General features: G+C 39.2%; 7 protein-coding genes and 1 pseudogene across 14 annotated transcripts in view; 6 read left to right on the forward strand and 2 right to left on the reverse strand.

The window, feature by feature from the left end:
• Positions 1-1,905: 1,905 nt before the first annotated feature.
• Positions 1,906-16,342, forward strand: shoc1 (shortage in chiasmata 1). Of its 2 annotated transcripts, XM_082554729.1 has the most exons (28): positions 1,911-2,338; positions 2,638-2,713; positions 2,787-2,916; positions 3,287-3,377; positions 3,458-3,627; positions 3,723-3,885; positions 3,968-4,082; positions 4,148-4,289; positions 4,381-4,485; positions 4,645-4,774; positions 5,014-5,108; positions 5,794-6,039; positions 6,643-7,065; positions 7,596-7,781; positions 8,190-8,396; positions 8,504-8,596; positions 9,022-9,203; positions 9,319-9,391; positions 9,558-9,621; positions 9,989-10,164; positions 10,249-10,348; positions 11,643-11,754; positions 12,485-12,606; positions 12,775-12,862; positions 13,050-13,181; positions 13,767-13,916; positions 14,283-14,991; positions 16,008-16,341. In XM_082554729.1, coding segments are annotated over exons 1-28 (4,368 nt in total). In that variant the 5' UTR covers positions 1,911-2,336; the 3' UTR covers positions 16,094-16,341. The 2 variants fall into 2 exon arrangements, with proteins under 2 accessions (XP_082410856.1, XP_082410855.1); XM_082554730.1 differs by lacking the exon at positions 2,638-2,713 and having other exon boundaries at positions 1,906-2,338; positions 16,008-16,342.
• A 2,953-nt stretch (positions 16,343-19,295) lies between these two features.
• Positions 19,296-21,043, forward strand: tal2 (T-cell acute lymphocytic leukemia 2; the record flags this gene model as incomplete). Of its 2 annotated transcripts, none has more annotated exons than XM_082553915.1 (2): positions 19,296-19,333; positions 20,691-21,043. In XM_082553915.1, exon 2 carries the CDS (start codon positions 20,705-20,707, stop codon positions 21,041-21,043), a length of 339 nt encoding a protein of 112 aa, XP_082410041.1. In that variant the 5' UTR covers positions 19,296-19,333; positions 20,691-20,704. The 2 variants fall into 2 exon arrangements, with proteins under 2 accessions (XP_082410041.1, XP_082410040.1); XM_082553914.1 differs by lacking the exon at positions 19,296-19,333 and adding an exon at positions 19,655-20,126.
• Positions 21,044-25,986: 4,943 nt separating this feature from the next.
• LOC309718306 (UDP-glucuronosyltransferase 2A2-like) lies at positions 25,987-28,839 on the forward strand (annotated as a pseudogene). Its single transcript, XR_014280720.1, has 4 exons — positions 25,987-26,953; positions 27,232-27,319; positions 27,782-28,001; positions 28,426-28,839. The product of XR_014280720.1 is annotated as a UDP-glucuronosyltransferase 2A2-like (transcript).
• Positions 28,840-32,878: 4,039 nt separating this feature from the next.
• Positions 32,879-38,765, forward strand: LOC309718304 (UDP-glucuronosyltransferase 2A2-like). Its single transcript, XM_082553399.1, has 7 exons — positions 32,879-32,970; positions 33,704-34,455; positions 34,607-34,755; positions 34,898-35,029; positions 35,894-35,981; positions 36,229-36,448; positions 37,876-38,765. Exons 2-7 carry the CDS (start codon positions 33,738-33,740, stop codon positions 38,159-38,161), a joined length of 1,593 nt encoding a protein of 530 aa, XP_082409525.1. The 5' UTR covers positions 32,879-32,970; positions 33,704-33,737; the 3' UTR covers positions 38,162-38,765.
• A 1,915-nt stretch (positions 38,766-40,680) lies between these two features.
• Positions 40,681-54,188, forward strand: LOC309718312 (UDP-glucuronosyltransferase 2A2-like). Its single transcript, XM_082553409.1, has 6 exons — positions 40,681-41,432; positions 41,588-41,736; positions 41,881-42,012; positions 42,302-42,389; positions 42,988-43,207; positions 53,659-54,188. The coding sequence occupies exons 1-6, from the start codon at positions 40,715-40,717 to the stop codon at positions 53,942-53,944; spliced, it is 1,593 nt and encodes a 530-aa protein (XP_082409535.1). The 5' UTR covers positions 40,681-40,714; the 3' UTR covers positions 53,945-54,188.
• Positions 54,189-57,684: 3,496 nt separating this feature from the next.
• Positions 57,685-63,530, forward strand: LOC309718302 (uncharacterized protein). Of its 3 annotated transcripts, none has more exons than XM_082553396.1 (5): positions 57,685-57,903; positions 60,061-60,157; positions 60,531-60,641; positions 61,090-61,256; positions 61,589-63,530. In XM_082553396.1, exons 2-5 carry the CDS (start codon positions 60,068-60,070, stop codon positions 62,634-62,636), a joined length of 1,416 nt encoding a protein of 471 aa, XP_082409522.1. In that variant the 5' UTR covers positions 57,685-57,903; positions 60,061-60,067; the 3' UTR covers positions 62,637-63,530. The 3 variants fall into 3 exon arrangements, with proteins under 3 accessions (XP_082409522.1, XP_082409520.1, XP_082409521.1); XM_082553394.1 differs by lacking the exon at positions 57,685-57,903 and adding an exon at positions 58,816-59,792; XM_082553395.1 differs by lacking the exon at positions 57,685-57,903 and having other exon boundaries at positions 59,799-60,157.
• Positions 63,531-63,609: 79 nt separating this feature from the next.
• LOC309718307 (uncharacterized protein) lies at positions 63,610-66,939 on the reverse strand. Of its 2 annotated transcripts, XM_082553402.1 has the most exons (11): positions 66,840-66,939; positions 66,445-66,530; positions 66,264-66,296; positions 66,078-66,167; positions 65,603-65,674; positions 65,406-65,494; positions 65,191-65,293; positions 64,826-64,928; positions 64,694-64,746; positions 64,507-64,585; positions 63,613-64,285 (listed from the first exon to the last, which is right to left on the reverse strand). In XM_082553402.1, the coding sequence occupies exons 1-11, from the start codon at positions 66,883-66,885 to the stop codon at positions 63,798-63,800; spliced, it is 1,242 nt and encodes a 413-aa protein (XP_082409528.1). In that variant the 5' UTR covers positions 66,886-66,939; the 3' UTR covers positions 63,613-63,797. The 2 variants fall into 2 exon arrangements, with proteins under 2 accessions (XP_082409527.1, XP_082409528.1); XM_082553401.1 differs by lacking the exon at positions 66,840-66,939 and having other exon boundaries at positions 63,610-64,285; positions 66,445-66,807.
• Positions 66,940-67,194: 255 nt separating this feature from the next.
• Positions 67,195-69,525, reverse strand: part of LOC309718309 (uncharacterized protein) — a 4,234-nt gene continuing 1,903 nt past the window's right edge. For both annotated transcript variants that reach the window (XM_082553403.1, XM_082553404.1), the window contains 4 exons: positions 69,269-69,371; positions 69,137-69,189; positions 68,951-69,029; positions 67,195-68,729 (listed from right to left, as the gene is read on the reverse strand). In XM_082553403.1, the coding sequence (XP_082409529.1) occupies positions 68,242-68,729; positions 68,951-69,029; positions 69,137-69,189; positions 69,269-69,371 (723 nt within the window). In that variant the 3' untranslated portion in view covers positions 67,195-68,241. The remainder of the gene's footprint in view (positions 68,730-68,950; positions 69,030-69,136; positions 69,190-69,268; positions 69,372-69,525) is intronic.

The raw sequence follows: 69,525 nt of genomic DNA on the forward strand, positions 1-69,525 counted from the left end.
ACTTCCTAACCCAGTGATAGACTAAGCAGGTTAATATCACTCAACTAACTAAACAAATCCTTACTTACAATATAATTAGAGGACTTAGTGAATATGAATAGGTTATGTATTTCAAAGTATGGATAAACCATAAAAGATTGTATAATAAGTACAAATAAGTTTGTTGTATAATGCAAAAGTAGTTCTAAGTAAAAGAATAAAACTAAATAGTTACATAAATGTGGCAATATTTTTATAAGTTTAAATACATATAATAACAATTAGCTATCTGGAATAAATATCCATGTAAGTAAATATAGTTATAAAGTTATAAGTATTTAATAAAAGAGCTAAAGAGTCATAATATGTTGTGTATATTGCTGAAAAAGCTGAAGATAATGGACAAACGTTAAAACATATAATTATATACTATGATATACTATGAATAAAGTAGCTGAGACCAAACTGAGCTAAACACTGACAGTGTGACTGGATGAAAAACATCCTCTACATGAAAATAAAACATCAGAATAAGAGTTGTGTTTATGATGAATCAGTCTGACAGGCCTGTGGAGATGTCAGCTACTGTCCTGAAGTCTGCTGCAGCTGTTTGAATGTCTGTTCAGCAGCCCTGTGACACTCATGCTCCCTCTCACATCGTCATGAAGTCTCACAGTCTAATGTCTTCCTTGTTCAGGCAGCTTGTCACCACATGGAGCCACACTGCACAACACACAACCTACTGTAAGTTCAAACTATAGAAAGCTATGATATTTACTAGTTTCTATAATTATAATACAGTTGACTCTAACTAGAAATTATATAAATACTTGTGCCTTATATTAAGGTTGTTTATATTCATCTGTTTATATTGTATGTTTTAAATCATGGAAGAACATTCAGTTCATTCTGTGAATACCTGAGGCAGTAATCCAGAAATCGAGACAAACTCCAGCTCACATTTAGTGCAGTTTCATGTCAGTGTGAATTTTCTGTATGTTATCACTCCTGTGAGAAAGCACACATCGGCAGAATCTGCTGTCTTAAAGCGAAGCCTGTAAAGCATGCTGGTATTTTGTCACCTTGATGAGAAACTAGTGAACTCCAGACATAGACCTTTAAGCGTTTAATAACTTTTAGTTCATCCAATCAGGATACACAGAAGAATTACAGGGTCACAGAAGAGACAACACAAAGATAAAACTGTCAACACCCATTTTTTCTAATGAGGGGAAAGATAATAGAGAGGATGGAAACACCTCGCTGTTTGTTTCACTTTCTTTTCTTTTCTTCTCTTTCTTTTCTTTTCTGTATGATTGAAAATCATCACATGTTTGGAAAGTGAAAACCGGAGGGCCCATATCTTGTAGGCATATAGAAGAATTGGATTGGTAATTGTACTTCCTTGAATGATGTTGCTGTTGAAGAGCGCCCTCCTGTGGTGAAAAGTAGAGTGTACATGCAATTGAAAAGCAGAAAACACAGAAGCCATTTAGTTCATTATTACACTATAACTATTATTGTGTTGATTTGTATGGGAAATTGCAACCCAGTTTTTCCATATTTAATATAGAAACAATTTGCATTGTGCCACAATATGGCACATTAACACAAATACTGTGTCGGGAAAATAATGAATAAATAGCTAAGAAATATGTATTACAGTGAGCTTTATTTATGGTTATCTGTGATTTAAGTGATTAAAATCAGTCCATAGTCAACATCTTAGTTGATGTTATCCGTGGTGGACTGGCTTTATACAGGAATAAATAATGTATGACTTTTAAATTTACCTTTTATTTTGTTCAGTCTATTGGGGAATTTAAAGGGGCGTTTTGACACATAAATGTGTGTTTCTGGCATAATGAGACCTGTAGGCACTGACCCAAACTGAAATCTGGTGACATCCTGACATAGAAATGCTTCGTCACCAAGAAGAAAGGAAGGACTCGTGGACCATTGTACTGCAGAAACGAGTTCCTTACCAGACCAAAAACATTTATTCTAGCGCCTCTGATGGCCTATGTTAGGTATTAACATTGCCATCCACACAACCACAGAAAAAAACGTTGGCCAGCGTCCATTAAATATTTGTGTCCATGGGTCTATAACTTCAGTGGAGGCCTTTCCAGGATTTACAAAGAGCTTGTTGGGGTCCCAGAAATATTTTAGGTTTTCTAATTTTTTTTAGGCAAATACTATCCAGATATTTTTTTTTCAAAGGCTGATCCTAGCTTTACTGGTCATATGCCTCAGAGCGCATGCGTGACGGTTTCACCTTTTGGTGACCTGTTAATGCATCCTGAATAAACAATCTTGGACACTACAGCCGCGCAACACTAAAACTTAATTGCATCATGTAAGTTTGCTGTTACTGAAACACACAGTGCTCTTATTTACATTTTTTTGTCAGCTTTCCATATTTAAAGCTTTAAATTTAGAGTAAAAATGTGTAAAAAAAAAAAAGTTACCTAGCTATAGTACGACACTTGCTAGCTAAGCAAGCTAATAAACTTGAAAGATTTCCACGTGAAAGTTATTTTTATCCGTTTACATAAATATATTTGTTTATAGCACGAGACATTAAGTTAGTTGGTGTGATGTAAGATACCGAGGTACAGACATGTTACCTGTAACTCCGCTTCTTTGTGTGCACAGGCCAGAAAAGGACAACTCTCCCCAGACTGAAGTCTTCCCTGCTATCAGATTTAAAGCTCTTGACTATGTTTTTGAGGTGAGCTTGTTCATTTTACCCGGAGTATTTCTCTAAAAGCTTGTTGTTCTGATTCTTTGTGTGTGTATTTCAGGCCAGCACCAGTCTGAAAGTCATGATGAACCTGCTGGCTCTGCCAACACCATACCTGACAGGTGCCAGTGACCTGTATCCACATAGTGGAAAGCTGCTTGAAGACACCTACAGGAAACCGTGGGTCAGAGGTATTAAAAAAACAACAACTTAAGTTTGTAGAGCGGGGATGTAAGTGGACCAGACTAGTGAAAATCTCATTTCTGTTAGTGCAAAGAAGTTTGACTGCATATTTAATCCTAATATAAGAAAAAGATGTGCAACTTCAATAGTACATTTCAGTTTTTATATATGATAAAGAAATGCTGCCATAGTTAATGAAAGAAATCTGTCAGCATGACTCTTTGGGCTTTGTAATAAATCAACGTGTAAAATTACTAAAGTAATTTTGAAAGTACTTAAGCAATCATAAAAAACCAGTAATAGTGTGTTGATGATACAGGTAATCTTCACATGCCTGCCATATGAGTTAATTTGCTTATATATTTATTCCCTTGACAGGACAGGTGATCTCCACTTGCAGACTTAATGTCGGTGGCTCTGTCCTTGATAATCTGAGAGAAAAAAATCCACCAGTAAATTCAACAGAAAGGTTCTCCTGTTTAAAAACACAATCCATTCACTGAATTTTGTATTTGTGGAGAGATATCATAAATACTTGTTACTTTTCAGATTTGATGTGAAAGATGAGGTGGAGGTGATACCCAGCTCTAATCCTGACTCACTTCAGGATTTAGATGAAGATTTGTATGGTTCCCTTTTAAAAGACTCACAGACTGATGGTCCATGTCAGGAATCGTTTTTTAAGCAGACACCTGACGCGATCACGGATAAGAGTGAAGGTGAACCATTTCTGTATACTACAATAAAGTTGTAATTCTAATCTTCTTAAGGAAATCAGTTATGTTTAGTAAAACATGTTTGTGTTCTGTGAAAGACCTCTTCTTGCCAGAAGAGCTCATTCCAGTCGATCACCTGGCAGAGTTTAAGAGACATTTGCCTACACTGAGAGTCAAGTTGTCCAGATTGAGGATGCTTCCTGTAGCTGACCCGCTGCTGAGCTCATCAGGAAATTCCATCTCAGAAGACAACATGTTCAGGTGCATTTTAAAACCTGCAAATGAACAACCTTTGTGTGTTTATGGCCCCACTAACCATCATGTTAAACCTGTTGGATTGTAGCTGTTTCAAGCACTGTGCATCTTATGAAAAACCGGCAGATGTGGACACCACTAATGTTCAGACATGCGTAGACATTCAAGAGGAGTTTGTTAAACAGCCACTCACGAACGGAGAGGTAACTAATCCTTATAAACATGAGACTATTTGCTCAGTTTATTGTTAATAGTTTTTTCTCTGTAGTTGCTGCTGTTGCCTGCTGTAGTGGAGACTCTTCAGCTGAGCACAGAAAAGTTCACAAGGTTTTCAAACATCTACAGTCATGTGAATGTTTCCACTGAGCTGATGGACGAGGAGATTCCAGTCCTAGATGTGCTTCGAAAAGGTGACAAAGACCAAAATCCTTTAAAATGAAATAAAACATATTTTTTTAAACACTATTAAAAGATAAACTGATATATTTGACTTTTCTTCAGCTTCCCTTTCAAATCCTTCAGTGGATATTTCCAAGTTTGATGTACCAGATGAAGCCAGTGAAGAAACCAAGATGAATGGAGGCCTGATTGAGTCAGATTTTGCAGGTACAGAGAGCTTAGATAAAAACTGTAACTTGTTGGTTATACTTTTCATCCAATAATAGAGAAATATACAGAGGCTACATCAGGCACACCATGTCTCTTCGATTGTTTGAGGCGTCTAATTCTCTTTCAATGTAAGTTTTAGTTTACTGTGTCTTTAAGGATGTGCGGTGCTTCCCACTGAAATGGAGCTGGAGTTGACTCTCAACCCGACTCCCCTGAAAAGTCAAACTGACATCTGTCTGTCCACCTCTGAGCTCAAGAAGGAAGAGATGTCTCCTTGTTGCAGAATGTGAGTAATGTCAGGTTGAGCTGCTAACTAAACAGTTCTGATAGGTTTTTTTTGTTTGTTTGTTTACTTTCACTGATTTCACATTAACTGAACAAGCATGATGCACACATAGAGATGTCATCTGTAAGTCATCTGGATTAACATTCTTATAAACTGCTACAGCATGATGAGAAAATATGAGTGATTCCCATTTTATGGTAATTGGAGAAGCTTTTGAAACAATAATGATTTTCATCTAGATCTTTGGTGTCGCCGAGAGCTCAGAAAGAGATGAAGGCGGTGCTTTGGAAGGCAGAGAAGCACCTGAACTTTGTGGTCGGCTTTCTGTTGTCAGGTAATTTTGTAATTAAAGGAAGACTCCACAAATTTTCCACATTAAATACTCAACACTGATTAACAGTGGAAAAGTGCCAAAGCCTCCACTGGCTCTTTAGAAACCACTTTGTTCACTGTGACAGTTTTGCTAAAGTGACTTTGGGGGAATCAGCAGGGGGAACAAAAGCCATTAAGTTTAAATCATATGAGTACACATTTTGTTTTTATTATGCAAAATTTGGGGTGAATCTGCTGCAGCACTTCTGACTAAGAGGACTTTAAAACTCACTGAGGTGCTGCAGTGCTTTGGCATCAATAGTTAAAAGGCTGATGTTTTTGGAGACCACAAGATGTCACTGTGGCCCCAAAACATCTTGGTCTTCAACCACCCATCTACTTAAACATTTCTGATGGGTTTGCAGCTCTAAATGGAGTCTCAAATTGGATGTAGAGACTTAAAACGTAATGTATCACAATCTAGGGACAGGGGTTGACAAAATGTGACTGTTTACCATGCAGAGAAAGTCAATTCAAATGAATGTTGCTATCATGAAAACTCTGGGGTGCATGTTTTTGTGTCATGATTGGACTTAAAGTGAGATTTTTTTTTGTTTTGTTTTTTTGTTTCTAATCTATCACATTTACAGACGCACTGAACACAGAAATCTCTGAACTGTGTCACTAAATTGCTGTATTTCCTACAGAGCCTCAAATGTATGAACCAGCTGTTGACTTCCAGCCTCTGTGGGAAGCCTTAAAAGTTATCAAACTAGAGAAAGAAAGTTTCATAAGCGCTGCTGACAAACTGCAGTCCGAGATGGAGACGGAAGTCCCGCAGTTATCTTTGTGCTGCTGCTGCGACTTCACAGAGAGTATGAAGTCTGATCTTCCCTCCATCAGAGAGGAAACTGGAGAAGACTTAAGTAAACTGCCACCTGAACATGTGGAGGGTGAGTGTTTTTGGTTTTTAGATGTGCATGAGTCCATGTGTAGCTGTATTAAACATATGTAGATAATTAATTACTAAGCTATCGGTTTACTGACACTTTTCCGCATCCATTTCTTGGAAGCAGCAGTCTGAGTAGAGATACCCAGACTTCACTCTCCCCAGCCACCTCCTCCATCTCTTTCAAGGACACACCAAAATGTTCCCATCTAGCTGAGAGACGTAATGTCTCCACATGTACTGGGTCTGCTTGGGCATTTGCTGGCTAAACATGCCCGAAATATCTCATCTAGGTGGTATCCTGAAAGGATTCTATGCCAGAACCTCCTCTGCTTGCTCCTTTTGATGCAGAGCAGTAATCAGTCTCAGGTGGGGCTCAGACCCCTTTAGGAATTATCCACTCTGTGGTGGTTGGTGGTTTGCATGATAGTTTTTGTCCATCACTGTTTTTTGGCAGCTCACCTGGAGCTGGTTTAAATGCCGAAATGCCAGTCAAAACCAGGTTAATTGTTTCAGGTGTTTTGGGGTTTTTTTTAGTTGAAGTGCAAAAATTATTTATATTAAGTATCATCAGATCTCATCTATTTTCCTTCTATTCTGGTTTCAGTCGACTCCTTTCTATTGAGCACCACAGCTGAAACTCTTCTCCAAAAGAAACCCACTGATGATTCATCTCTGAATGCCTCCCAGATGCCTGCGTTCAACACAGTGAATAAAGATGTCAAACCAGCTCCTGTCACCACCAAATATGATATTGGTGGCAAGAAGTTTTCAGAAGTTGCAAGCTGGTCTTCAGCTCATGAAAAAGGCATCAGCAGACAAGGACATGACTGTCAGATGGAGCTGAGTGCAAAGATTTCTGAGGAGGCTGTCGCCTCCACACTGAATACTAGAGATGATGACAGAGGTTTGCTGTTGGCAAGAAATCCACCAGAGCTGGACCTTGACCCCCTGGCCACCTTCATGATGCTTAGGTCTCAGCAGATCGCTCCTGTTTCTGCATCACCTCAGAGCTCAGGCAGCACTGCAGGTACACTATGCTTACTATCTGTTCTTGCATAGTCTGAAGGTGATTTATGCTTTTGCAGCTTTATTTTCAAACATTGTTCTCTGAACTTAAGACCAGAATGTTTGTATCTATTATGTGAAAAATGTAAATGAAGTATTATAGTCAAAGTCTCCACAGGAAAACCGTGTGTAGCCACAGATCCCTACACTTCCCACAAAAGAAAACAAAACGCATCAATGCACTGTAAAGCTCTTAGATTCTTCATGTTAGATTCCTCAGTAATCATCATAATTTCTTCAGCTAATCTTTTAATCCCGATAAGTTTATAAACTTCTGCTCATCCAACTCACATAAAGAGGGCATTGTTTCTAAGAAGGCTCTAAAGCTCTCAGGTAAGCTGATTTTTTTTTAAATAGTTAAAAACCCTAACAGATCCAATAAATTTACCCTTGACCTGAACTTTCTTGCTATGACTCCAGATGTACGCCTGTAAAAACTAATGTAGCCTAATAAAAACATGTTTTACCTAAGCTCATCCTTTTATTTATCAGCACATGAGGTGAACCACCAAGCACTATTATCAGAGCTGCAGCCTTCTCCAGTGCAGAGTCAAACACTGGACGTGAGGCCAGGAAATTCAAACAGAGAGGAAGAACCTGCTAATCAGTGGATGGGTCAACTCAGTGGAAAATCACAGCAAAGACGGGACAGCAAAGTAGTTAAGATCAAACCTACAGGTGCGACACAAGTTATCAGAGTGAAGTAAAGTTACAAATATCCACACCTTACGTTCACATTTGAGTTTCAGTCAAGTAATTCCACACTTTTACAAATGTATCATTAGCAGCAATTTAATGGAGACCTGAAAGCCAGGCGCCTCCATAATTTTTTCATAGGGGTGGCCCTATTGGGGCTACTAAAAATATTGGGGTCACAGACCAAAAACAGAATTTCCAATATAGGTTACTTGAAAAATATGACAAAAAGAGACAGGTCTTGACAGGAGGGACCACATGGGGGGCCAGCAAAGTTTGGGAGTCAGGCTGCTTGACTGCATGTCCCATTGACCAGACTGTAGTAGAGTCTGTTTGGAAAGCATGGTGCTTCAGATGGTGTTTTAAATTAGTGTTTTAAACCCTGTGCAGACAGCCAGCAGCGAGCCTACTGTGAGCTGCTGGCCTTCGCTCAGCCTTGTCTGAGCTCTGCCAGACAGCTGGGGCTCAACTTCCCAGGGTGTGGAGACTTCAGCAGCCTGGCACCAGACCAAACTCACTTCCTTCTCAAACAACAGGAGAGGGCACTCTGCAGGGCACTCTGCAGGGCCCCTGCACAGACTGCAGAACTGATCAAAGGTAGGAAATGCCATGTTAATGTTTTAATTTGCATGTTGTTGTATTAATGTATTAAACCTAGATTTGACAGAAGTAAATTATCTACTCCCTCTCCCACTGTGTTGCAGATCAGGAAGCGCTTTTCAACCTTGCAGCTCTGATTCATGTGCTGGTGACATTTAAGGAGCTGCTGCTGAAGTGCGACCTCAGTACGGGTTTGGGTGAGATGAACTACTGTCACACAAGCACCCAACCTTTAAAGTTTATTAAGTTAGTTCAAAATGCTGCAGTTGTAAAGGTGGGAAAAATCTAATTGTAATAAATTAAAAGTTCAAACAGTTAACTGAAAGTAAATTTTATAATTGTGCTATTTTTATTATAACGTAGTATGATATTGTTTTTACTTTCATATAAGTAACGACTTTGTCGAGCCAGTAGGAGAGAACCTGGGTAAGATACAGAAATATCCCCTGTAAATATTCTAAAACAGTACGATAGAAATTATGCAATCATGTGGGATCCCATCACTCAAAACTGGAAGCTGGAATTTCCAAAATCTTAACTTTAGTTTCAGTGTCTACACTGAGGTTTTAACCAAACAGATGCCATGTTGTGAGATTTTTAACCTGGTGTTCTTGGACAACAGAGTACCTGACAAAGGCAGCTAAGGGATGTGCAGAGCAGAGTCTGCAGCAGCTGCTGAAGAGGCTGCACATCATCCTCTACCTCACTCAGAAAAACCAGGAGTCCAGCCTCAAACTGCAGGAGCTCCAGCACCTGGTGGCTGAGTGGCTGAACAGCAGTAAAGGACAGAACAGCACAGATAAAGTCAGTATTGTGTAATCAATCATATACTTCTATAAGCTAAATATGATATTCGTTAAAGTCATAAATCCTTATGTGAAAAACACTTGATAAGAGTTGCTTATTTACCTTTGTGCAGATTCTTGTTATCGTATCAGTTCACTGTGATAGCAGCAGATCAACAATAATCAACAGCTTGAACCAGGTGACAGGTAAGCAGCTCACTGATCATTTCAGTCATTTCAGTCAAAGGTTATTAAACTAAAAAATATTCAAAGAAAAATTAAATGCTGCAAAACATGCAGAAATAAGACAAACAGGTGACTGTCATTGTGTCATAGAGTTAATTATATTTGTGTTTTTTTGTTGTTGTTTGAGGCGCAACTGCAGTTTGTCCAGAGCAGGACAAGATAAAGCTCAATGGTGCAAGTGTAGTCAGCAGGTAAAAGTGTATCATAGTTCATTCATCTAGGCCTGTGTGATACATTGGTATATAGAGATATGAAGTCATATATAATTACATGATATTGTAGAGACACAATAAAGCTGTGCTTGAGGTCCCATCCCCTGCTTTCCAAGTTATTTTTTTTAATTAACATACATTCTTTATTTTATTTTATTGTTTCTGAAAGATTTGAAAAGCGTATTTTCAGTTTCAAATGGTAAATAATATCTATTTTATTATTTTATATTTTGGCAATAGCAAAATGTATACATCTCATAGCTATATTTTCAGATTAGGAGCCATTCATCACACTGTCTTGAGTATAAGTAAACACATTGTTGTCACACCTCTATCCTTTTTACAGCATGCATGATAGTGTGTGCGTGGTGGTGTATGAACAGGATATTGGCCCCGACTTCCCTTGGACCTGTTTCTCTCTAGTCGTGGAGTACGACCATCCGGGCCAGTCTCCATGGTCTGCAATCTGTAGGGAGAGGAGCATCAGCCACCTAACGTTCAACACCACCGTCTCTGATGCAGGTCAGCTGCCACCAAATTCCACGTATTCATATTATTGTTGATATGTTCGCTTAAATGCTTTTAAATGTGCTTGTTTCCCTAAAGAGAATATCTTGTGGTGCCTGGAGGACAACGTGCCGTATGTGTTGTTTGTGACGGAGGGACTTATTAACTATCCGCTGCTACTGCAAATGCTTGAGTCAGAGTGAGTTTTCCTCCTCATCCAGACAAGTAAAAACAACTGTGTTCAAGTATCGAGTATTATGACCAGCCTTTACATCAGAATAATTTTTAAATGTTTTACATCTGAGTAGCTGAGATGAAAAAATAGTAAAAATAACTAACATCAGGTTACATATCACATAATCTAATATAAGAAGTTTTAATTTAAAGTTAAACAGAAAACTACAGCCAGATTTTAATAACAGTTAATGCAGAGTAGTATGTAAGCGCATGAATGAAAAAGGAACAGTGCATCATGGCAAAGCCCCATCAGCCTAAATCCATTGTAGGGTAATTAACCCTTTAAGACCTACCATAGAACCAAGTCCGCCAGAGCTTATCTTTATATTTTTACACGCAGTAGTGCCATTTTTGAGAGCATTTCAAGTTGCTATACATCAATACAACCGTTATAGCCCAAATTGTAATAATATGTATGCATTAAGTCCATAGTAACTACATAAATTGCAAAAAAATGCAATAAACTACAAAAAATTGAAAATTGTTTTTGGTTTTTTACATATATTTCTAGTTAAAGAAATTTAAGAGGTTTATCCCTCACAACTGTAAATACAAAAAAGTTGCACAAAATAGTTTCCAACAACAGGAAATTAAATTCATAGTCATAGTCAATTTTTATATACTGCAGGAAAAATGAAAATAAATATTATAATCCAAATTTTTGCAAAGCTATATGTGGAAGGAAACCATGACCCAGGGCAAGCTGATGGCATAAGATGTAAGTACAACTCCTCTGGTTTCATATGCAAAAAAAATTATTGCGGTAGCTTACGTGGTTCCGGTTCTACAGGGATTTAAAAATAGTTAAGCAAAACGGAACGTGCCTGCTCCAACCGGTTTTAAAGGGTTAAAGGAGGACTCAGAGTCACCTGATCAAGCCTATAACTATATGCTTTAAGCCTAATCTTGAAAGTAGGAGCTGGCCCCACGGAAAAATGAAGACTCTGCCTCCAATTGTACTTTTAAATATCCTTGTAAGCCTTGTAAGTAAGCCTGCAGTCTGAGTGCTGTTGTAGTCATCACAGAGTTTACTCATATCATGGATGGAGGAAACTTATTTTCTAGTTCTGCTGTATCACTTTTGACATTTTAACAGATAATTATAACTCTGACAGCTAAAAATCAATCAATCAATATGCTGCCTCTGCCTTGGACTTTCCTGACCTTCAGACAGCATTTTTTTTAGCATTTTTACCTGACCTCCCAGTCCTGACGAGAGCACTGTTTGATCATTTGGTGAAACATGTCTGTCACAGGTTTAATGTGATGGTGCTGGAGAGGAGCCACTGTCCCTCCCTGAAGAGGCTCGGAGGGATCCACAATTACACTCTCATCACAGTGGATGAAAGCACCGCCATCGTAATTCAGGTATCAGGAAACACATAAACACTTCATCTTTGTGAGGAAACTTCACGTAATACGGTGGTAGCTGTAAATTTTAAAGCACATCTAATAACAGTAGACTCCACAAATGTGGGAAAGGAAACATTTTTCTTTACACATCTCAGGCTCTTCATGGTTTGTAAATGTCTGTGATAAAATAAAAATCCGATGTCTGACAGTGTTTTTAAGGGAACTGGTAACATGTGTTTCACTTAGGTATGGAAGCTTTTTTCTAATGCTGAGAAAAAATGTACATGGAATTTAAACTGGTAAGTTATTGTGATGAAATTTTTGAGATACTTAACTCAAAATTTTGAGTTTTTAAGTTGAAATTTCAACATGCATAACTCAAATTTTTGACTTACAGACAAAATCAGTGATAAAAGTGTGCTTCCATACTTAGTTTTATGGTTTCAGCTTTTTAAACATCTTGGTTTTAGCCAATTTGTTTTAGATCCCACTCTCACCACTTGACGACCATCTTGATACACTTCTGGGCAGTTATTTTGAAGCATTATGTAACTTTCATTTCAGTCCAATCAGTCCTCATAAAGACAATATACACAGTTAGACTTGTTATGGGGGCGGATTTCCTCTGCGTTTAGTCCCAATGCTCTAATGAGTCTCTTAAGTGAAAATGCTGACCAATAAACTCTGCAACTACTTAAAGAAAAACACACACTTTTTTGCTGTGTGTGTGTGTGTGTGTGTGTAGGAGCAGGATGAACTATGTCAAGAGCGAGCCAGTGAGGGAGTGGTGATGAGGCTGACTGCTCTCTCTCTTCAGTACAGCTGCTGCTGGCTCATCCTTCATTGTCCAGAAGGTCAGGGAGGAAGGTGGGTGTCCACATATACTTAACCCTACACCCTCACTTGGAGAGTGTATTTAACTTTGAACCAAGTATTGACCCTAAAACCTGATGATTTTGTCTTCCAAAAGGGTCCTTATTTATCTCCCCTAAACAGTAGTAGTATATGAGAAGGCTTGATTTTGTGTGTGTGCAGATTTTCCAGTGAGGCCTTCAGCAACTTGGTGCTAGTCTATTCATCTCTGGTGCTATTGAGAATGAAGTCTGAGGATTTGGATGTGAAGGTAGAACATAAGTGGTGCCCCTCTCTGTAACAGATCATTATTATGATTATCATCTTCATTCAAGTCAAATTAATATCCTTTCAGGATATTGAAGACATTTCACCAATATTTTAAACAAAAAGACCAAAAGTAATAAAAAAGAATAAACAACAGTAGGATACAGGCATTTCTGTACATCGTCTTGCAGGTGCTGTTAGTGTCAGATGTATTGGAAATGGCAAAGTCCATCAGTCAGATCTGCTTCCACAGCCTGATGTCCAGTGACAGAGACCCTGTCAGCTTCTTGAACAGAGACTGGCTGACTGTGATGCCCTCACAGGTGAAACTCATATCCCCAAATCAAAGCTATTCATACAGAAAGGTCTAGAATAAATTGCACTGTTTTCAGTGATGAATTAAAGCAGTGTTTTGACTCTATTCTTAAGAGCATGTGGATACATTTTTTTCTATGGTTAATTATAAGCTGGTCCAGTTGTAATCAAGAGGGATAACTGGACAGCATACAGTTAGAAAATACAGGTTCTGTGTAGATTTGTTTTTGTATTTCTGTAGTCACATTGCAGAAAACAGTGGTTGGAGACCAAGATATTTTATTATTAACTGTGATAATTAATACTGATAAATCAGGGAAAAATGCCATCTACATAGACAGAAATTCACAGTAAACAGAATTTTTTTTCATTAACTACTTATACTGAGAGACCAGTCAGGACCTCATAGGTTTGAAACAGAAATTATTCCATAAATGGTTGTGAAGTTTCAAAGAGACAAAAACTAAATGCACCTTTTACAACTGTCTTATGTCTGCTGTGTGATTTTATTTTTTTATTTTTTTATGAATCAAAATCTATTACATGTCTTGTCATTGATTGCATTTCTTTTTTTTCCCATTTGCTTCCTCCAGGAAGAAGAATGTTTGTCACAGTTCCCTTGCATTAACCCCCTGGTTGGACAGCTGATGCTGAGCAGAGTGCCATCCTTTGAGTGGCTCCTGGGGGCCTCATTGTGTCAGCTGAAGGAGCTGCTTCCTGAGGTGCCACATAAAGTGCTAAAGGTGATCATGTGCTGTAAATATGTTTGTATTTGGAACACTTGTTTTACAAAAGCTTATTACTTTACACAGAAGTACAAATTACAAATAAAAATAAACAGAGTTCCGGGCGCCGGTTTAGCTCAATGCGTTGAGCAGGTGACCATATGCCATACGGCTAAGAGCAGCCGACCTGGGTTTGAGTCCGACCCGCGGCCCTTTGCTGCATGTCTTCCCCTCTCTCTGCCCCCGCTTTCCTGTCCTTTCTTCACTGTGTCTATCAAATAAAGCTGAAAAAGTCCCCAAAATATTTAGAAAATAAATACATTAAAAAACCGAGTTGTTAAGAAATTAAATTTGATTTTTTCCCTCCTTCTCTTCCGAGTTTAGCTCTTCAGTGACACGACCTCCCTGTATCCACTGGCAGCAGATCCAAAAGACCGTCAAACTTTGACCACTGAGACAAACCAACAAAGCAGCCTACAGACTCACACTGGGGATTATGAATGCATGAAGTCCCCCCATCCAGACCTTCTCTGTAGCAACCAGAACACCAGCTTCCTGTTCGAGAGTCCACAGGAGAGCTTCTACCCAATATTCGAGGATGGCAACTCAGATTTCAAACTTGACCTGAGTGATACTTTTGGCAGTTCAGATGTTTGTTTCCAGGGAAGCTGGAACATCAATGATCCATGGAGAGAGGATGGGAAGATCTCTGGCTGGAGGAGCATAGCTGGAGCAGTGGGGAGGGTTGTTGAAAGATCAGTCAATGAGTGGACACGCAAGACTCCGCTAAACGATTACACCACTTCTTCACACCCTGCTGACAGCCCACTCAAACTGGACTCTACCTTCAGTTACAGTACCAACCTGCAGCAGCCAGCCAGCCCCCAAACGTCCACATACCCTACACTCTACAAGGACTTTAATCCTCCCAGTCAGCACATCACCTACAGTCTTAGCACACCTACAGGTATCCTGTGGGGTCATGATCACGTTGGGGGAGGGATGACATCACTTTCAGCCAACTATGGCTCCAGATGCTGGGCAGGACAGGAGAGGAAGAGGAACAGAGAGGCTGCAGGCTTGATTGGATCAGGTGAAAAATAGAAATAGAAGCTGTTCAGGTCTCTAGCACAATACTAGCTGTTGACACAACCTTTGATTCTATACTTACGTTGCCATGGTTCCCTGTAGTTTTTGTGGAAGATGTCTATGTCTGTAAATACTCATCAAAATCTCTCTGAGCAGCAGTAAAACTGAAAAGTGCAACACAAGCCGCAAATGGAGACCATTTGCCTTCAGAGTAAAAGTTGTTTCAAAAAGGTGGAGCTTTTACTTTGAAAGTGAATGTAGTTTGTATAGTTGACCATTCACAAGTTTACAATGGCAGGAAAATGCAACAAAGTATAAAGTACATTGTGCATTCTACACCATGGTCCTCAAACTTGCACAGAGAACAAACAACTTTTATTGTCTGGCATACTAACCTGAATTTTATGCTGGTGATGTGAGCTGAGTCACTTTTACTTCAAGAGTCAATAGTTTCCAAGCCTGAAGACAGCACATCAGGTGAGGAGCAAGACGAGGAGCATGCTCAGAATCTTTTTTTTTTTTTAACCTTTTTTGTTGTTGTTGCTTTACAACTAAAGCAACAACAAAAAAAGTCCACTATATACAGAAAAACAAGACCCCTCTAAATCATGACAAACTATGGCAACGTTCATAATGCCATGCTACTCCCGGTGAGACTGTCAGCGTGGAGTTCTGCTGTGACATCCCCAAGTCTCTGAGAATAAACATTCAGCAATTTTAACTTTCTCGATTTTCCTCCCAGGTCCTTTATCTACATCTTATAATTAAAAATTTAGTTGACTAGTCACACGAGAACCAGCAAACAAGTATAAGTGCGCATAACAGGAGTTGTGTTGGGTGATCTAATTTATAGATCCCATGTTCAGAGCTGCACGAGAAAATGATCCTGAACAGAGTTTGTGGTTGGAAATGCACATTATAGTCTCCTTTTTCTTATTTTGCAGGTAAACGTTTAGGTGCTAACATAGCCCATTTGTTCTTACTTTATTTTTTTTGTTGTTGTTTTTTTTACATTTGCAGTGTTGTCACCATCGAAGAAGGGAAGGCTGAGCTATGAGAGGGTGCCCGGCAGAGGTGATGGACAGACGAGGCTTAGATTGTTTTAGAAAAGAATGGGAGAAGGAATAAAAAATATTAAAATGCATTAAAACATTAAAAGTTCAGTCATGGCATAGTTTGCGGTGGGGGGGTTTTCTTCTCAGATTACATTTTTAGTTTTTCACCTAAAAGTCTACATTTTAAATGTTTATAAGCAATTGTGATTTTCTGAATTCCTTTTTTGTCACCGAAAATACTGTTAATGTTTAAAAAAGGAGGAACAGTTAATTTTATTAAAGTTCAAAGCAATATCATATGATTTTTGTATTATTTCAATCTAAACTATTGTTTATTGTATAAATTTGTTTTGCACTTTTTCATGTTATAGTATTACCTATTTTAAGCTGTTTTACAGGACACGCTGCTCCTTTTCTATTTATAATTATCTATTTGTAATTTATCAAAATTCAAAATTTGTTTGATGATTTTTTTGTAAGTGTCCCTGAAGTTTCCCAGGCTGGTATAGAAACAGACAATGATTAGTACTAATAACATGGTAGCATTTTAAATTGATTAACGCCTTAAATCTGCTTACAACTACATTATAATGTGTTATAAATGATTATATGTTTAAATACTGCTAAGTAACAAGGAGAAGGTGTTGGCAGGTTCTTCTTACAAAACAAGATTAAGCATAATTATAATTATCTGCACATGTTTGCTGTGCCCCCTCCCCATACTGAGCATGCTCAATTGAGGAAAAACAAATTGTGATTTATGGCTGGAGGAATGGGATGGAGGGTGTTTCCCAGTTAACCTGATAAAGTCTCTTTTTAGCAGCTCCAATGGCAGGGCTTCTTTTTTTATATATATATAATTTAGTGAAGCAATCCCCTTATCGTGCTCTCTCAGCATGTGGAGAGAGTGCTTATCTTCACGAGCCAGCAGAGTGAAGCCAGCTCCCTCAGGAATGATCCCCAGACAAAGACGACCCCAGGGACATCGACTCCAAGCCTCCCTGCCTCTGGACAGCCATATCAAGCACTGACTACCACCATCAATAACCCACCACTTTCTTTTTTTTTTTTTTTTAATGTATCCCTCTCCCTACGTGTCCGTCTCCCTGGCTGCTGCCTGCTTAGAAGCAGTGGACAAACAAAGAGAGAAATGGTTTGTTTTTTTAATGGCACAGGAACAAAAGCAGTCAGCAGGGTGGTCAAAGGAGTCCCCCTATGAAGGCGAGGCAAACAGTAGCCTAATGGTGCAGTAATGGTCCCTGACTACACTGGAGCCCTGCACTGAATGGGACAGGAGATATATTGTGGGAAGGAGCAGGCTGTTTAAACCAAAGCATCCTTTAGTCTGGCTCCTATTTTGGCTTCAGCTGTAAAGGTCACACTGTTATCTTTAATCACAGCCTGCAATTAAGAGTCACCTGTGAGTTTTCTGTTTTAAAGAAGAGATGAAGCCCCAGCAGAAGCACCTTTATAGTTGGATAGTGATTACAGATAAGGTCGGGGGGCTTTTGGGCACAAAAAGCAGCACCTCAAAATGCTGAGTAAAATGAAAATGACACAAGCGCCATGAAACAAATCAACAAATAATGATTCGCATGGTAAGAATAAAATTTTCTGAAGTATAAGTAATGTGTTGGTATTTGATAATCCAAATGTAGATTTATCTTGTAGTTTATCACCTGGTTCTAGTTTTAATATATAAGGTTTATTACATTTTCATTATATTCTGGGATTCCTGTTCTAAAAAAAAAAAAAAAAACACAATCTAAAAAGCCGGTGCTGAGTTTTGCACAGGGTTCTTATAACATAATTTTTTAAGGCAAATACATTTGAAAATAAAGTGAATTTAAGATTAGGATTTTTTTTTTTTTTAATTTAAAAAAAACTGCCTCCGGGAAACAGTTCGTGAAATAATAACTAGTCAGTCAGTGATCATCAAGATAACAATTTAGTCATGTGTCTGTTCAAGTCAAGTCACACTTTGACAAACCTTGAATCATTGACTTAGCAATCCACTGCACACATGGTGTCACAGTTGTGCTAAAATTATAATTGTATAAGATAACATTGTATGAATGTTAGCTTATACTGAACGATCTAAATTGTTTAAACTAATGATGGTGCTGTAGAGAATAACCAAAATGCTACATGAATGTCCATCTGTACAAAATGTGGTTCCAGTCCTTCAGTTTTCAGGGTGTTGTCCCACAAAAATGGACCTTTCCAGGTAGAATGGGTTGCTTTAGTTGATAAAAAATGATAAAGTTTACCACTATATGCCTCCTGATGATTAACAAAAATGTATTTAAGGCTAAGCAAAACTAAGCCCCAATCAACAAGGCTACTTAAAGTTTGCTTTGTTTTACATTTCTGATGAAAACCCCTCACATGGTACCAACTGTCGAAATGAGATGGTGCTCAGGTAAAATTAAAAGGAACAGTGCATCAACTTGCAAGGGACAAACTCCAAAAATAAAACGCCTGATTATGTGGTTTTTGTCAGCTGTTTGAACGACGGCATCAGCAGGACGTATTACGTTATATATACTAGTATACATGTAGTTAAAAATGTTAAGTATCCAAACAGCTCAGACTTAATTTACTGTAATTTCTCCGAACTTTGGCAGTGTTGTAACAGTGTAGGAAGAAGTAATGCAATTTGGTCTACTCCTAAAAAAAGATCCAGTGTTTGGGGTCCTTAGGGAGTAGTGAGATGCTATACAAATACAGGTCATTTACCATTTACAACATTTGTTTTTATATGAATTCTGCAGTGACTTCTGGCTTAGATTTTCTCTGCAGAACCCCCTGAAAAAACACAAGATGCTGCTTCATTCAGTTGAATTTATTTTACGAGTTTGCCCTCATTCTGCTCCCAGATGATGATGATTTACAGCAGGTACACTCCGCCATCAAACCACCACACAGAGAAGTGAGTCTGCAGACCTGGAGTGGAGGCTGGACGGAGGCAGCGAGCAGCGGCGCCTGGCCTGCAGGTGCAGCCTCTTGGACGTGCAGCGGGGTCTCATGAATGCCCGATTCAGAAAACGGCCCCCATCGGGCCTGTTCTCCAGGCCCGGGGCTAATCCCGGCCCCTAATCGGATTATGTAAATTCCTACTCCACACAGAGACTTTTATGGAAGGCTGCGTCTTTGAAACAACACTTGAAGGGTGTAAAAAGAACAGTGACAATTGGTTAAACTAGATGTGTTTTTCTGTCTGAACGAAGGTTGAAAGTGGGAGGCAGAGGAAGGGGGTGAGATGGGGGAGTGAGGAGTGGCTGCAGAGAGGTGAGTTAGACGCTGTGCTCTCCGTGTTTCCGCTCTAATTTATGTGTGGCCCCTTGGAATGGCTCAACAAGATTACCGTAGTCATAACAAAACCCATATTGTCCGACTGTCAATCTGGATATGGTATTTTTACCTTTTGTGGCCCAATCAGGCCGGATTCAAAGCAGAGCAGCCACTGATATCAAGGTCTTTTCCTCGGTGGAGGGGACGGTGGGTTGTCCATGCCTAATGTCAGAGAAGCAGAAAGGAATAAGTGTCCACAGCAGTAAGAGAAGGATCAGAGAGATGAACGTCTCAGTTTCACTTCAATAGGAATTTATTTGTCACCTTTAGCGCTAACCTTCAAGGATTAAATGAGCAATGAATCATAAAAGCAGCACAAATAGTCATTTAAAGAGCTGTTAAATCATAAAAGCGGCAGAAAGGCCCCCACAAAAAAGACATCATTTAAACACAGCAGCATCATAAACACACACACACTTGTTCCAAGTGACAGAAAAAGGAGGAGTTACGTGTTTTAACAATCACACCAACCTCACACAATGCACGCAGCGGCTCCACGACAGCACACGTCAGACAATGGAGCTTGCGCTGCTATAAAAATGTGGGATGCAAGCACTCGGCACTCTCATCCCTCCCTCCTTCTCTGTGGCTCTCCCCTCTCCTCACTTGGAGCTCAGTGAGCATGAGGAGACGCGTCTAAGTGGACCTTCACACTGGTCTCCAGGACACGTCAATGACAAAGGAACCTCTGCCTCTGAGATTTCTGCACATTTCCCACACACAGGTACAGGTGAGACATTTACTTCATTCTCTAGGATTTTCCCTCCTCCGAGGCAATATTTCCAATTATAGTAGCATAGTAGATGTTTAATGTGCTGTAATTTATAGTTGATAGCTGCAGATATTTGTTATCAAAATATTAAGTGCAAAAGAAGTTTAATAAATAGATTCTAATGTAGCTTAAAATACCATCTGTTAATGATTTAAAGGCTTCATCACTTGCAAATGGTAAACACTGCAGAAGAACTTGATGTGTCACTTGTGCCAGCCAAAAAAAACTCTTGAATATGCCTTTAAATATGAAGAAAAACACAAAGGCTGCGTATTGCAGAAATAGGTAGCAAATGAATCAATTATGATAAATGCTTTTGGGGGGTTTAAAACAGTTTGCAAATTTCACCATGCTCCTGGTGCCTCCACCTTCCTCCTATCACTCCCCAGCGCTGATGATTTCTTTATTTATTTTAAAGCTTTTTTCTGTTTTGCATTGAGTTTGGAATCAAAAACTCAAAATAAACACAAATTACTCTCATATCTTGTATTAAGTGGCCTAACATTGTGTCACTTGTTGCAGCTGAGCTCAGCACCATGACCAGAAAGGTGTTCACCAACACGAGGGAGCGTTGGCGCCAGCACAACGTCAACACTGCCTTTGCCGAGCTCCGCAAGCTCATCCCCACCCATCCTCCGGAGAAGAAGCTGAGCAAGAACGAGATCCTGCGCCTGGCCATGCGCTACATCAACTTCCTAGTCCAGCTGCTGGAGAGCCAGAGCGGCCAGCCGGCCGGCCACTCCCCCACCGCCCTGCTCACCTTTCTCAGAGGCAACATGGAGCAGCTGCACTCCCCTCCTCACCCCTGGGCCCTGACCAGTGACACGGAGGCTCCGTCGCCCGGATCCAGCTGTGACAGCTCTGAGGCCTGGTAGAGCCACAGCTCATCTAACAGAAGCAACTCTGGAGTGAACTTTTGGACCCTTTCTTTCTTCCCCGGGGTTTCTGCTCTGATCTGGTCCTCTGTAAAGACTGTTGTGTGTCTGCCTTCAGGGCAGAGTGTGTGATAGTCAAACGTGGCTGAAAAGTGAGCACCGTCTCTGTGTTGAAGTTATGAAATATAATTTGCAGGTGAAATTGATTTGTGTTCTGCATGGGTGTGTAAAAACCTGGATGTACTATTCCTCTCGTGTCTTTATGTTAATATTCCTTGTTGCCGGCCCGCCTTGAACTAATTTCGTTTTGCAGTATCGGGGTGTTTTGCCAACGAGGAAAAATGGAAGGGATTAAGGAATTTCTCATTCCGAGCAAAAGATTGAATAAGGAATTTGAATAGATAATGGTTCAGCCAAGACTGCAAATAATCTCAAAATAACCAAGGGCACTTTTTCCCCACTAGTCGACATGCTACCCCCGTCCTCCGAGAGAAGACTACATGTGACCTTTCTTTTCAATTATCAAGGTTATACCACTTCACAAAACTCAATCCTAAGAAAGCCTTCCCCCCCTTTTCTCATCCCTTTCACACAACAGCGTCAGTATTTGTTACTAGTCAGGTTGGATTTTGGCAAAACTGACAATCTTCTTTCAGTAACTGTACACAAATCTCTTCGCTGTGTTTTCACTTGGTCATTTTTTGTACAATACGCATGTCATATAGCCAAAGATGATGATAATAATAATAATAAGTTGATTGTCTCCTGTTAAGAGTGTGCCGATGATCTTCTGATACCTCTTTTGTAAGTTATTTTGGTTTGTTTGTGAATATAAGGTATGTTATTTATTTGAACTATTTATTTAATAAATGATTTGTTACCTTCTGAATTGTTAAGTATGAGTAATTGTTTCACTAAAGTGTTTCAAAGCCCCCAGTAAGCAAATACTGAATCACATAGACATAGATACATTTTATTATTTTAACCTATTATAGAAAAGGGGATCTGGACGATAGTTTCAGTCTGACATTTACTCCAGGTGCTGATATGAAATCTAATCTTTCAGGATGGTTCAGTAAAAACAACAATCCTGGTTGAAAAGTAGTTTTTAAATTGTAGCGTCGTCTGTGTGACCACTGAAATTTAAGTTTATTCAGATAATGCAACAAATGAACTGCTCAGAGGAGTTACAAAGATTATCCACACTTCTGCCCATCTTTCCCCAGGTGTGTATCAATGCAGCTAACCAAAAATTTAATTGCATACTTTTAGATAATAAACTCCATCTTTTAACTAATTTACTTTGCCATTTCAAACTTTTGTTTTTTTTTATCCAACAGTTTTATTTTCAAAGCTAGTTGTTTCACCCATCCACCCTCCGTGTTTAAATGATTTATGCACTTCTTTTAGCTATCAGTAATTTTTGTTTTTACATTTTGTTTCCTTTTTTTGTTTTATTCATGCTAATATTAAGTAATCTCTGGGATATTTGTAACCCTGCTTGGTAATCACTATTCTAAACTGGTAGAGGAAGCAGGAAAGTGGACACTCTGACAAAAAGGTCAATTTGTGGGTTGAGGTAAAAAAAAAAAAAAAAAACATAAAAAATAAACACCCAAACACTCAAAAAACCCAAAAAATAACCTATAGTTAACAATAACCAATAAATATACTATATATAATTTCATATAGATAGATATATAGTTTTTTACAATGTAAGTTGCCTTTTCAGAGTTGCTGTGAATGGAACAAACTCATACAATGCACAGTAAATAGTGACATGTGGAGTGGAATAGTTAAGTTGTTTCACGCTATGTCAGAAACACAGCTGATGGGAAATTAAGAGCAAATCTGCTGCTCTTTGTTCTTGCTCAGTAAGCCCAGAGACATTTGCTTTCAGCAGCGCCCGTGATGACCGTGTGGACACAAAACTGACCTCTGCTCTCTGTCTACTGACCAGAGGCCTGAGGGATGAGTGCTCTATGTGACCGCTTAACTTGCAACCCCTGAGGTCAGAGGTCGCTCTGGAGTCAACCACTGTCGAGATGACCAGAGTGCAAATTCCGCTCTTGCTCGCTCTCTCTTATTTTTTTAAAGGATAGCATCACTCTGTTGCTTCATAAGGTATTTAGCAGCCCTCATTTTTACTGCTGCCAATAAATAATTAGGCCTTTTTTTAATTATCAGAATAGCTGCGGATCAATTTTTAGTCAGCAAACCTATTAATGGATTATTTCTTTCACCTCTAGCTACAATATCAACAGTCTTCTTGTTTGGCAGCCGGTTAAACTGAGGTCAGACATTTACATGTCTAATCGCCTATTGTGACTACAGAAAATGGGCCCCGTTTTCAGGCAAGAGGCAGCAACTAACTGAGCTGCAGAGTAAACACTGAGTCGGTTTTAGGCGCTTTCACCCCGGCTGTTAAACTCCGGCTAATGGTGTGTAAACGGAGCAGAGGGCAGCTGGACACAGTGACTGCAGGCCTGTGGGAAGTGACAGGTGACTCTTTGTGATGCTGCAGTAATACTAAATGAATTCTATGGTAGAGGCAGAATGACAAATATTTCAATCAAACATTATGGCTCACCTATAACATGAATTTAGGAAGTGTTTACTGCTTGAGCAATTTAACAGGAAATTGAGAAACTTTCTGGTAAAATGCAAAAAAGATTAAAATAACAGGGGACTCCTCAGTGGGCTGAACTTTTTGGTGAAAATCATCATGATGTTTCATAATTCAGTCATCTGACACTGGAGGAAGGCGTGTGAAGCCTTTTCCGTACAGGCTGTAAGGCTGTGAAAAAGCATTTTGTTGAACCACCTTATTTACAGAAAACGCCTAAGCAGTGTGAGCATAACTCTGACCTCAACTTTCCACAAGGATTATGAAACCATGCACTGAGAAATAATAACAAATCTGTACGCTTCTCATTCCCTCCACCAAGTATATTTGCCTGATTGACTATTCTCTCCCAAGTATGTGGGCAATCGTCTATTGAGAGCACATTTCCTTATCAGCGTCTAGCACACTGTCTGAATCCGTTATCACAATGGGCCAGATCAGTGCAGGCAGCCCCTCGCTCTCTCGGCTGAGGCGCCCATGAAAAAGAATTTCTGGAGTTGGGTGCCAACCGATAGGCCCTGAGCTCTTTATCCCCTTAAAGCCAATTCACACTCTGCATGTTTAAATATCTCAGCTCAACCCCTGCCCTCCCACTCCCATCACGCACTCGAACCCCTCCTCCTCCCCCTGCACCTTCCTCTCGCTCTCTCTCTTACCCTTCCGAGTCCAAGCATAGAATTGCGAAGCTGCCGACCTGCAGCACGGGTGGGTGGCTGGGTGGGATGCAGGTGCAGGGCTGGTTGGATAGTGAGAGGAGGGGAGTCTTCCATTGTTGGGCTGGACAGCACCCTCTCTCCTCTGGAGCACCCTCTGATGGGGGAGCCCACTGACAATCACACATCCTAATCTGATTATGCAAATGTCTACTTCAAAAAGCATTGCGCTGTAACCCCTTACCCTGTGGTGGGAAGACAGAGCAAGGAAGGAAGAAGTGGAAGCAGTAGGAATGCAAACAGGAAATGGTAGATTGTTGAGTTCCAGAGAAAATTAAATATGAAGGCAAAAGCACAGTTAGGGGCTCAGTGATTCTGCTGGTTAATCACTCATTGATCATTCACTCTCACACATCCACTGCACCACCAGGGGAGGTCTAAGGTTGAAAACAGTACACACTCGCACACTGAATGGCCAGTGACTGCCTCAGCAGGGCATTGAATCCAATATTCAAATGCTTATTGTTTTTCCAGACGCTCCTGAATCCAGCGTCAAAAGGAATCTACAATGTTAATGAGGGGGACAAAGTACCCAGAGTTAAGATTTACACGCCCAAACAGTCAGTGGTGACATTTCCCAAGAACAACAACGATTCCTGAAGGCGTGGCTGACAACTCTTGCGACCCTTCTGGCCTCAGCAGGTTTCTGAAATCAGCTGCCTCTTTCTGCTCCTGGATATCTTTCTACTACGAGTCTTTAAAATGTTGGGAGACGTGTAGTTATACACTGTAGTACTTTCAGCTAAGTGCTAATGGTATAAAATTCATTGTCGTAGTGTATCATGTTGACATGCACACGTGCCTCTTATCCAAATATGGACTGGAGGCACAAGTGAATATTGTCAGATCAGAAAGTATTTGGTCAAAAACCAAAGTTGAAACTCAAACATAATAATATAAGGATCTGAGTTAGTTCTTGGAGAGCTAAAACTTTACCTATTTTCTTAACTACTTGTTGTGTTGGTAGCCTGGACCGTCCCCCAACTGACGTTTGGAGAGAGGCAGGATGTAACCTGGACAGGTCACAGGCAATGATGGGGTTAATTTGGAGTCACTAAACAAAGACAAAGAACACACAAACTTGCAGAGATGCTGGAACTAACCACTAGTTTTAAGCTAGGGATGCACCGATGCAACATTTTCCTAGGGCAGATATTAAACTCTAGCTTCCATAATCCAGATTTACATCGTAGATGTAGCAGTAAGTAGTGAAGAAGGCTGTGCAGAGACTTTATGTGACGCAGGAGGCTTTTTTAAAAAGGGAAGCGATCAGAAGTATGAGTAATCATATTACTAACTCAAGTTCCACATAAGGTGTGGGAGTTATGTATAAGCCTATATAACTGAAATTTCTACTGAAATTTCCAATTCACTCTACCTCTACTATACTAACAACCACAAACTGGTGCTCTGAAAACTTTTATCATTTCCTAGTGTATTTCTCCTATTTATTTGTTTTATTTTTTCCAGCACTGTCAAATTTACGGTTATTATGTTTTAACGCATGGTGAAATAAGACATGGTTCATAAAAAGGAAGTGAGTCAAGGTTCAGATTTATTTACTTAATAATCATCTTTTCTTATATACTTTTAAAAAAGGATCAGACCACAGCTGGTTTTCCTGCTGACATTCAGACACCATGGATCTGCGTCTCTCTGCCTGCATCCTGCTGGTACTTTGTGCGACATGGAGTGCAAACGGAGGGAACATTTTGGTGTGGTACACTGATGGCAGCCACTGGATAAACATGAAGCCTGTTCTGGAGACGCTGGTTGACAGGGGACACCAGGTGACTGTACTGGTCCCGAGCTCGTCATTATACATGAACACCAATGAGCCATCCCGCTTTCACTACGAGCCCTTCAACGTATCTTTCTCAAAAGATGCCCTGCAAGATTTTTTAGAAGAATTCCTTCGATTCTCCATGTATGAAATTGATTATATGAACTACTGGGAGATCTACATCAGATTCAGTGAAATAATCAAGACTCAAATGCAGTTTTCTATCCAGTATTTGGACGGTGTGGTGAAATCAGAAGTCGTCATGAAGAAGTTGAAAGAGGGAAATTACGACCTTCTCTTCGCTGATCCAATCTATCGTGGCAGTGACTTGGTAGCAGATATTTTGGGGATCCCGCTCGTTTTCTCCTTGCGCTTCTCCTTAGCTTATAACTGGGAGAGGCATTGTGGTCAGATGCCTGCTCCACCATCCTTTGTTCCCGGTGCCATGAGCAAACTCACAGATAAGATGGACTTCTCAGAGAGAGTGTGGAACTATCTCTTCTATGCTCTCCAAGACATTGCAATGAGTCACATTTTTGGAAAAGTAGACAGATATTACTCTGATGTCAAAGGTGAGCAAATAGGCACTAAGCACTGATAAAAAAAAAAAATTGAAATCTGCTAATACTATAAATACAGTGTTTTATATCTCATCAGATCTGTGCAGATTTGTGCAGAGTTCTGGAGATGATGGCATTGTGATCTTCACTTTAGGATCCATGATCAACAACGTCACCAAGGAGAAGGCAAACATGATAGCCTCAGGCCTCGCTCAGATCCCACAAAAGGTCAGAGGATAATCTTTGTGCTAGCTGTAATCAATTTGTGTAAAGTATGGAGTAGTTTTTCATGTTTCAGATAACTGCATTAATTAATGACATTACAGATTGGACGTTTCAAGTTCCCCTCCCTTATGGGAACATGCCAACTTAAGTTTGTTTTGTTTTTTTAAATTCAGAGTGTGCAAATTCTTTGTCACCAACTTGATACACTGTGATACACCAACAAAAACACCACAGTACACCAACAACACAGTGTAAGCTTAGAAATGTTTCACCATTTACAGGTGCTGTGGAGATACAGGGGAGAAAAACCAGCAACTTTGGGTGCCAACACTCGAATATATGACTGGATCCCTCAGAATGACCTCCTGGGTAAGTAAAGTTGGTACTCATGGATATGGGCTTGGGTGGGCAGAAATTGTACTAGTGAAATGAGATGCTGGAAAGATTGCAAATTTAACAGTACCACTGCCAACCAAATTATTTTTTTTCTCAAAACCTTTACTTAATTTTAATTCTTAAAGCCACTTGAGGCTTATTTCACAACATTAAATGTGTTTTTGGAAGCTGTGAGCACTTTTTATAACACAAGGAAACAATTTAAAGACTGAGAATTTTCTGACATACTATCCTGATAACTTATTACTTCTTGTGCAAACCTGCTATGTTGATTAGGTTGTGATTTTCTCTCTCTCTCTCTCTCTCTCTCTTCTTCTGTTGCACTATAGAGTACTACAGTGCTAAAACCCCCTGTTCCGGATTATTAAAATGCTCCTGTTGTCCAAATGTAAAAAACTAACTTTCAATGTCACATGGTTATTTGGCATGTGTTAGGTCACCCTAAAACTAGAGCTTTCATCACTCATGGAGGCACAAATGGGATTTACGAAGCCATCTACCACGGAGTTCCCATGGTGGGCATCCCAATGTTCGGTGACCAGCCAGACAACATGGTCCATATGAAGGCTAAAGGAGCTGCAGTTATTCTCAATTTGAACTTCATAACCACGGAAGCGCTTAGAGACGCAATCAACACAGTCATCAATGACAAATCGTGAGTTCTCTGAACTATCTGCACTTTGGATTAAGCACTGAAAGCATAGACTGTAAAACAAAAAAAGCATTCAAAGAAAGGATGAATGTAGGTTCAGAGTCTGAAAAGTGAAGTCTGCCTCTGCAGAAATCCATACAAGAGGATATACAAGCCTATAGCTCTTTCAACACAAAGCGTTCCTAAATTATGGTCACATTTAAAATAAAACAGATGTCAACACTTTAGGACATGGCTACTTTGCGTCATTACCCTATGAATGTGCAGTAACCTCAGATTCTCAGTTAGTCATGCTCAAGTCAAGGCTTCAAAATAGGATTTTACTAATCTGTTATTTGTCATATGGGCAATTTTATTTTTTTATGTACAGTAAATGATTGAAGCTGATTTTTTTTCTTTTTTCAAAAACCTATATCCACATTCACAGGTACAAAGAAAATGCTATGCGGCTGTCCAGCATCCACCACGACAGACCCATCAGTGCTCTGGAAGAGGCAGTATTCTGGATCGAGTTCACACTGAGAAACAAAGGAGCCAAGCACTTGAGGGTCCAGGCCCATGAACTCACCTGGTACCAGTATCTCAGCCTGGATGTCCTGGGCTTCTTCCTCACTATAGTTCTACTCATCATATTCATCTTCATCAAGACCTGCAGTTTGTGTTTGAACAGGTGTTGTGTCAGGAAAGGAAAGACAAAAAAGAAGGCTGAATAACAGACTGAACAGAAACGGTGCTGTGAGTGTTGGACTGGGGCAATATTTGTTACCTGCATGAAACTTTCTTTCATATATGTTGAATTTCCCATCATCTTCTCCTTTATGTATCACCACTAGCTACATTAACAGATGCACCAATTTGCAGAAGTGTACCTGAAGTTGATCTGACATTAAAAAGAGGTTTACACAAGCATATACATTTGAATAACATCTATTATCTATGTTTCTTTTTCCCCATCTTCTTTGAACTTCCCCAGCATCAGCTCTATAAATACTATACCATCTACTGCAGTGTAATGGCCACAAATCTGGATTTGAAAAATAATAGAAAAAGGTTTCTTTTTTAGGCAACTCAAATGTCAACCACCATCCTGTGAAGCAGCTGCAGTAAATTGGAAGATATCTGGTCACACGAAAATACACAACTGCTATAATTTTATTTCCAAAATATCTGATGTAATGTGGCCTTATTGTCATGTAATACCACTTAAATGGTGCACTGAGTCAATGTAGCATGATCTCTGCCCTGAAAGATGTAGGCAATACAATGGAAAGCACTGGTGTCCTAGTCAATGGGACAGCAAACAGTGACTTGAACACCTTGAACATGGCTCTCATCACTACCAGATCCTCCCAGAAGATAACATGCTCACTTCCAAAGAAAATAACATTGGAGCAGCTTACAGCTCTTCAAGAGTAAAATGAATCAATGATACTCAATTAACACCATTTCTTGTGAACTGATAAGATAAGAAATGTTGTTGCCTATGATGTCTTTGTAAAGCACTTTGAATCACCTTGTTGTTGAATTGTGCTATACAAATAAACTTGCCTTGCCTTGCCTTGCCTATGATGACACGTAGGAATAGCAATCTGTTACTGACAGTTCAAATACATTTGCTAAGATAGCTTTTCGTGAAACGGTTTCATACAAACACAATTGCTATTCATGATTAGCTTAATTATGTCAGAGCAAACTGTGAATTTGTTTCTATTTCATGAAAGTGTTGCCACCTGGTGGTGAAAGTTTTAGGTTCATTTTTGCTGACAGTAATTACAAATAGCACCCACATTGGTTCAGTTATGTGGATCTGGATGACACCTGGTGAAAATCAAATCTCAGGACTTACCACAATTCACTGATCACATTAACTCGGTGGACCAACATTGAAAATTCACCAGGTAGGATATGAAAAGTAGCAGGTTAGCCTTCCTAGACTGTGAGATTTCCATCAGTAATGGGGGGCATTGAAAAGTCAATGTGTACCATCAACCTATCCATACTGATCAGTATTTAAGCTTTGAAGCTCATCATCCATTGGAGCATAAACTGGGTGTCATTAGGACGGTACAACACAGAGCAAACACCATCCCCACAGACACAGCAGCCAGGGAAGCAGAAGAACATCACATCAAGAAGACCCTGAGTAAATGTGGTTATCCCAGCTGGGCATTTCTCAAAGCTGGGAAGGCGCCTCAAGAAAGCTCCAGCCAATAAAGGAAAGATGGTCAACTGCCGCCTAAGCAAAAACCCTTAGTGATCCCTTATGTGTCAGGAGTATTGGAACAGTTGAGATGCAATTTTTTTTCTAAACGCTGCATCTCTGTGGCTTTTAAACCCCAAAACACACTGCGCCAAAAGATTGGTCCACCCAAGGATTGGGTCCCCCAACACAAACAGAGTAATGTAGTGTACGCTGTTAAGTGCCAGTAGGATTGCCAGGATTTATACATCAGAGAAACCAAACAACCTCCAACTGTAGCCAATCCCCAACTCTCTGTGAATGGTACTCTTGGCCATTGGTCAATGGTCATTAGAGGATCAATAGGGTGCCCATGACCCTCTAGGGGACACTCCCACAGGGCTTAAAATCTGGGACTCTCCACCAATTGTTCTTACAACTGAAGAAGCTTCTTGGATGAGAGATGAAACATCTTCAAGGAAACTTAAAGAAGTTCAGACACTTTTCCTTGATTTCAGTCATTGTGCAAATGTACTGTTTATAAGATCGGGGAAACCTGCTGTCAACTGAGACTGAAGAAATCACTTGGATGAGTGACGAAACGTTTCTCCCACTGAAAATGACACGTCCAGATGAACAGAATCAACCTTTTGGAATTTACTTACCTGCATGCTTGAGCATGCACCAAGATACAAATAGCACAATTAAGATACTCTAGCTTGCCAAATGTATTTGCATTATTTCCCATCTGCCTTCAAATGTATATGAACTTTAGTGACATCTCACTCTTCATGGCGCAGGGTCAGTTTTTTGGACCCAGTCTCCTGTTCATTGCAGGCACTGTGGCACATCTTTTTGAAAACGTCGGGGTGCTTCAAATCTTAAGATTTTTGGGGGGCAGCTATTTTGGCATTTCATCACCATGTCGAAGGCAGGCGACTTGGCGCTCTTTTTTGGGTAATGGAATTTCAGTTCCCATTTCAGTTCCCTTGGTGTTCATCTGAACAACAGACTGGACTGGACTCATAACTCAGACGCCCTCTACAGGAAAGGGCAGAGCAGGCTGTACCTGCTGCGGAGACTCAGGTCGTTTGGGGTGGAGGGCCCACTCCTGAAGACCTTCTATGACTCTGTGGTGGCTTCTGCTATCTTTTATGGTGTGGTCTGCTGGGGCGGCAGCATCTCTGCTGGGGACAGGAAGAGACTGAACAGGGTGATCCGAAGGGCCAGCTCTGTTCTAGGATGCCCTCTGGACCCAGTGGAGGTGGTGAGTGACAGGAGAATGGCGGCTAAGCTGTCATCCCTGTTGGACAACGTCTCCCACCCCATGCAGCAGACTGTGACAGCACTGAGCAGCTCCTTCAGTGGGAGACTGCGGCACCCACGGTGTGGGACGGAGAGATTTCGCAGGTCTTTCCTCCCCACTGCTGTCAGACTCCACAACAAAGACTTTAACTGAACAAACACACACATCCACACATGTGCAATAACACTAAGTGCAATAATCCTTTCTGGCATCGTTGTATTTTTACTCAGTTGTATATAGCATTCGTATTCTATTTTTATCTTATTGTATATTTTTATTCTATTTTATTCTACTGTATATAGTATATTATTTTATTCTATTCTGTACAGCTGTGTACTGTATTTATTCTTATTGTATTCTAATTTTTGCGTCATAACTTTTGCACTGTCCACTTCCTGCTGTGACAAAACAAATTTCCCACGTGTGGGACTAATAAAGGTTATCTTATCTTATCTTATCTTATTAGATCTCTTGGGCAGAACCAGATCTAGCTGCAGTCAATATAAGGGTGATAATGTGGGCTGTCTAACTGCAGTCTTGGGAAGTGATTTAGTGGACTATCACTACAGCGACAACGATGACAAGCCAGCTTGTCATTGTTGCGCTTATAGACATTTTGCCCATGTTGTGCAAAATGGGGCTAACAGCCATTCATATACCTAAATCTTAAAATCTCTGTGTGGGAAACACTGATTTTTTTGTTTTGTACATCTCCAAAACATGAATTCTACCTAACCTAACTGATTTGCTTAGTTTTGTTCAGTTGAGTTGCAAATAATTCAGTTCAAATAATGATACTCAACAATGATTGCGCTTAATTGTCTAAAGCTGATGTATGAATGTACTGAAAAATATTGTTAAAGTTAAAATACTCAAGAGTAATAAACTAGTACAGTTTATGAACATTTTACTGATGGGCTTTTTTAGACAGAGGATTTAATTATTTCTGATATTTCTGAATTGGATTAAATAAACACTCTGTTTTAATGTTCTCCAGTGTGAGCATCTCTAATCTGAACTAATATCAGCCTTCACTGATAGCCAAGGCTCTCTGACACCGGTCATTGAGTGTTACTATTAAACCCCATTTCACATTTAACTTTCAAAGTAGCATTGCAAATATCATCAAAGGCAAATGTGCAATAAGAAAACGCTGAGCTTTTGTAGAGCCATGAACACGTTACTCAGCTACATTTCATCTTGAAAGGATCTGCTCAAAAATCAGCCACTACGAACGGATCCAAAACAGATCCAGACCAGATGAGCTGTGAAATGATTTGTTCCACACATCTGACTGCGATCATGATCCTTCCCGCTGTGCAAGTGGACCCGGTGTTACGGATCCGGTATTGAGCCTGTGGTACATCCGGGGCGGGTCCGGTCCGGATTAGTCAGGGAAGTTTTAGCGGATTCAGGCCCGTGTTTACTTTCGGCGGTGTTGAGCTGTTCTGTCACCTGCTGTCGCGATTCACCGTCTCTTTACTCTGGTAAGCTGCGCTTATAGACATTTTGCCCATGTTGTGTAAGCAGTTACATTCATACTGACACTTTATAGTTTTATTTTAGGGAGCTCGGTCATGTCTCCGTCAGCGGCCCGAGTTTAATGCCTTCCGGTATTGTGGTCACGTTAAATCAAGGTTGTATAACGGCCACAACCAGTAACAATCGTCATTCTCGAAGATTGTTTTCCTTACTTTCTTGTTTGTTTTTCCGTGTGGCTTTGTTTGTTTTTTCTCGCTTGTGTTTCTGGTGACAGAAACTTAATTTCTTTCGAGGGGAATTTTGTTCCATCGAGCTGCTGGTGTCAGGTTCAGGCAGCAGGCTGACTTAGAAATTGTTTACTTGCACGCTAGATGTATCCTGTTGAATACTTTGTTGAATATACTCTAGTTTTTTATATTTTCAGATGTGATACGGTTTCTTGGACATCTCATAGAGAAGTTTGGTGAATTCAACATTTGAAATGACTACTATTTTGTATTACTTCACTCTACCTCTCCTCAACTAACAATTACAACATCAGGCTTTCATATCCTTTTTATTTCTTTGATTCTCATACAAGTTAGATGTTACTCTTGTTTTTTCCCCCCACTATTGTCAACTTTACTATCATTACTTTATAGCCCATTATGAAATGACCAATGCAGTACACAAAGAAGTGAGCCAGAGTTCACCTTTATTAAGTTAATGATTATTTTTCCTGGAATGCTTTCACCAAAGGATCAGACCACAGCTGGTTTTCCTGCTGACATTCATGGAGCTGCGTCTCTCTGCCTGCATCCTGCTGGTACTTTGTGTGACATCGTGTGCAAATGGAGGGAATATTTTGGTGTGGTACACCGAAGGCAGCCACTGGATAAACATGAAGCTTGTTCTGGAGACATTGGTTGACAGGGGACACCAGGTGACTGTACTGGTCCCGAGCTCGTCAATGTACATGAACACCAATGAACCTGCCCGCTTTCACTATGAGCCCTTCAATGTCACTTTCTCATTGGAGGCTATGGAGGAGTTTCTAGAAGAGTTCCTCCAATTCAATGTATATGAGATTGATTATATGAGCTACTGGGAGCTCTACATCAGATTCATTGACATAATGAAAACTGACCTGCAGTTTTCTATCCAGTATTTGGACGGTGTGGTGAAATCAGAAGCCGTCATGAAGAAGTTGAAAGAGGGAAATTATGACCTTCTCTTGGCTGACCCCATCTACCCTGGCAGTGACTTGGTAGCAGATATTTTGGGGATCCCACTCGTCTTCTCCTTGCGCTTCTCCTTAGCTAATAACTGGGAGAGGCATTGTGGTCAGATGCCTGCTCCACCATCCTTTGTTCCCGGTGCCATGAGCAAACTCACAGATAAGATGGACTTCTCAGAGAGAGTGTGGAACTTTCTCTTCTACACTCTCCAAGACATCGTGATTGATCAGTTTTCTTGGAGAGTATTAGACAGATATTACTCTGATGTCAAAGGTGAGCAAATGGACATGAAGCACACGGTTGAAAAAAACAACAACACTGTTAAATGTAGTGTTTTTATATCCCATCAAACCTGCCTAAGAAAATACAACCTGCATGAACTATTGGTGATATGTTGATGTCTATTATTCATGCACTGCAACAGGAACTCCCACCAGTGCCTGTGAGTTGATGAGTAAAGCAGACATCTGGTTAATTCGAACCTACTGGGATTTTGAATTCCCTCGTCCTTTCCTCCCCAACTTCAAATATGTTGGTGGGATCCACTGCAGACCTGCTAAACCTTTACCAGAGGTAAGGACACTCAACTATTACCAACTAATTAATCATTACAGAATATTTGTGCCAGGAGCAGTGAAACCATCAAAATGTTGAACAAAAATAATAAAAAAAACAGCTGGTTGTTGGCTGTGGGATAATATTCGACTTGTTACAGGATCTGGAGGAATTTGTGCAGAGTTCTGGAGATGATGGCATTGTGATCTTCACTTTAGGATCAATCATCAACAACGTCACCAAGGAGAAGGCAAACATGATAGCCTCAGGCCTCGCTCAGATCCCACAAAAGGTCAGAGGTCAGAGGATTTGTGCCAACTGTAATCAATTTGTGCAAAGCATGGAGTAGTTTTTCATGTTTTAGATAACCAATTACCAAGTGCTCTTCTTCTGACCATCAGAAATGAATTACTATTTCTTAACATGTTGTATTGTAATTAACAATTATTATTCAAGTTGCATGTACCTTGTGGGAATTGGCTTACTTCATTTTTATATCCTTATTCTTTTAAATTTCACATTAATATTTCTGAGCAGTGTATTTTAAAAGAACCCTTTGAAAACACATTAGATCTCAGTGTGCAAAAAAAAATCATGTTGAATATCTATAATGATACTGACTGTAAAGGGAAAGACAACCTAACAAGTGCTGAATTCAAAGACGCACTGAAAATGCAAATGTAAAAAATAATGATTCAGCAGGCTAGTCTATTTTGCCAAAATATTATTGCAGCAAATCAAACAGGGTATTCTGTAGTTTCAGACGACTTCACAAATAGGTACCAGGGCATCACAGGCAGTCAGCGCTATCCATTCCTTTATCCACCAGGAACTGCCAGCATACTCCTGCCACATGAGCCTGTGTATTGTTGTGCATCAAGAAGAACCCAGAGCCCACTGCATCAGTGTAGAGTCTGAAAATGGGTCCAAGGATTTTATCCACATACCTAAATGCAGTAAAAGTACTGTTGCCTAGTCTGTAGGTCTATGCATCGCTCCATGGATATACCTCCCCAAACTATCATGTAACTAGAAACTCCTCCATGCTCACGACACTGTGCTGGGAGACAGCAAACCTTCTTTCAATGTGACATATTGAAGTACTACCTGCATAAGTTGTAATGGAAAAAACACCATGTGAACTTTCTATTTAAAGGTGCTGTGGAGATACAGAGGAGAAAAGCCAGAAACTTTGGGTGCCAACACTCAAATATATGATTGGATTCCTCAGAATGACCTCCTGGGTAAGTAAAGTTGGTACCAATCACAGTTATTTCTTTCTATGTCTGCCTTTTATTCCATGAGAAATAATCCTAATGAAATCAGATGCCACAGAGACGGTAAAGTTCACAGTAACACTGCCAACTAAGAATTTTTACAAAAAATACTCAAATCAGCTCAAATTAGTTGTTCAGGTTTATTGAAACCTTTTTGCTGTCCAAGTGTGAAAAACGTACTCCAGATGTTTCATGGTTATTTGACATGTCTTAGGTCACCCTAAAGCTAGAGCTTTCATCACCCATGGAGGCACAAACGGGATTTATGAAGCCATCTACCACGGCGTTCCCATGGTGGGCATCCCCATGTTTGGTGACCAGCCAGACAACATGGTCCATATGAAGGCTAAAGGTGCTGCAGTTATTTTCAACTTGAATTTCATGACGTCTGAAGATCTTAGAGACGCAATCAACACAGTCATCAATGACAAATCGTGAGTTCTTTGAACTATCTGTACTTTGGATTAAATACCGAAAGCATAGATGTTGTACCAAAGACGAATGTGGGCTCAAGAGTATGAAAAGCATGAAGGCCAAGAATAACATACCTTAAATTTGAATTATTTGGAATTTCCAGCTAGGGGAGAATCCACTGGCTGGAAATTACATACACTGAGCACCATCTGGTCTTAGTTTGGCCAATTTTTAAAAAAAAATTATTTTTAATTTTTAAATACATTTAAATGTCCATGTATTAATTTGTCAATGCAAAAAATGTATAAATGTTTTTGGACTTTGTTTTAATTTGCTGTTAAGCCTCTTTTAATCTGATGGCATAGTAGAAACTTGAACTTCCGAGACAAGTATCTATTCAAACAATTTAATTTTGATGAAGTGATTTCCAATTGTTATTTATTAGGTTGTAGAACATTAATGTTTAAATGGATCCAGTTTTACATCTCTAATGTGAAGTCGTGTGGTCTCAGTTGTCTCAAAGCTTGTTATACATCCATCCTTTTTATACAGTTCATGATTGAATGTTTTTTGGGGGCGTGACTTATAGTAAAGTCCAAATGACGAACATAGCATAATAGCAGGTCATGAAGGAACAAGGGTCTAATGGGCTTGATCGTTGAAGTACCACAAAAGCTTCAAAGGCCACAAAATGATTGAAATATCTCTAGATGTTTTAAATGTAACATTTTTAAAAAGCATGCAAAATTGCGTACACTCAACAATAGAATTATTAACTCGAACTAAATGAAAACTAATTCTGCAACATTAATTTCTGGTTTTCTTTACAAAAGTTTATTACTAACCTTATGTTCATTGGAGAAATTTAATGACCATGTTATCATCAGATAACACCTCTAGTATGCAGAACAAGAGTCAAATGACCTGCAAAATTCACATTTGTATTTCAGCGCACACAGATCCTCAAGCAGAGGGCCTGGCTTAACAAAGAAAGTTCATAACCATTGTGGTGATACTGGTCATCTCCAATTGGGGTTTTAAGTTTTGTGGAGCGAGCTAACACAAAGAAAGTTTAGAAGCTTTCTTCTAACCTCAGTAAACCCTTTGCCAATGATCTTGGGGTCTCAGTGGTCTCAAAGCTTATTTGGCTTCCATCTTTTTTATACAGTTCATGATTGAAAGGGTTTTTTTGGTATAAATAATAGATAATAGCAGGTCATAAAGGAACAAGGGTCTAATGAGCTTGATAGCGGAAGTACCACAAAAGCTTCAAAGGCCACAAAATGATTGAAATATCTCTAGATGTCAATTTTAACTTGAGGCGTTATCAGTTTTAGAGTTTTGAAATATATCCCTTTATTGTCTGGCAAAAAAAAAAAAAAATCTAAGTATAACAATTCAAAGGTGTTTTTGTTTTTGTTTTTTAAACCTATATCCACATTCACAGGTACAAAGAAAATGTTATGCGGCTGTCCAGCATCCACCACGACAGACCCATGAGTGCTCTGGAAGAGGCAGTATTCTGGATCGAGTTCACACTGAGAAACAAAGGGGCCAAGCACCTGAGGGTCCAGGCCCATGAACTCACCTGGTACCAGTATCTCAGCCTGGATGTCCTGGGCTTCTTCTTCACCATAGTTCTACTCATCATATTCATCTTCATCAAGACCTGCAGTTTCTGCTGGCACAGGTGTTGTGTCAGGAGAGGAAAGACAAAAAGGAAGGCTGAATAACAACTAAACTGAAACGGTGCTGTGAATGTTGGACTGGGGTAATATTTGTTACCAGCATGAAACTTTCTTTCATATATGTTGAATTTCCCTTCATCTTCTCCTTTATGCACCACCACTAATGACTTTAACAGATGCACTAATTTGCGTAACAGAACCTGAAGTTGATCTGACATTAAAAAGCAAATACTGATTGGCTGTGGGGTTTTTTTTGTTTTGTTTTTTTTGTTTGGAAAAAACACTAACGTCAGATTGAATTCAGTATATTCAAATTTGTTTTTGTTTTTTAATGCATAAAGAAATATTTTCCTAAAAAGCATTTCATTATTTATGCATATATTTTATTTACTCTTTTCCCTTTTTTTTTTTTTTTTTTTTTAATTTTTTTTAATTTTTTTATTAATCAATTCAATCTAGGAACTGTGACAATCAACATCTTCATCAATAAATCTGATATCTGGATCATGATTCTGTGGAATTTAAAGTCAGATTTCACTGTATGATAATGATTTATCTTTATGTGGATCAAATTAACTCAACAATGAGATGATACTCTGTAAGGATTTTGTAATAACAAATAAAACATTTGCATGGTGGTGACCCATCACTCTCTTGAATGGATCATTATGATGTATTCAGCTGTGAGCTTGTTGCGGGTTAGCTTTTAACCACTGATGTATCCATCACCATCCCATGGAGCAGCTGTAGTAAACAGGAAGACATCTGAAGATTTTCTTACTGGTTACAAAAAAAGCAACCTACATTTTACTGTCCAAAACATTTATGCAATAGATGTGTCAATTTAATGTGAAATAGAGCCAGCAGTACTTTCACAACTTGTGAGTAGATACAGCATTAACTCTGCCCTGGAAGATGTAGGAAATACAATGGAGAGGCAGAGGAAGTACCAGTGTTGTAGTCAATGGGACAGCATGCAATGAATGAAAACCTTGAAGGAGACCCTCATCACCACTAGAGTCTCCCAGAAAGACACCATGCTCATTTCCTATCAAAAAACAAAAAACCCAAACACGATAGCTCTTCAAGAGTAAAATAAATCAATGATTAATAACATTCTTGTAGACTGATAGAAGAGGCTGATATCTATGAATATGTAAGTGTTAATAACAGTCCAAACATGTTTCAAAATGTTTTTGAGAGATCTTTCATATAAAAAATATGATTAAGCTATTTGATTATCTTAGTTGCAAATCCTTTAATATTTGTTACTACTCCAAGAAAAGTGCGAGTAGCTACATCAAGACTTTTTCCAGTTGCCATGTGGTGGTCAAAGTTGTAGGCAAACTTTGGTTAGGCACATTACAAATAGTAGAGTTAAGATTGTTGAATTGAAATTTGTTAAGACTGAGAGATATAAAGTGAGATTACTTTTGTATGCATGTTCTTGCCAAATCACTTTTGTCTCAAACATTACTGTATATTTTTACACTTCTGCCCAGAAACGACTCATAATCAATTAATTCCGACTCTGCGGGACAAGACCACATGAGCATGATGCCGTTTCAATATCTGTTTCTCTCAGTCAGGTAATTGTGTTTGGCATGTTGTATCTTGTATCTTATCACCTTATATAAAAGGTGAGGTCAGGGGGGGAATTTCATTGACAAGCACTCAGAGTGCCGTCTTCAGATGTGACAAACGTGCATGCTTGTGGTTTCAAATATCCAGGTGGTTTCGTATCTTTTTCTTGTGTATCAAAGTTTAGTGAGGATTGTAACTGACAGATGTGAAAATGGCTGTGTATTAATAAATATAAAAAAGAAGCTGAAAGGTAAATTTGATTAAACACAAGTATGTTTTAAGGCTGTATCCAGTTAGAATGGAGTCAGGACTCATGAAACTCAACAGGATCTTTTGGACCTCTCTTATTAAAGTGAGTTCAGTTGAATTCAGTTTTATTTAAATAGTGCCAAATCACAACAGCAGTTGCCTCAGGGCACTTCAACTTCATTCTTCACATTCTCCTCAAAAAATCTGGAGAGATCATCACACAGACTGTATAAAAAACTTTTTATTAATTCCTTTATTTTACCAGATATGTCTTGAATGATAACTCTCCATCACCTTTTAAATATTGGCTTAACCTTGAACCTCAACACTGGCAGAGTCAAATCATCAATGGGGTTACAGCTTGTTTGAATTCTAACAATCCTGACTCCTTTGTGTTTCAGTGGCATGCATGGAAACAGTTGCACAGGCACCCACAACTTCCTCAGATTATGCAACAGTGTCCAAGCCTATACAGTTGAAATGACCATTGTTTTACATTACTTCACTCCGTCTCTACCCGACTAACAACAACGTCGAGCTCTGACATTTTTACTAATTTCTTAGTGGATTTCTCATACCGGATCAGTCCTGCTTTTTTCAGTACTGTCAACTTTATTCCCATTAACTTTTAACCCATTGTGAAATGAGCAATACTGTACAGAAGAAGTGAGTCAGAGTTTAACTTTGAGTTAATAATTATCTTTCCTGTGATACTTCTACAAAGGATCAGACCACAGCTGGTTTTCCTGCTGACATTCAGACACCATGGATCTGCGTCTCACTGCCTGCGTCCTGATGGTACTTTGTGCGACATGGAGTGCAAACGGAGGGAACATTTTGGTGTGGTACACCGAAGGCAGCCACTGGATAAACATGAAGCTTGTTCTGGAGATGCTGGTTGACAGGGGACACCAGGTGACTGTACTGACCCCGAGCTCGTCAATGTACATGAACACCAATGAACCTTCCCGCTTTCACTATGAGCCCTTCAACGTCTCTTTCTCATTGGAGGCTATGGAAGAGTTTCTAGAAGAGTTCCTCCGATTCTCCATATACGAGATTGATTATATGAACTACTTGGAGCTCTACATCAGATTCATTGACATAATGAAAACTGACCTGCAGTTTTCTATCCAGTATTTGGACGGTGTGGTGAAATCAGAAGCCGCCATGAAGAAATTGAAAGAAGGAAAGTACGACCTTCTCTTGGCTGACCCCCTCTACCCTGGCAGTGACTTGGTAGCAGATATTTTGGGGATCCCACTCGTCTTCTCCTTGCGCTTCTCCTTAGCTAATAACTGGGAGAGGCATTGTGGTCAGATGCCTGCTCCACCATCCTTTGTTCCCGGTGCTATGAGCAAACTCACAGATAAGATGGACTTCTCAGAGAGAGTGTGGAACTTTCTCTTCTACACTCTCCAAGACATCATGATTGATCACACTTTTTGGAACGTATTAGACAGATATTACTCTGATGTCAAAGGTGAGCAAATAGGCGTAAAGCACTGATTTATAAAACTATTTAAAACTTGCTAAAGATTTAAACGCAGTTTTTTAAATATCCCATCAGATCTGATTAAGAAAATATGCCTTGTATGAACTATTGGTGATATGTCCTTTACTTATGCATTGCAACAGGAACTCCCACCAGTGCCTGTGAGTTGATGAGTAAAGCAGACATCTGGTTAATTCGAACCTACTGGGATTTTGAATTCCCTCGTCCTTTCCTCCCCAACTTCAAATATGTTGGTGGGATCCACTGCAGACCTGCTAAACCTTTACCAGAGGTAAGGACACTCAACTATTACCATCTGATTAATCATTACATCACAGAATATTCCTGCCAGGAGCAGTGAAGCCATCAAAATGTTGAACAAAAATGAGAAAACAGCTGGTTGGCTGGTGGTGGGCTAATATTTGACTTGTTACAGGATCTGGAGGAATTTGTGCAGAGTTCTGGAGATGATGGCATTGTGATCTTCACTTTAGGATCCATGATCAACAACGTCACCAAGGAGAAGGCAAACATGATAGCTTCAGGCCTCGCTCAGATCCCACAAAAGTTAAGTTTTCTTTAAGGACAAGTGTCCTCTTTTTTGGAAATCAAAATATGGTCACCTTAGACTACTAGGACTACCAAAACTACCATTTCTACCATCTCAAATTTTACATCACTCAGTTTTTCCTGCGAAAAGTCAGATTTTGTCTGTTTGTCTGTTGTTTGTCTGATGATTTCTAATGACAAGTCTTGAGATGTCCCCTACCCTTCAAGTCTTGAAAAATTGCATTACAATATAAAACTAGCATACAAAACCCCCCCAATCATGTTAGCAAATATCTTACTGTTTATAGGTGCTGTGGAGATATAGAGGAGAAAAGCCAGAAACTTTGGGTGGCAACACTAAAATATATGACTGGATCCCTCAGAATGACCTCCTGGGTAAGTAATGTGGGTACCAATCACAGATGAATAACGGATCAATAGATGATGGGCAGTATAGAAACATTGATTCCATCAAAACTTATCTTAGTGAAAACAGATTCCACAACGATGGCAAATTTTCACTGCACACTGAACATAATTTTTTCTACAAAAGTTTTTAAAAGCCTAGAGCTTATTTTGCCACATTCAACACTAAATGTTTTATTGGAGGCTGTGAGCATTTGTTATATTAAAAACAAGGAGAACTGAATGAAATATGATTTTCTCACAGATGAAATCATGATTACAAGTTGCACGCTGCGCTAAACTACTTTGTTTAGTTCATTTTCTCAAAGCTGTTCCACTTTAACAGATGTCTGGACATGCAAGTTAAATTTCAACTTAAATCACTTCTTCACATATATTGACATTCCCAAGTAGTCCAAGTGTGTAATAAGTAATTAAATGTTTAATGGTTTGTTTAATGGTTATTTGGCATGTCTTATGTCACCTTAAAACTAAAGCTAAGTACTTGTCCAGGTTTAGTGAAACCTTTTTGCTGTCCAAGTGTGAAAAACTTACTCCAGATGTTTCATGGTTATTTGACATGTCTTAGGTCACCCTAAAGCTAGAGCTTTCATCACCCATGGAGGCACAAACGGGATTTATGAAGCCATCTACCATGGCGTTCCCATTGTGGGCATCCCCATGTTTGCTGACCAGCCAGACAACATGGTCCATATGAAAGAAAAAGGAGCTGCAGTTATTCTCAACTTGAACTTCATGACGTCTGAAGGTCTTAGAGACACAATCAACACAGTCATCAACTACAAATCGTGAGTTCTTTGAACTATCTGTATACTTTGGATTAGGATTTGAAAGTATAGATTTTATAGCAAAGATGAGTGTGGGCTCAAGAGTATGAAAAGTATGAAGGCCAAGCATAACATACCTTAAACCAGAATTATTTGCAATTTCAAGTCACAGTGATCAACCTACACTGAACACAATCTGGTCTTGGTTTCTCATTCGTTTATTTATTTTTTTTAATTGATTTGCAGCATGTTTTGGGGTGCTTTACAGAGCCTTTGCGAGGCTTTTTTTTTTCATAAATGTAAGTTGTTATGCTGTACCTTACTAAAACCACTGAGCCCTTTATTGTCACTGGAATGTGCATGTATTAATTTAGCAAGACAAAAAAAAGTTTTAAATGTTCTGGCAACACTTTATAACACAAACTACAAATATGGTGCAAGTACGCTGTACTTACGTGCATTTTGTGTCAAGTCAGGTTTTTGCAGGATATAATGAAAGAAGTACACTGTAAGTACCCTGTACTTTCTGGAATGCAAACCATATTATGGAGTCACCAGCGAAACAATGAAACAATTACAATGAATGTAGCACCCACAACTAAGGCACAAGTAGCCTTTAATTACATGTAATGTTTTGTACCAAGTCAGGTTTTTGCAGGAAATAATAAAATAATTACATTGTTAGACTACAAGTACCCTGTAATTAAGTGCAATTTTTTGTGCAACATTTTTTAGTTACACCATAACACAACCCATGCCCCAGAAAGCACAGGATATTTCCATTGTACTTGTTTTATTGTTTCTTGCAAAAACCTAAATTGTTGCCTGCAAATTGCACATAAGTGCAGGGTACTTATACGCTGGTCGTGTTAAAAAGTTTTAGCAACCCTTTTGTACTTTGTTTTAATTTGCTGTTAAACCTCTTTTACAGTGATGGAATAGTAGAACACACACCAAGAATACCCATTCACACAATCAAATTCGTTTCACTTAAATCTGCAACAAACTAAAGTTATTTCCATGTCTCTTATTAGGCTTTGAGACCATGACATTTAACGTTTGGAGTTTAAGCTCTAACGTGCAGCCATCTCCTTAGAAATAAACAGCAGCACCGAGACTGCACAAAGTGATTAAATTATTAACTGGAGTTGAGGGCTCTTTACAATAAATTTCAAGATTAATGATTTTCTGTACCATTAATCTCTCGCCTCATTTAACTGTTTATTCTTGCAGTTTTATGTTCTTTAGAGATTAATTTTAAGAATTTTATCATCATCTGATAGCATCTCTGACTGGACTAGGTGGCAATGAAAGGGATCATTTCATACAGAAGCAGAGTCACATGTCCCATAAAACACCTCTTTTTGTGTGAGCGCACACAGAGCCTGAAATTGAGAGCTTTACATAGAAAGATGATAAAGACAGTAATCACAAGTCACTGAATGTACATGCCCTTGGGTTCTCAGGGCCATGCTCAGGTTCACACTTCAAAACAAGATTTCACTAATCAGTGGTTGATGTCACAGTGCCAACTTCTATATTTTATGTACAAACTATTGTTTTTCTGCTTCATAGGAGAATTCAAAAGACAGATTTACAGCATATCATAAAGTACGGTGGCCCCTAGAGACAAAGCACGTACAAAATCCAAAACACTTACAAAATCCAAAACACGTACAAAATCCAAAACACAACGGAAATGCTCCAGGACGCTAGGGGCAGTGTTGAGCTTTCTTTTACCTAGTAACTACACAAGCCAGGAAGTACCAATGACCGGATTTGGGCTGTATCCCAATTCAGGGTCTGCAGCCTTAAAGGCCGCATTTTAAGGCCGATTACGTCACAGCGACACGACGAAGGCTGTCCCAGTTCAAAGGCTGCTCGAAATGCGGCCCTCAAATGCGTCCTTCATTTCCCTGAATTTTAAGGATTTTGGTGTAGCCTTCATGGCCCAACATATCCCAGACTTCATAGCGTGGCAGTCGGTGTGGATAATTTTGTCGAAAAAAACGGCGGAAGCGGAGCGGCCAAAGAGTAAACTTTCAGAAGTAAGTACTGAATATTATGTCACTTATTTATGCGCGAATGTTTTTATAATGGAGAACATTAAAACATTACTGTTGGCCACATGTCAGGAAAGTTATGTGACATTAGCGATGTTTGTACTAACTTGGTTTTAAAGCCTTTACTTCAAAATATACGCTGTTCAATAGTTGACTTTAATCTTACAGAGAATGTGATGATTTTATGGATAATTAAAGTCAGTCATATATCCACAAACACAACAAGCTGAAAGTCAGTGATGCTGCTCGGTTTGTAGTCCTGAATATCACGGCACAAGCAGGATTCACTGCACTGTTAATGTTAGCTATGTTGTATTGCTGCCTCTGTTCGGTGGTGTCGAGCCAAACGCACTTTAACGTGTGTTTGAACGAGCTGACGGTTCACTCGTTAAGCTGAAAGAAAGATGCTTTAATCACAGGAGTCACACATGTGTCCACTGCACCATCTGGGAACTCTTCTTGTTTACCACTGTAATAACACAAATACTAAATCCTCCTTCTCTTGTGCTGTTTTGTAGCAGTGTATACACCTGAGACTATCACCTGTCTGTCCGTCCTGCACTCTCTCTCTTTTTCTTTCTCTCTGGTTGTGTAATAAAAGTATGAACATGTAGTTATAAGTTACACTTGTGTTTGAATCCTGCACCTTATCACACATTTGATTTCCATGTGTGACAACTGCAAGTGTCCAGAGTGAGGACAGACTGAGGGACCCACTGCTGCACATCATCTGTGAGGCTTTGCACCCCTGATGATCCACCAGGACAAACTCAGCAGTGTGTGAGGAAGAGGAGGAAGAAGAGCCAGCAGCAGCTGACAGATGGAGATAATAGACAGACTGTTCCCTGTTTGTGAAGGACTGCTAGGAAAGTTTAACATAACTAATTGTCTGTCCTAAATCAGTCTTATTAGGTTATGTTCAAATAATTTTATCATTCCAGTGTTTTCAGTGTGGGAGAAAGTACTCAGGGCCTTCAAGTTACACACCATGAAAGGCAGCAACAAGTTTAATGTTCAGAAACCTAAAGTCTGTATCAGCAGCAGAATGGACCTAAAAATAAATGTTTGTTCCAGTTCTATGAAGCTTTGAGTATTTTGGATTAGTAGTACTGCTGTGTTTGTTGCATCATATTGCTGTAATTGTTTATATGCTTTATATATTCTGAGGTAAGTTGATCTATATTGTTACATCATATTCTATAAGGATGTTATGTGTTTGTATACTTTCTGCCCAGTTTGACCCATTTAGCAGAAGTCAGCCTGTTTAAGGCTCTGATATCTATTCTGTATGACTTAAAGCAGTTATGACATGGTCATGGTCCATAAAGGAATATTTAATATGTCAGTCTACTCTTCATTCAGAAACAGTTTTCACAGCTCGTACATTTTCTTTTTATAAATATATGTAAACAATGAGCCAAATTTAGTAATGCCAACATACTGAAGGAACAACATTTGTCTCTTATATAGATTAGATTAGATTAGATAGAACTTTATTAATCCCTCGGGTGGGTTCCTCTGGGAAATTCGATTTCCAAAAAAGCACAGCACCGACAGAAGTTACAGAGTTACAGAATATTATATATATATATACACACACACACACACACACACACACACACACACACACACACACACACACATATATAAATACAGAGACAATATAAATAAAATATACGAAGGGGATAAATAGAATAAATAGGAATAAAAAATAAAAATACAAGTGAATGAATTGCACATTTCAAGTATTGAGGTCTATTGCACTGTTGACTATTTACAAAAGTATTGCACAAAAGGTATTGCACAGTGAGGTGAAGAGGCACTACAGCTTAGTTGTTCCCCCCTCCTTTGTCCTCCTGTTTCCCCTCCCTCTCCCCTCCAGAGAGGAGTTAAACAGTTTGATGGCGTGTGGGACAAAGGAGTTTTTAAGTCTGTTGGTTCTTGTCTTGGGGAGAAGCAACCTGTCACTGAACAGACTCTTCTGGTTGTTAATGGCCGTGTGCAGAGGATGCCTGGCATTGTCCATAATGTCCATCAGTTTCTTTAATGTCCTTTTCTCTGCCACTGTCACCAGAGTGTCCAGCTTCATGCCGACCACAGAGCTAGCCCTCCTGATCAGTTTTTCCAGCCTGGATGAGTCCTTCTTTGCTGTGCTGCTCCCCCAGCACACCACAGCATAGAAAAGTACTCCAGCAACCACCGACTGGTAAAACATCCTCAGGAGCTTCCTGCAGATGTTAAAAGACCTCAGCCTCCTGAGGAAGTACAGTCGGCTTTGGGCTTTTTTGTACAGGTGCTCTGTGTTGCATGACCAGTCCAGTTTATTGTCCACCCACAGCCCGAGGTACTTGTACTTGTTGACCACCTCCACCTCCTCCCCCTCTATCTGAACCGGCAGTGGACCTGCTCTAGACCTCCCGAAGTCCACAACCAGTTCCTTAGTCTTTGAGGTGTTGAGTTGCAGGTGGTTTGTGTGACTCCATGCGACAAAGTTCCTCACCAGACTTCTGTACTCCTCTTCCTGATCATCCCAGATACACCCCATGATGGCTGTGTCGTCTGCAAACTTCTGAATGTGGCATAATTCAGAGTTGTAGCAGAAGTCAGAGGTGTACAGGGTGAAGAGAAGAGGGGACAGCACAGTTCCCTGTGGTGCTCCTGTGCTGCTGACCACAGTGTCAGACGTGATGTGCTTCAGCCTGACGTACTGTGGTCTGTCGGTGAGGTAGTCGGAGATCCAAGCGACCAGGCAGGGGTCCACCTCCATCCTGTTCAGTTTTTCCTGAAGCATATATATGCATATATATGCAGTTTTTCCTGAAGCATATATGATACACCTATATATGCACTGTCAAAGATACTTGTCTTTGAGTGAAGATTTAAGGTGATAAGACATAAATAACTGCAACTTGAATCTGTACTGAGGCTCAGTATTTGACACAGAGTTCATGTTCACTGCTGTAATAGCTAATAATGATTAATATAATAACTATAATATTGGCCATATTATATTTACATTACCAAAGTGATATGACTTTAGTCTCATGAACAACATTAGCTAATTGTTATTTACTAACTAATGTTAAATGACTGTTCAGTACAGAAATGAAGCCCAAAAATCATGTTTTACTGTCCTGTGGTCTCAGCCTCAGATACTTATCAAATCACACAAAGCTCTTGCAGAAACAAACAAACGAACAAAATATGTTCTCCTTCATTTCTGTCAAACAAAGTTGTATAACACGTTTTCAGCGGTTAGTATCATGGTTGCTAGGCAACCTGGGCAGTGTGACGGAGACTATACCGTCCCATACAGCCCAACAAACTTGCCGTTTATTTTGCAAATCGAGCTCAACACTGCCCCTAGCGTCCAGGAGCACTTCCATTGTGATTTGGAGTTTGCAAGTGTTTTGGATTTTGTAAGTGTTTTGGAGTTTGTAAGTGTTTTGGATTTTGTACGTGTTTTGGATTTTGTACGTGTTTTGGAGTTTGCATGTGTTTTGGATTTTGTAAGTGTTTTGGATTTTGCATGTGTTTTGGATTTTGCATGTGTTTTGGATTTTGTACGTGTTTTGGATTTTGTACGTGTTTTGGAGTTTGCATGTGTTTTGGATTTTGTACGTGTTTTGGATTTTGTAAGTGTTTTGGATTTTGCATGTGTTTTGGATTTTGCATGTGTTTTGGATTTTGCATGTGTTTTGGATTTTGTAAGTGTTTTGGATTTTGTAAGTGTTTCGGATTTTGTACGTGTTTTGGATTTTGCATGTGTTTTGGATTTTGTAAGTGTTTTGGATTTTGCATGTGTTTTGGAGTTTGTGCATGATATTTGGAATTTGTAAGTGTTTTTGGAGTTTGTACACCGGGGCCACCGTAATAAAGGTCTAATGAGCATAAAAGTTCAAGTACCACAAAGTTGTTGTTTTTTTAAATGTATCTCTTTATTTGAATTTTTTGATACAAAACAACAACAAACAACAAAAACAACACAATAATGTCACGGTTCTGGGTCAGTATTGACCCAGCATTCTGAGTTCTGATCTATTTTGAATGAACGTTTTGTTTCTCTGGTGTTTTGTTGATGATGATTATTATTGTTTGAGTTCTATGTGTTATATTCGGTATGCCTGCTTATGAGTCTGCGTCTGTGTCTCTGTCGTGTGCTTCCTGTTTTATTTTGTAGTTCTGTGTCCTATGTCAGTGCGTTCAGCTTTGTGCTCTCCCTGTCTCGTCAGTGTAATCAGCGTCAGCCGTGTCTCCCAGCTGTTTCCTCTTCGCTCCGTTCACCTCTTGTATTTAGTGTCTGTGTCTTCCCCTACTCGGTGTTGTGTCGTTAACGTCTGTTCATCCTCTTACCTTCTCCATGCTGTGTGTTTGTCATGTTCCAGTTCTCCAGCACCACTGTTTGTAAGTTTTTGTTCAGTTTTGTGACTCATAGTTTGAGGAGTTTTTCCAGCAATAAAGCTGCGTTTTCAGTTTAAGTCCTGTCTCCAAGAGTCCTGCGTATTGGGTCCACCACTCCTGCCTGCCTGCCACACAGTCAACCATGACAAATAAGCAGTCTGAGACATGTAAAAGGAAAACTAATAGAGTATGGTAAATAATTGGGTCTACCAGCCATTTACACATTTGTCCTGACAAACCCAACCTGCCATTGGAATGGGGCTGCCCCTCTCACTATAGTTTTCCTCAGATCATCAGGTAAGTAATCACTGGAGGGCGCCATATATCCAAAAAAAGTGTCACTTCAATTCAGTCTCTGCCTCTGCTCTGGCCCCAATCTGTAACAACCACCTATTGCCACCATCCCTCGTGAACTCGTGTATATGGGAGTCCACGAGGGATGGGTATTACATGTTTTTAGGATTAATTTTTTTTTTAAACATAACACTATTCTAAGCTTTAGTGACCTGTCTTCTTTGTATAATTTGTATTATTATAACTTGTATCATTTCTTCCGCTATTGTCAAATAAGACACTGTGCATCTTCTATCTTGCCAGAGTTTCCAAGTCAGCCCCCTAAGCAATGGTAGGAAGAATTATTTGAGCTGAAGTCTCACAGTAAGGCTCTTATAACACAAAAAAGGGCGATCGTGGCTCAAAGAGTTGGCATTTCGTCTTGTAACCGGAAGGTTGCCGGTTCGAGCCCCGGCTATGACAGTCTCGGCGTTGTGTCCTTGGGCAAGACACTTCACCTACCGCCTACTGGTGATGGCCAGAGGAGCCCATCGCGCGATATGGCAGCCTCTCCTCTGTCAGTCTGCCCCAGGGCAGCTGTGGCTACAACTGTAGCTTGCCTCCACCAGTGTGTGAATGTGAGAGTGAATGAATAGTGGAATTGTACAGCGCTTTGAGGGCCCCGAAAAGTGCTATATAAATGCAATCCATTATTATTATTATTATTAAATACCTTAATTAAGACATGGGGCAATTACTGAACCCCCCCCAAAAAAAAAAAAAAAAGTTGGGAACAGGACCTGGGCCTTAAGTTTGGGAAAGATTACTGGGACAAAGTAATTGACAGAATTCATACCTCGTCCTCATGTGCAAGACTCTCTCTTATTCAGTTTAAGACGGTGTACAGATTGCACTTCTCAAGATCTAAACTTTTTGCAATGGGTACCACCTCATAAAATATATGGCTCTTAAAGTAGCATGCTTATGACCGACATTAAAGTACAGTAGTATAGGCCTATTTAACACCTACATACAGTTTACACAAGACAATTTTATGTCTTATATGAATATTATTTATTTTAACTTTCATAAACAAGATGTGACGAGTGATAATATAACAACTGTACTGCATCAAAACATTCACAGCAGGTGGGATATCCAATCTTTAAGTGATTACCTGATGAATCCTGCTTCTGGGTCCAAACTACTCTGCATTTATTAAAGCGGTTTTAATGCTTTTTATTTTGTTCTATTTATTTTGAACAAGCCCCTAAAAACAGTCAGTGATCACTGTCGGCCTCTCTCGGTTTTTATTACTGCTAATCATTTTAAAGCTCAGTTTTTAAAACCTTACGATGTAACTACACCCCAGCCCATGCAGCAGAATATTAATGACTAATCTTGGATTGTGGATGGATTATCTCAGTTTTTCTCCTGACTGAAGTTTGGTCTGTTTACAGCATCCAGCCATTATTCGATTAAATTTGTTCCTAATCATCAGGAACTCTCGCGTCAACTTTTATCGAGTTGTAAAAAGTTAGCTATCATACTCCAGCTTCACTGAGTTTATGTTATGCTAACATAGCTGTGCAGCTAGCCACCGTGCAGCACATAATTATATACCAGCTAGCCCAACTTCAGTAACCCTACAAACGCCACTGCTGTTTATTTTTCAGTCTTCATTTATGTTGGAAGTGATAGCAGAGCTGTACATTTTATCTTTTGCTGTTGCGGTTAAGCTGCCGGAATTATAGCTTCACGACCCTCCTTTGTGGTTCATGCTTATCGAAGTTCAGTTTGCTCTCCATGACGTTTCAGCTGACAACATGAATTACTATCGTGTGGTGGCCTCGCTGGATCCGCTGTCCACCCGCTGTGTGATGACCCTCCATGATGATTGAAGGAAACGGTTTCCAAGGCCTAATCCGTGGATCGACTTCCTTCGAGGCGTGGACGTCTATCAGCAGAGAATGTACCTTCACCTATCAGCAGAGAATGTCCCTTAGTCTGTAACACAGTCAAATATATTCTCAAGCAATATTCAAGCATGCCATTCAGCGTGTTAGTACGAGCTCGGGAGCAGCTTGGGAGAACAAGAAAACAGAGACTGCTTCAGATTGTCTTCCCAAATTGACTCAACTTTATTCACAAGTACAACAGTTTATATAGAGGGTAAAATTCATGAGACAGCAGATTTATCAGTTTAAACCAGTACAGACCAAGATAAGGCAGCGTCTTCCTGCCCTTGGGTGAAGAAGCATCCTTTGTGTAGTGTATCAGTTCAGCTACAATTGTGATTATCTCAGCGACATATTTTCAAGGCACAAAACAAAGAGTTCTTACATTAGTGAAATCTGAAACAAACCATTTGGCCTTCAACAGGCGTCTAAAAGATTAAGAAACTAATGTAGCTGAGGGAGTGATCTCTGTGGTATTTCAACCTTGTACCAGCCTGTGATTCTCACACATCAATTCTTGGGTCAAAGAGAAAAATAACTAAAACAAAGGGGCCTTATTGAATGACAGAGTTTTCCTGCATAATGTCACTATAAAACAATATCCAGTAAATGCTACCATGGTACTAAAATACCTAACAATGATGATGGTGATCCCCCCCACCCAAGGGAAATACACCCCTCTCAAGGCACTGCTGCTGTGGTGCTACTCCCTCTCCGATGCAGAGCTTGCTGATAAACTCCCTCTCTCAGGCCTGGGTGATGGTACAGCTCTCAAGCTCATGGAGGGCATGCTGCCCTTGCTAGGAACGGATGACGTTGGATTCCTCTTTCTCAGACAGTTTCCGTTGCGAGGTGACCTCGCCAACTCCCCACTGCTGGCCGCAAAGGATTACCATTCACTCGCAGAAGAAGCAGGTTGCCTTCTCCTGGCTACCAAGAGCTTCGGCATCCAGGTGATAGTTCCCGACTCACCAACGGCATCTCCCGCGCCACGGATTCTCCAACTCATCGATTGTGGCTAGGATTGTGGCACTGCGGAAAAGGGCTGTGTTTTTACCATCAGTGCCGTTCCATCTTTGCAGTTTTAAGGCCCAGGGAAACGAGCCTGCCAGCGCTCTGTAGTTGCTGTGACCGCTGGCGATAAGGAAAGGCTGCTCTTCACACAGGACTCGCGGTTGGAGAGACGTTTTCTGGTTCACTCCGGCTCACAGAAGAGCCTCGGGAGTCAACCCGAAAACGTCGGGAGCCTCCACAATGGCACATTATTTAATCTTAAAAAAATTGGAGCTTTCCCATGTACCACCAGAGAGAACCCAAGTACTACTAGTGGTACGCATACCACAGTTTGAGAAAGACTGATCTAGACTATCTAAAATATACCCCGACATTCCTGACCTGTGTAACAGTGGCAACACATCCACCTCGTATTTAACTCATGTGTTTTTTACCTGCACAACACTTCAGTTATACAGGACTTTTTATTTTGCACTGCTCTCTCCTGTTTTGAGTGTTACACTCAAGCCTTGCCTATTTTTTATTTATTTATTTATTTTTTTGGATTGGACGTTTGGATCAGGACTGGTTATCAGCTGTTCACTAGTTCTCAAAAATTGTAATTGCCTGAACTGTAATGAGGTATATCTTTGTATCATTTGGTACTTATTTTATTAGCCCTGATATGTCAAGCTACATGTAAAAATTCTATAAATAAAGAGGAAAAAATAATAAAAATGTAACAATTCAGATTATGTTTTTTAATTCATATACACATTCACAGGTACAAAGAAAATGCTATGCAGCTGTCCAGCATCCACCACGACAGACCCATGAGTGCTCTGGAAGAGGCAGTATTCTGGATTGAATTCACACTGAGAAATAAAGGGGCCAAGCACTTGAGGGTCCAGGCCCATGAGCTCACCTGGTACCAGTATCACAGCCTGGATGTCCTGGGCTTCTTCCTCACTATAGTTCTACTTCTCATATTCATCTTCATCAAGACCTGCAGTTTCTGTTTGAACAGGTGTTGTGTCAGGAAAGAAAAAAAGAAAAGGAAGGCTAAATAACAGACTGAACAGAAACAGAGATGTGGGACCAGTGCAGTATTTGTTACTTACATGAGATTTTCTTTCATGTATGTTTAGTTTCCCACCATCTTATTCTTTATGTATCACCATTGATTACTTTAACTAATTACAAGTGTGTTAATTTGCATAAATGTACCTGAATTTAATCTGACATTAAAAACCAAATGCTGATTGGCTGTTGAGTATATTTTTTTAAGAAAAGAAAATTCATTCTATGCCTTTAGCTGAGTAACACAAGTTTCTCTTTTAGTAATCTAGGCATACATCCATGCCATCAACAGTTATATAGATATAAAAGGTTCAAATTAAAATTTTACATAAATTATGTTATTATGAATTATGAGGAAAAACAAAAAAACACTAAATCATGTTATGAAAGAGGTTGATACAAGCTGATACATTTGGATGACAAAACTTCGTAAACATTTCCTTTGTATGAACATGTTGAAAAGTACAGGAATAAGTTTTTACTTAAAGTGCTGCGGTGTCCTAAAACTCAATTTTCCATTTTTTTTTGACGATAGTTCAGAATATGAAAAGATAAAAAAATTAATATGAAAAAGCAACCACTACATCCTGGTGTCCTGAACACGATGTAATGTAATGTGGCTATATACAGTGTTGTGATATTTTGATACCATGGTAGCATTTACAGGATATTACTTTGTAGTGAAAACTGTTACTCAATAAGGCCCATTTACTAGTTGTTTTTCTCTTTCTCTCTGACCCAAGAATTGATGTGTAAGACTCACAGGCTGGTACCCCAAGGTCGAAAATACCACAGAGACGAGACCACTTCCTTACTCCCATCCTCCCTTCTTTATCTCTTAGAAAAAGGCTCGTTAAAGGCCAGGTGGTTTGTTTCAGAATTCACTAATGAAAGAACTCTGTATTCTATGTCTAGGAGTGTATTTTGCTGGGATGATCATAAATTGTAGCTGAACTGATAAACTACACAAAGGATACTTCTTTGCTCACAAGGCAGGAAGACGTTTCCTTATTTGGTCTGTACTGGTTTGAACTGAGAACTTGCTGACACACGAACCTTTTTTTCCTCTATATAAGCTGTTATGTACTAAATAAACCTTTGAGTTGATTTGGGAAGGCAACCTGAAGCAGTCTGTGTTTCCTTGTTCTCCCAAGCTGCTCCCGGCGCTGTAACTAACCCAGCTGAACGGCATACTTGAGTGTTACTTTGAATAATTAGGAATCTAATAAAGAAAGGACAGAACTCTGCTTATCGGTGCTCGTGCCTTGGAGGGAAACCGGGACGGAGATTTTCTCTTCATACAGTATCTCACAAAAGTGAGTACACCCCTCTCATTTTTTAAATTTTATTATATGTTTTCATGGGTACAACACTAAAGATATGAACATGTTGAAAAGTACAGGAATAAGTTTTTACTTAAAGTGCTGCGGTGTCCTAAAACTCAATTTTCCATTTTTTTTGACGATAGTTCAGAATATGAAAAGGAAAAAAAATTAATATGAAAAAGCAACCACTACATCCTGGTGTCCTGAACACGATGTAATGTAATGTGGCTATATACAGTATCTCACAAAAGTGAGTACACCCCTCTCATTTTTTAAATTTTATTATATGTTTTCATGGGTACAACACTAAAGATATGACACTTTGACACAATGTAAAGTAGTCAGTGTACAGCTTGTATAACAGTATAAATTTGCTCAAAATAACTCAACATAGAGCCATTGATGTCTAAACCGGAACTAAACTGGAGTCCGCTTCCACTCCTCCATTATGACATCATGGAGCTGGTAGATGTTAGAGACCTTGTGCTCCTCCACCTCCCATTTGAGGATGCCCCACAGATGTTCAATAGGGTTTAAGATTGTAGACATGGTTGGGCAGTCAAGTACCTTTAACCTCATTTTATTTAACAGGGCACTGTTTTGGGGGGGAATCATTCTCTGCTTCAGTATGTCACAGTACATTGGCATTCATGGTTACCTCAATTAACTGTAGCTCCTCAGTGCCAGCAGCACTCTTGCAGCCCCAAACAATGGCATCCCACCACCATGCTTGACTGGAGGCAAGCCACACTGTCTTTGTACTCCTCACCTGGTTTCTGCCACACACCCCTGACACCATCTGAACCAAATAAGTTTGTCTTGGTTTCATCAGATCACAGGTACCGGTAATCCATGCTCTTAGCCTGCTTTTCTTCAGCAAACTGTTTGCAGGCTTTGTTGTGCATTATCTTTAGAAGAGGCTTCCTTCTCGGACAATGACCATTTGATGCAGTGTGTGGCATATGGTCTGAACACTGACAGGCTGACCCTCCATGCCTTCAACCTCTACAGCAATGCTGACAGCACTCATACAGCTATTTTCTAAAGGCAACCTCTAGATATGATGCTGAGCACGTGCACTCAACTTCTTTGGTTAACCATGGTGAGGTTTGTTCTGGGTGGAACCTGTACTCTTAAACTGCCTTATGGTCTTGACCACTGTGCTGCTTCTCAGTTTCAGGGTGTTGGAAATATTCTTATAGTCTAGGCCATCTTTATGTAGAGTAACAATTCTTTTTTTTTTCAGATCCTCAGAGAAGTCTTTGCCATGTTGTGCCATGTTAGACTTCCAGTGACCAGTATGAGAGAGTGTGAGAGCAATAACACCAAATTCAACACACATGTTCACCATTTGCACCTGAGACATTGTAACACTAACAGGTCACATGAAACCTGGAAAGGAAAATAGCTAATTGGGCACAATTTGGGGTGTACTCACTTTTGTTGCCATGGGTTTAGGCAATAATGGCTGTGTGTTGAGTTATATAAAGGTGACAGCAAATTTACACTGTTGAACAAGCTCTACACTGACTACTTTGCATTGTATCGAAGTGTCATATCTTCAGTGTTGTTCCATTAAAAAATATATATACAGTGAGATACTGTCAGCTGAAGTTGAAATAGGGCCGGTGTTCTAGATTAATTGGCATTGTAAATTAACTGGTGACGGTCAAAGAAATGGGTTTATGTATTTATTTGTCGGGTGGTTTGCCATGTGTTTTTTTTTTAGTTTTGAGGTTAGAGATTTAGAGATTTTTAGTTTTAAAGACAAGTTAAGAATATTCATAGTTTAATTTCCAAAACTTGCATATGATCTTCAATTTGTAGCTGATCTACTGACGTATCACATAGCAGCTGGGGCAGTCTCAAATGGAGTTTAGTCCACTACTGCCACCTGTGGCCAAGTGCCATACTACTACCAGATTAACTAGTGACCATCTGCACCTGGTTCTATGACCACCTTGAGTAGAGGCTGAGTGGCTGCACTTAAACCTGGTGCATTCAGATCTACCCATAAACACGTTGAAAGATGCAATGCTAGCAATTTGGATTGTCAACACTTAAACCAATCATTGAGCAAAGACAACAGGGATAATTTTTTCTGTGTATTAAGCCTGGGTAACATTTGTAGTTGCCTTCTGTACAGGGGAAGTCCATGCACAGTCCTTGTACGACTTTCCACAGCAGGTGCATTCAATAAGAAAGAAAATTTAGATTGTCAGAATCATTCATCTAAAGTCGGGCTGTTGAGTGAAGCAACTAACGATGATCCTCTAATCGCCTGAGCCAAGACCATCTATAATCCAGTTTTGAGTTCCCTCCCCAGACACCTTAACGCCCACTCACATCCTGGGCCATCTGACCTCAGGAATTTGCATGATAAGGTGAGGCTAGGTTTCACGGACGATCTGATTTCCTCGTGTCAGCATTGTTCCCACATCATCATAATTAATGTTGTTCCAGGTTCAACATTGCAAGTGACCAATCACCTTCTTGTGACGTCATTCCTTTGCGACTTCGAAATACCCGCCTTCGAGTATTTTGAAATACAAGTGAAGAAGCGAAAAACCGCCGCCTGTCCGCCGAATTTGAAGTCAATTTAGGATACTTTCCTTTAATAAACGGTAAGCATTATACATATGTTCCTCACTTGGCTTGCTGTTTGCTTGCTAGCGATAGGCTACTTGACGACAGCATTAGCTAACCAGTGTTCTCTAGACCAGCGTTCCCCAACTTTTTGGGTGTTTCGTGGCCCGGGGGTTGGGTCAGGCAAAATTGCAGTAGCTTCCCTGATCATTTTACAAACATAAGTGAAGAGAATCTGGACTAAAAGGCCTAGACTTATGGTTGTGTGCTGAATCTATGAATCAAACTATCACCTGGAAACATAATTAACTGGTCCATAGCTGTGAAACTGGACATGAGTTCTTGATTCTATGGCGATTAACAGTAATCCAGAAATTTACAAATTTGTCCTGGTACATCGCGTAAATGTTGTCCCTGAGACATCGCGTAAATGTTGTCCCTGGGACATCGCGTAAATGTTGTCCCAGGGACATCGCGTAAATGTTGTCCCTGAGACATCGCGTAAATGTTGTCCCAGGGACATCGCGTAGATGTTGTCCCTGGGACATCGCGTAAATGTTGTCCCTGAGACATCGCGTAAATGTTGTCCCTGAGACATCGCGTAAATGTTGTCCCTGGGACATCGCGTAGATGTTGTCCCTGGGACATCGCGTAGATGTTGTCCCTGGGACATCGCGTAAATGTTGTCCCTGAGACATCGCGTAAATGTTGTCCCTGGGACATCGCATAAATGTTGTCCCTGGGACATCGCGTAAATGTTGTCCCTGGGACATCATGTAGAAGTTGCCCTGGGACATCGTGTAGATGTTGTCCCTGGGACATCATGTTAAAGTTGCCAGAGACATACCATATGAAAGTTTAGCTTCTTTTAGCCCCTGTTTGTTTTATATTATTTTATATATATATTTTTTTTTAATATTATATTTAATATTTACATTGTATTGCAAAAAACCCCACAACAAGTTAAAATGAATTAATGAATATTGACTAATTAAACCTTCGTTATTTTTCCACCAGAAATGGACGACATAATTAGAAGAAGTGTTCTGAATGACGAAAAAAAAAGAACTGGAAAAGACACACAACTTTGTGTGCATGTGTCACAATGCCAGGAGGACCCATTCAGTGTTGTGTTAGAAAAATTGAACTCATTAACCCTTCATGGACATTATAAATGTTTAAATGTTGCCTCAGGTAAAGACAGGAAAAGAGACTATTACAAATTCAACTGCATCAGAGCTGGGAAAAAAAGTCGAAACAGCTACAGAGCAGTGGGCTGTAAGGCCTATGTTTCATTTAAAGTACTCAAATGTTGGAAAGACCACACAGTCATCGTGCAGCGTACATATGATAAGCATGATGGGCATGATCCTTCGGACCCAAAAGACGCACATTTCAACAATATTTCCAGTGATTTGAGGAGGAAGATTGAGGAACTGCTTTCCCTTGGAACTAAGCCAGCCATCATACTAACCGAATGTCATAAATGGGCCAAAGAACATGGACACAGAGATCTTCACAACAGAGAGCATTTTGTCACACCACGTGACATTGACAGTGTTAGAACCTGCATGATGAGGAAGAAGCACTTTAACTGTGGAGACAGTCAAAGTGTACATACCTTACTTAATGGAAAACATCAAGAACATGTTCTCTTCTATCAACCATACACATCTGACCAAGAACTAATGATTGTTTTGCAGACACCTGTAATGAAATCAAACATGGAGAACTATGCAAAACAGTTAGTATTTGTTGACACCACGCACTGCGTTAACCAGTATTCATTTCCCTTATTCACACTTGTTGTAAGAGATGATCATGGGCATGGAGTCCCTGTGGCCTATGCTATTGTCAGCAACGAAAGTCAGAAAACCCTGGAAACTGTTCTTGGAATAGTTTGTGAGCATTTCCCAACTTCCCCGAGGTAAATAATACATTGACAGCTATTGATTTTGAAATAATTCCTTTTCAAAAAAGTTATAACATGCCAGAATCTAATGCTATAGCTGCAGCATGGGCTGCAAAAAACTTTCCTTTCCAGTTGTTAAAGTTATTCCTATAGGCTGTATGCAGTATTTTATATATCTACTTGTGAGTTGAAATGTTTAATTTGGCATTGAAGTGGTGCTTTGAGATAGCAAAAACATTTTCATACTGTTTAATCTCATTTAGTGTTTTCTTTTTTTCTGTAGAGCATTTATGGTTGACAAAGACTTTGCGGAAATAAATGCTTTGCAGAAGGTTTTTCCAGAGTCAGCTATCCTTCTATGCTGGTACCATGTCTTGCAGGTAAACCACATTGTTTTCTTTTCACGTTGTCTAAGATGCACCTGAAACACATTTTTACAACAGGGTCCTGTTGTCATGATTTGCCTCATTGTGATATTCACCTACTCAGGTTAATGAATATAAAGGGATAAAATGTTGAGTGACTATGTCCATCCATTTAAGACCACAGTGCACTCATCTTCTGGTGGCTGCTTCCCAAAGCTCTTTTTGACATTTAAAAATATGTTTGCCTGGTTGATTTCTGTAATGCACAGGTCCTCTTGTCCAGTGAGTGACAAAGTTATTTTTGGACGTCAGCTTTCTTTTATGCTTTTTGTACAGCTGCTCCTCTGTCTCTCTCTCCAGATTAACTTTTTTTCTCTTACATTCACAGGCTGTTAATCGATGGCTTTCAAAATCAGAGTCCGGGGTCCATGGGCTTTCTAACACCCAAAAGAGAAATGAAATCATTTCTTTCTTTTGTAAGCTGAAAGCTTGCACATCTGTAAGTGTAATTTGTCTATTTCACATTTTGATTTCTTGATTACACTAAGAGCATAATAACTTTCAGTTGCTAAAAAAAGTTACAGAGAGATACAAAATAGATTTTTGAAACAATTTCTAAAACTGGCTTCTTATCTTGCTTATCAAAACAAGTACTTAAGCTGTGCAGAACATCATTGTGTCACCCACTGTGCAGTAGAACTTGTGAGTGGGATTCTTTCACAGACAGATGCTGAAACCAAATATGCTTATAGGTTTAGTGTTCCTTCTTAGCCATTGTAAGGGAAGAAATAATTGCTTCTTAATACAAAAACACGACATATTATTAATAACTTAAAATTCTTAATGTTATTCAATAAAAGGAAAAGGGCTTCAATACATAATATTAAAGATTTCAATAGGTCTGTTAAATGGATTGAAATATATTCTGTTGCATCCAATTCTCTTAGGAGGACGACTTTAAAGCCACATCAGCAGAGTTCTGCCAGACATTTAAGCAATACCCTTTGGTGTGCCAGTATTTTCAGAAGCACTGGGAAGGCATTGGCCACATGTGGTGTGACTACGGCCGTCGCTTCAGTCACGCTCGTTCTGAAACAAACAATGTGATTGAAAGGTATGATTTATTATTTTGACCTCATTCAATTGTATTGCTGAAAAAAAGATATTATGCTTTAATCCAAGAGGCTAAACTGAGTAGGTTCATCATGTCATTGCCAGAACAGGTTTTAGGCAAATCCTTTAAATTCTAGCAGCGTTTTTTATGTTATCACAACAAAAAACAGAGTAGGTGGATTTGCCTAAATCAGCTAAACCGGCACAGAGCATTCCTTTATAAAAGACGTGTGCAATAGGTATTCCAATTTTTAAAAAAATAATACAGTCTTGATTAAAACTTTAAATTCCTTCAATTACAGTTACTAATCATTTCAAATAACTGTTTTTCAGATTTTTCCACCGCCTGAAATACCAGTTTTTATCTGGCTACAAGAATAGGCGTCTGGATGATCTGATTGAAGTGCTCCTAGGGAAGGCCGACGACTACTTGTCAGTCATAAAAACCCTGCAAGATGTGGGCCGCATGAAAAACAGGTTTGCTGACACCTTGTCTCAAGTTTCAGACTCTGCTTCAAGACTGATGGAAAGTGGTTGGGCTCTTAAAATTACAGTCAAGAACAGCCATGGAGTTAATGCATATCAAGTCCCATCTGAGTCAAGAGAAGACATGGTGTATGATGTCTGCCCTGTTGAGTCCTACTGCAACTGTACATATGGCTTACGAGGACTTCTTTGCAAGCATCTAGTGTTACTTGCAAAATTAGCAGAGGCTGACAATGACATCTATCCAAACATGGAAACAGACATTTCTACCTTGGCAAGAATTGCAGTGAAAGAAAGGCATTACTTTGTACACTGTGAGGACTTGAAAGTGATAAAAATGCCAAGTTTGTTTGGAAATCTGTGTTTTTTTGCATCGGCTGCAACACTTCAGTGCACTTGTTGTACGTTCTCTCACTATAACACATGTGCTTGCCTGAAGGTGGCTTGTAGCCATTTTAAACAAATGAAAAAGTCTCTGAAAAGTCCTCTATCAACTTTGAATGACACTCCTGTAGTTGAAAGCACAGACAAAAAATGCACAGAAGATGCAGTTGGAAAACTAAATGCTGTTTTAGACACAGTTAAACAGTGGGCATTCATTCCAGAGGGTATTACTCCAATGATAGATGAACTGCATACAAATGTCTTAAAAACAAAACAAGTAGGCAAAAGTATATGCCAGTACGAAATAAAGACGACAGATAATGCACGCAAAATTAGGCCATTGTATTCTAGCAAGAAACGTTCGGCCAGCATCGACATTCCAACAGTCTGTGAAAATGAATGTGAACAGTCGATAACCACTGAAAGAGAGACATCCTCTGGAGAAAATGAAAACCTTTTGGAATACAAAACAAAAAAGAGAAGAGTTAAAGCTAAGTATATGCACAAGTAGACTTTTGTGTGACATTTCAAAGGGACTGCATCCATTACTTCTGTTTATTGAAACCTAAAGCTGAATAGCTGTCTTAACTTTCTGCCAAGGAACAGTTGAAAAGAAATTGTTTGGTCTCTCAAGCAGTTGTTATTTATGTGTGTTATTCATTACTTTGGCTTGGTTGCTGTTTTTGATACAAATTCATCTGTGCCCATTGTAATATTTTCATATGTTACTATTTTTATATTGCTATGCATTATAAATAAAGGATTACTTATTACTATTAAAGGTCTGCATTTGTAATTGTTGGTATTATTTATAAAATATGCGCTCTTAAGTTTTTTGCTCCATAAAACGATACCTGTCACTTTTTGGACATAGAGTATCAGCTGTTGAGAATCCTGGCTCATACAAAATAGAAGTAAAAGGTTTCAACATCCAGCCTTTTTATGATTAAATACAAAGTGTAATAACAGAGTTATTGGGGTGTGATTTTGTTAATAGTTAGTCTTAAGTATAAGTTTAATAGTAATGAGTAAGAAAATATAGCCAGAATAATGGAATGAGACTAACACCTGACCTCACACTGAGATTTGGTATGAAGTGGCATGTTTGTGCTAATGCTGACATTGGGGCTCAGAGTTCCTCTGTGTGTATATATTTGTGAACGTTAACTTGGCTAATGTCCAAGGGTTTGACTGCTTTCCTGTTGGATTGTATCACAAAGAACAGGGATAAGAGCACCAGTGGCCGTGCACACCCTCATCTCTCTCCTTCACCCGATCATTAGTGTTGGAAACCGGCATTAGCTCAGAGTAGATTAGACTTCAGTATAGTGCAAGTGATTTGATTTTATGATTATTTGATTCAGTTTTTTCTGTGTTCAAGCTCAATTACTTTAATAAAATATGTTGAATTCAAACATATAAATAAACAAATAAACTGTGGACATTACCCTTTTAAACCTTTCTGAAACAAGACAGGTAAAAACCAGTGTATAAAAGTTTACATAGGTATAAATAGCTCTAACACTTTACTCCAGCCTGGCGTCCACACATGTGGACATCACATTTTGGGTTATTTAGACCAAAATACTAAATCTTGATCAACAAGTGCCTGATATACAGTTATGAGGACATTATACTGCAACTGTTCTATCGAAATTTCAAATTAATGTCCTCATATGTGGCTCTCATTTTTCTCAGAAACAAAAATTAGGTAAAAAAAACAAAACCTGGTAATTCTGCGCTTGATCTCGTCTTCTGTTATTGTGTAGGTTTTCTTTTTTGAGCTTGGTACAGATAAGCGACCATGCACTCTGTAAACTATACTAGTTCCTTCTGAATCAGTTTGGAATTCTGTATCTGCATCGATCCTGTCAACATCATCAGCAGCAGCATTATCTGTACTCAGACTTGTGCCGTATACTTCTGTTTCTTTTTCTTTGTCTTCAGTCTGTGTACCTTCATCTCTGACTGTCAGTCTTCCTATCTCACTGTTACTTGTCGATTTGCTGCAGATGTTCTCTCCCTTAGGAACTTTTCCTTTGTCATTCGCTGCCTGATGCTTTCCCTGATGACATTCTTCACTGGCTACTTCTATTGCTCCTCCTGTATAGCCACCCACTATGCTGCACAACTCCTTTCCCTCTGCTGTGCTGCACTGTGCTGTTACATAAAGAAGAATGATATAAACAGCACTATATCAATTTAATTGTGAAGAGAAATCCCCACAATACGACACAGTTATGTCTAAAATAGTTTTGTGTAAAAACTGGATCTTGAAACGTCCACTTTAATTACACAGTCCTGGTGTGCAAAGGCAAAATTACGAAAAAAAAATTCACTTTAAACATTTTTGGACGTTGTTTAGTTATATTGTGACTTACTCTCACAGAAGATACAGATGCCACAAACAGACTTTGAACAACGCATGTGCTTGTATGCACCACATTTCTGGCACTGCACCTGTGAATTAAAAAAAAAAAAAAGAAGAAGAAATAAACAAACAAAAAACAAATGAACAAAGTCCATTAAATAAACAATCTATATGGCTAAGGACATGTCATAGTGTACCCGGTCTTTGGCTGCAATCACACACCAGCACTGACTGCACTTCCTAGTTCGATCTGCAAAATATAATTTGTTTAAGTACAAGTTACATTTTCCAATGTTAGAGAAAAAGAAGGCAGCTAATTTTATCTTTACCTATTGAGGAAAATAAGTAGTGGCAAAGTCGGGACCTGAGCTTTGTGATTTCAGTGTTGTACTCCTCCACTTGTGTTTTACCGTCAATGAGAGATTGGGCAAACTAATAATTGACGAAGAAAAAAAAAAAAAAAGAACAAAAAGAATTAGATTAACAAAGAAATGTTTGTTTGTTTTTAACCCCCCCCCCCCCCCCCCCCGAGAAAAAAAAAAAAACAGAGCAACCAAAGCAAAGCATTACTGCTGAAATGGTTCAATCTACAAAAAAAATTGAGATTTTACCATCCTGCCTCTAAGGCTTTAAAAACTGAATAGGCAAAAATGTAAACATTACTTATATAGGTTAAAGCTATAGTTTTCAGTACCATTATGACATGCACTCCACATGAGTTCCCATCCTGTTGATGTGGGTGGCTCACATGTGACAAGGTCCACTCTCCAGCGCAGCCTCTTGCTGAAGCAAATGAGCTGAGAGATCGCAGTTATTACAAATAAAAAGCATATAGAGAAATCAATAACCACGTTCGGTAATGCTTTCAATTAAATTAAATATGTTATGTTAAATATGTTAATTAATTACCTCCAGTTTTTCAACACCGCACTTTTTCTGACCTCCGACTCGCCAAATGAATTCATATAGACTATGGTCCTCTTGGGTATGTCACAAAACTGTTTTGTAAAAAGATGGATATGGTAGGCTTGGGCCTTGAGAATTCCTAATGAGGGACACTGAAAAGTATCATGCACTAGAGAGAGTGCAAAATCTGTGCAACTTACAAACAAGGTCCAGTGGCTGCCGTTTTCCAGACAGGCTCCAATCAATTTCTCATACATCTGAAAGATGTTTTTCTGGAAATAAAAATAATGTGACAAGTATGTTTTTCTGTCAAGAATGACACTGCAAAAGCTTGTCAGGTGAGACTTGTAATTAATTCTGCAGATACACAAACATATAGAAAGTGTCATTTTTGGTTTACATTAATTAATTTCTATAGTGTGTACAAAACAAATCAAGACCACAGACTCAACACGCACCACTCAATTTTTGGTGTTCTTTATCAGTTGGCCAAGACAGAAATGTTTTAATCTGTGTGCATTGCTTTTGAACAAGTCTTTACACAGAAAAGGTTTCAGAAAGGTATTTTTCAGGTTCTTCTGACAAGGCTTCAATTTTGGAAAATGCTGTTTGTTTATAGTGGCAACTTATAAACCCTTTGTGATAAGAACATAGTTACCACAGTCCAAGTCATACCTTCAAAAAGTATGCACTTTGTGCTCTTGTGGACCCATCCAAAATTTTTCCAGTGATTTGGCTTGGTATTGGATAAATGTGAGGGAAATTCTATAAAAATAACATAAATACACCTATGTTTTCAAATACATTACAAAAAACGTAAACATGCTATGTCATTATGATCAAACAAGCTTTTCAACATACCTCACACTGCAAATAGATTAGGCCATCTATTACCTTATAAAACAAATAAATAAATACATATAAATAAAAACAGAACTAAGGAACACGATTCATTAAGTAAATTGTACAATAAAGTGTATTTAAAGCAGAATTTAACATTAGTTTTATGACAACATAAAAGGATTTTTATGTCAAGAGGTACCTCATCTGAAATGTTAGTCTGGTCAAACAGGGATTTCAAACTTGAAATACCAATAGAGTTTGGTCCAGCTACTCCCACAAGGTAATCTGTGAGAAAGCATATGCTGTAGTCAACAGATATCATTTTCTTTTTGCATGCTGCAACCATCATCCATTTCAGTCTTCTAGGAGCTTTGTCTGGTTGTAGTTCTTTTTTCTCCTCCTCTCCCCTCATCTATTAATTAAATTGTTTTCTGACCTTCCTAACTGTTTCCGACCTGTCTTCCCAATGTGATGTTTAAGCAATATATGTATGGTCAGAAGGGGGTGAAATTTTCATTGCAGTTGTACGTGTAACATTGCATGTGATAATAAAAGGCTTGATTGGTTGATTATTCAACATGAGTTGACATTTACCTGACATTGTGAAGGAGTCACAGTTTCTGTAAGGGTGTAAGAACATAACATGTGGATTTGTTACACTTCTTTTTCACAAGTTAATAACAATCAATAATTTTCATTCCATTATTTACAAGCTATCACACGATGTCCCTGGGACAACATTTACACGATGTCCCTGGGACAACATCTACACGATGTCCCAGGGACAACAATTACACGATGTCCCAGGGACAACATTTACACGATGTCCCAGGGACAACAATTACACGATGTCCCAGGGACAACATTTACACGATGTCCCAGGGACAACAATTACACGATGTCCCAGGGACAACATTTACACGATGTCCCAGGGACAACAATTGTTTGGTCTCTCAAGCAGTTGTTATTTATGTGTGTTATTCATTACTTTGGCTTGGTTGCTGTTTTTGATACAAATTCATCTGTGCCCATTGTAATATTTTCATATGTTACTATTTTTATATTGCTATGCATTATAAATAAAGGATTACTTATTACTATTAAAGGTCTGCATTTGTAATTGTTGGTATTATTTATAAAATATGCGCTCTTAAGTTTTTTGCTCCATAAAACGATACCTGTCACTTTTTGGACATAGAGTATCAGCTGTTGAGAATCCTGGCTCATACAAAATAGAAGTAAAAGGTTTCAACATCCAGCCTTTTTATGATTAAATACAAAGTGTAATAACAGAGTTATTGGGGTGTGATTTTGTTAATAGTTAGTCTTAAGTATAAGTTTAATAGTAATGAGTAAGAAAATATAGCCAGAATAATGGAATGAGACTAACACCTGACCTCACACTGAGATTTGGTATGAAGTGGCATGTTTGTGCTAATGCTGACATTGGGGCTCAGAGTTCCTCTGTGTGTATATATTTGTGAACGTTAACTTGGCTAATGTCCAAGGGTTTGACTGCTTTCCTGTTGGATTGTATCACAAAGAACAGGGATAAGAGCACCAGTGGCCGTGCACACCCTCATCTCTCTCCTTCACCCGATCATTAGTGTTGGAAACCGGCATTAGCTCAGAGTAGATTAGACTTCAGTATAGTGCAAGTGATTTGATTTTATGATTATTTGATTCAGTTTTTTCTGTGTTCAAGCTCAATTACTTTAATAAAATATGTTGAATTCAAACAAATAAATAAACAAATAAACTGTGGACATTACCCTTTTAAACCTTTCTGAAACAAGACAGGTAAAAACCAGTGTATAAAAGTTTACATAGGTATAAATAGCTCTAACACTTTACTCCAGCCTGGCGTCCACACATGTGGACATCACATTTTGGGTTATTTAGACCAAAATACTAAATCTTGATCAACAAGTGCCTGATATACAGTTATGAGGACATTATACTGCAACTGTTCTATCGAAATTTCAAATTAATGTCCTCATATGTGGCTCTCATTTTTCTCAGAAACAAAAATTAGGTAAAAAAAACAAAACCTGGTAATTCTGCGCTTGATCTCGTCTTCTGTTATTGTGTAGGTTTTCTTTTTTGAGCTTGGTACAGATAAGCGACCATGCACTCTGTAAACTATACTAGTTCCTTCTGAATCAGTTTGGAATTCTGTATCTGCATCGATCCTGTCAACATCATCAGCAGCAGCATTATCTGTACTCAGACTTGTGCCGTATACTTCTGTTTCTTTTTCTTTGTCTTCAGTCTGTGTACCTTCATCTCTGACTGTCAGTCTTCCTATCTCACTGTTACTTGTCGATTTGCTGCAGATGTTCTCTCCCTTAGGAACTTTTCCTTTGTCATTCGCTGCCTGATGCTTTCCCTGATGACATTCTTCACTGGCTACTTCTATTGCTCCTCCTGTATAGCCACCCACTATGCTGCACAACTCCTTTCCCTCTGCTGTGCTGCACTGTGCTGTTACATAAAGAAGAATGATATAAACAGCACTATATCAATTTAATTGTGAAGAGAAATCCCCACAATACGACACAGTTATGTCTAAAATAGTTTTGTGTAAAAACTGGATCTTGAAACGTCCACTTTAATTACACAGTCCTGGTGTGCAAAGGCAAAATTACGAAAAAAAAATTCCCTTTAAACATTTTTGGACGTTGTTTAGTTATATTGTGACTTACTCTCACAGAAGATACAGATGCCACAAACAGACTTTGAACAACGCATGTGCTTGTATGCACCACATTTCTGGCACTGCACCTGTGAATTAAAAAAAAAAAAAGAAGAAGAAATAAACAAACAAAAAACAAATGAACAAAGTCCATTAAATAAACAATCTATATGGCTAAGGACATGTCATAGTGTACCCGGTCTTTGGCTGCAATCACACACCAGCACTGACTGCACTTCCTAGTTCGATCTGCAAAATATAATTTGTTTAAGTACAAGTTACATTTTCCAATGTTAGAGAAAAAGAAGGCAGCTAATTTTATCTTTACCTATTGAGGAAAATAAGTAGTGGCAAAGTCGGGACCTGAGCTTTGTGATTTCAGTGTTGTACTCCTCCACTTGTGTTTTACCGTCAATGAGAGATTGGGCAAACTAATAATTGACGAAGAAAAAAAAAAAAAAAGAACAAAAAGAATTAGATTAACAAAGAAATGTTTGTTTGTTTTTAACCCCCCCCCCCCCCCCCCGAGAAAAAAAAAAAACAGAGCAACCAAAGCAAAGCATTACTGCTGAAATGGTTCAATCT

This window comes from Aulonocara stuartgranti (assembly GCF_965226115.1).
Source record: "Aulonocara stuartgranti genome assembly, chromosome: 12".
NCBI lineage: Eukaryota > Metazoa > Chordata > Actinopteri > Cichliformes > Cichlidae > Aulonocara > Aulonocara stuartgranti.

What these genes read in the sequence shown, in the direction of transcription:
- shoc1 (XM_082554729.1), top strand. An exon ending in GGTCGGCTTTCTGTTGTCAG is followed by an intron (nt 5,109 to 5,793) that starts GTAATTTTGTAA and finishes TATTTCCTACAG; the next exon opens with AGCCTCAAATGTATGAACCA. An exon ending in CGACCTCAGTACGGGTTTGG is followed by an intron (nt 8,597 to 9,021) that starts GTGAGATGAACT and finishes CTTGGACAACAG; the next exon opens with AGTACCTGACAAAGGCAGCT.
- LOC309718304 (XM_082553399.1), top strand. Translation starts at nt 33,738, where the DNA reads ATGGAGCTGCGTCTCTCTGCCTGCATCCTGCTGGTACTTTGTGTGACA. An exon ending in CTGCTAAACCTTTACCAGAG is followed by an intron (nt 34,756 to 34,897) that starts GTAAGGACACTC and finishes GACTTGTTACAG; the next exon opens with GATCTGGAGGAATTTGTGCA. An exon ending in TCGCTCAGATCCCACAAAAG is followed by an intron (nt 35,030 to 35,893) that starts GTCAGAGGTCAG and finishes TTCTATTTAAAG; the next exon opens with GTGCTGTGGAGATACAGAGG.
- LOC309718312 (XM_082553409.1), top strand. Translation starts at nt 40,715, where the DNA reads ATGGATCTGCGTCTCACTGCCTGCGTCCTGATGGTACTTTGTGCGACA. An exon ending in ATATTACTCTGATGTCAAAG is followed by an intron (nt 41,433 to 41,587) that starts GTGAGCAAATAG and finishes GCATTGCAACAG; the next exon opens with GAACTCCCACCAGTGCCTGT. An exon ending in ACAGTCATCAACTACAAATC is followed by an intron (nt 43,208 to 53,658) that starts GTGAGTTCTTTG and finishes ACACATTCACAG; the next exon opens with GTACAAAGAAAATGCTATGC.
- LOC309718302 (XM_082553394.1), top strand. Translation starts at nt 58,885, where the DNA reads ATGGACGACATAATTAGAAGAAGTGTTCTGAATGACGAAAAAAAAAGA. An exon ending in CATTTCCCAACTTCCCCGAG is followed by an intron (nt 59,793 to 60,060) that starts GTAAATAATACA and finishes TTTTTTCTGTAG; the next exon opens with AGCATTTATGGTTGACAAAG. An exon ending in ACAAACAATGTGATTGAAAG is followed by an intron (nt 61,257 to 61,588) that starts GTATGATTTATT and finishes ACTGTTTTTCAG; the next exon opens with ATTTTTCCACCGCCTGAAAT.
- LOC309718307 (XM_082553401.1), bottom strand. Translation starts at nt 66,657, where the DNA reads ATGAGGGGAGAGGAGGAGAAAAAAGAACTACAACCAGACAAAGCTCCT. An exon ending in AGACTAACATTTCAGATGAG is followed by an intron (nt 66,297 to 66,444) that starts GTACCTCTTGAC and finishes TTGTTTTATAAG; the next exon opens with GTAATAGATGGCCTAATCTA. An exon ending in GTGGAGTGCATGTCATAATG is followed by an intron (nt 64,929 to 65,190) that starts GTACTGAAAACT and finishes GTCAATTATTAG; the next exon opens with TTTGCCCAATCTCTCATTGA.